Here is a 69,990-nt window from a genome sequence, read left to right on the forward strand (position 1 = left end):
CTTTGATGGTCAATGGAAGTGTTGATTCATGGTTAACGGGTAAGCTTGACCGAATTCATTCTCTCTCACACAGCACAGGCACAGCTCATTCATGTTTCCTCTTATCATAACATTAGGCCTACTAACATAACATGATAAGAAATTTTGCAGAGAGCAGATGAGTGTTTAATTATTGTTTCAAATTTGCATGTTGTATGAGCACAAGTCTTCGAATTTACTATGTGGGCAGGGAGATATGAATCACGGCCTCCTCTCACTTGGAAACAGAGAAAAAACATAGCAATTGGCACTGCAAGGGGTCTAGCTCATTTGCATGATAAATGTGAAAAGAAAATCATTCATTGCGATGTCAAAGCTGCAAATATAATGTTAGATGACAAATTCGAACCAGTTGTTGCTGACTTCAAATCAGCCAAGATCATGGACCACAACGTTACTCATATTACCACAAGTGTGACAGGAACAATTGGTCATATAGCTCCCGAGTACATTGCCAGTGGTAAGTGTTCAGATAAAAGTGATGTTTTCAGTTATGGATCGTTTCTTCTTGAGCTCGTCACAGAACGGAGAATTATTGATCTTATTCATGTAGCCGATGAGAAGGACATGATGTATGTTGATTGGGTGAGAGACCTACTTACCTTTAAAGTTTATTCTATGAATACTAAGAATTTCCAGTTTGTAATTCCTTATTTCCATCATACATCTGTTATCAGGTAAAAAAGAATTATGAGGAGAGAAGATGGGAATCAATGGCTGACGATGAAGGTGGTGATGATGAGATGGAGGCAGTGGTGAAGCTGCTGATGAAAATAGCTGTTCTCTGCACAAGATACAACCCAGATAGACGTCCAAGGATGTCGGATGTCGTGATGATGTTAAAATATTTTGGGTGTGGTTGGGAGTTGTTATGACAGATCGGATAATAGTGTAATCGACAAACAAAAGAACGTAAGGAGACACAGAATTTACGTGGTCCACGTGCAAGAACGGAGAACAAATTGTATTATGACTGCGAATACAGATACAAAGGTATTGATTCCAAAAGGCTGCGCTGCTCTTACAAATTCTTGTGCCCTACTTCTATATAAATAGGTACAAAAGACAAACTGGGCTTGATACAACAATTAAGCCCAATAACAGAAACATATCATTCTCAGCTTGATCAGCTCGACCCTTCGACTTGATCAACTCAGCAATGATTCAATGGCAACCTAACAACTGATCAACTCAGGTTACAACCCCTCAGCTTGATCAATTAAGCAATGATTCAAGGCATCTTAACAGGAGTTCTGAAGAGTGGTTCGAAAAGAATGTCGGACATGAACAGGTTGGTGGAACTTCTAGTTCGACATCAGAAGAAAGTGAGTCAAGATGATCATATAATATAGCTCCTGAAAAGGCAAATCTTCAATCTTCAATACATATATGAAAAAGGAGAGTTTTGGAGAAAATCACATATATGAAAGGAGAGTTTTGGAGAAAATCACAAAAACTGCCATTATGAGTTATACTAATAAATAATAATATAAAATAATACTAACTAGCATAGTTGGACGTTTAAGAATACTCTTCAATGTGCAGAAAATGCAAATTGACCTTCAAACTCAATTAGACCGTTTATTTACACGTTTCCAATCTGTTGAAAATGCTACTATGACAATAAATAAGAATAGGAAGAGTCTTGCACATTGAATTCAATGACACCACTGGAGGAAGAAGAAGATGGACGCTACGCCAGAGATGATGGGCGAGTTACCGGAATTTGCAGAATATGAAGCATGTAGAGGATTGAGGTGCCCGCAGGAGACGAAGCGGCTGAAAGCTTGCTGACGGAGGCGTTAGAAAAATCGGTTCACTGGTTTGGAGAAAGGAGGGTCGATAGAAGTAACTGCAACATTGATGAATGGACAGAAACTCTAGCTCTTGGTGGCAAACGTGAGGCTAAAAGATTTTATTGCCCCCCATTCTCTTCAATAAAGCACAAGCCTACGTATAAGAGTAATTTGTTTATAGCCTACTTCACGTCTCATGCGCGACGTGTGCAAAGAAGTCCGTGATTTCCCGCTTGGAGTCGTCAATGGATCCAAGAGTTCCGAAGGTTGGATATGAGGCCATCGCGAGGAGAAACTTTGCACGGCTATAGAATCCCTTCCCTTAGCGGCCACGTGGGCGCTGAGTAGTTCCGAAGGTTGGATATGCCTTGGCTAGTGCTCACGGTTTGTGAAACCTCCTCAAACACGAGACGGCTTTCCATCTATCGAGTAGAAGCACATCAAACTTGTAGACACCGACAAACTTAACGTCGAGAAAGAACCTAGCAATGTAACAGTACTAAATTGCAAACTGAAATGCTAGAAAGAAACTAAAATGTCTCTCTCGTCTCTCAAACCGCACCTATTTATAGTCCAATAGAGACTACATGAAAGGTCATGACATTAAGGGGCTAAAAACCAAATTATTAAGGTGATGGAAGTTACAAAAGGCAGAGAGTCAAAAGGCTCTCCATGATCTATCTCCTCCCTCTAACCCTCGTTTTCTTTTTACTTGTAAATGAATTTAAATTTAAAGGCCGCACCACTCTCGTCTTTGTTTCTAAAGACTTATCATAGTTTAATGAATTCTAAATCCTTCCTATAATTTCTGGAATTATTTTGCCACACTATTAATGAGTTTGTGTAACTAATTTTTTTAGCATTAATGGGGATCTATAAGTCATTCCTAAAATTTTGTGAGCTAAATAATTTTTGGAACAACACATTTGAAGATATATTAAAAATCATGTTTCCTTTCCGCAACTAAAATGAGATTTTGCAATCATATTCATTATCATAGTAGATATTCATTTTTTCTAAACAAATAGCAATGAAAGAGAAATTGTTTTCCAAGTTGCGCAGAAAAAAAAAATCTCAAAGTGTGTTTTGAATTTAATTGTGTTGTACATAAGAATGAAATCTCAGTTGGCATGAAAGTTGTGCAAGAATTGAATTGGTGATGCATCGATTGAACTGGGTGTATGTGAAAAGATTATATAGGTGGAAACATATAGAAACAAAAAGTTATTGGTGTATGTTAGTAGAGAATCAAGAATGAGACTCATCTCATTAGAGAGAAAAACATTATAGAAAATGGAAATAGCTAGACTATTTTTATGAGACGGATTAAAATGGAAATAGTCTCTATTTTTATGGATGGATGAAGTATGAAAATTGATTATGTTACATCAACATTAGCAATCGCTTAAATGATGCTAATGTAGAGACACTCAGCAGATCAATATCTATGTAAGCATGTAACCTTGGATAAACACTTAAGATCTTCCTAAATTAAATACTCCATCTGGCGTGTGGTTGATATCATATTTGGGTGATAACGCAAATTTTTTAGAAATGTTGATTTGTGTTAAGTAGAGGGAGAAAATATAATTTTATATATTAATGCGAAAGAGAATTTTCCAATAAAGAAAATGTGACATGTAACACGTAAATAGATCAAATGAGAATAATTAAAATCCTACCTTTATCGTAGGAGCTAGCTATAACTGAAAAGTTCTAGAGAAAAACGTGTAGAAGAAAAGAAGAGAAAAGTGTGTTCTTCAAGTTACTCACTTACTTGTACAATGCAGTCTCAATTTTCGTTACGATCGGAGGTCCTAAAGTTATTCGGTCGTCTTAATATTTAACCGGAGGTAGAAGACTAGTCAAGCTACATTATGACCAAATGAAATCAAATTTGAACGGTAAGATCTTCAGTTTTTAATTTTTATAACATGGTTGTGTTCTTGTAATGTTTATTATTTCAGCTATTTTGGAGTTGTGTTGATTGTCTAGTGCTTTCATTGTGTTGTTAAGAACTAGATATCATTGTAAACTTCATAGTTATATTATCTCCTTGGTGGTAGCGAATTTGGTGGACCAGTGGGTCGCCTGATTTTACTTACTTACTCCTGAAAATATTTGTGTTTTATACGAGCCACAACTCACTGTATATGTACTATACCTGTAATTCCACATCATACAAATATCGAACATATTCTCTATCCAACATATATCTAGAAGCATTAAATATCATAAATACTTTCATATACATATGCATATGCCTCTTTATTCCTTTTTATTATTATGTGACGGATCAAGCCTGGTATCTGCCCGGGATTTCCACTGTATACGACCCGTAGGTCCCTTTTATTTATTTGACCTTTCCACGAAGACCCCTCTTTGTATTGACCTTTCCATGAAGGTCCATCTTGCATATTTTCTTTGACCCGTAGGTCCATTATCATTGTATATGACCCGTAGGTTTATTGCCATTGTATATCAGATCCAAGGCAAGACTGTTACATATCCTCTTTAATCTCATGATTCGAATAATTCCAATGCAATACGTCAAACATATCCATTGTATCAATTACTTATCCGCATATTCCATCAAATAATTCCAAATCTATAGATAAACATATCAATAGCACAAATCACATATCCACATCATATTATACCATCAATATCAAATAATACATAACTATATTAGGTTCACATCATATAATCCAAATATTTAATACAAGACAACAAAATATCAACTAATCATATAACATATGTAAAAAGTAAGATTTATACATATTTAATCCAAGACAACAAAATATCTAACCAAACCTCTTAGAGCATCATCTCCAATGCCGGCTAGCCAACCGGCTAGCCGATCCGCGTTGCTAGCCGGTCAGCTAGCCTAACCATTGGAGCAGGCCAGCGCCAAATCGGCGAAAAAAGCGGCGTAGGCTGGCTGATTGCGTGGCGCTGGCTGATGCGCTGGCCGCCATTCGGCCAGCGCCCAATTTCGATTTTTTTTTAAACCTATATAAACGCGATTTTAGTTTCATTTTCATTTGCACCACTTGTTTTAACGAGTTTTCTCTCTCTCTAACTTTCTGTACAAGAGCATCATCGAGCGATGAGTAACGCGGGTGGTAGCGGTGGTGGTAGTGGTGGGGATGATGAGGAGTACGAACGGAGGATGAACGAGGATATGGAGGCCTACATGAACCGCGAGAAGGAGCGGTACATGCGTAGGGTGGAACAGCAGGCGGTACCTCGCCCTCCACCAGATTGTCCACCGCCGAGCGGTGATTGATCGGGATCACGTAGCTGCACATCAGCGCCTATATGACGACTACTTTTCAGAGAACCTGCGGTTTCCCACAAACATGTTTAGGCAGCGTTTTAGAATGCGCAGGGAGTTGTTTATGCGTATCGTTGACGCTTTGGAGCGTCGATATCGTGTTTCCGCTTCGGGCACGATGCGGTTGGCAGACCCGACCACATCCCTATTCAAAAGTGCACGGCGGCGATCATTTGTTGGCCTACGGGGGCGCGGCGGAGACATGTGGGATGAGTACCTCCACATCGGTGAGTCGACAGCCCTGGAATGTCTGAAGTATTTCTGTGAGGGCGTGATAAACATTTTTCGGTGAGCAGTACCTTCGAAGCCCTACTCCCCAAGATTGTCGGCATTTGATGCAGATGCACGGGGAGCAGCATGGGTTCCTTGGGATTTTAGGTAGCATAGATTGTATGCATTGGGAGTGGAAGAACTGTCCGACTGCCTGGAAGGGGCCTACACGACCGGCTACAAGTCAAAGAATCTCACGATGATCCTCGAGGCCGTAGCCGATTACCGGCTGTGGATCTGACATGCGTATTTTGGGATAGTCGGGTCGAACAACGACCTCAACGTCCTCAACTCGTCGCCCCTATTCAACGAGAAGTGTCAGGGCATCGGTCCAGTTGTCTCATTTGTGGCCAACGGCAACCGGCATGATATGGGCTACTACTTGGCGGATGGGATATACCCTAGGTGGCCTGTCTTTGTGAAGATGAACAGGCACGCAAATGATAAAAGGAAGGCCTACTTTGCGGAAAGGCAGGAGTCGGCGCGCAAGGACGTGGAGCACGCATTTGGTGTGCTCCAGTCTCGATGGGCGGCAATTAAGGGTCCAACGCGTTTGTGGGATGTCAGATGTGTTTCCCAAATAATGTACGCATGCATTATCATGCACAACATGATCGTCGAAGACGAAGGCGTACAACTGACTAGTTGGGCCAATGACGATGAAGCCGGTCCAAGCCACGGAACGGCCACCCCTAGCGTACGACGTGGGGTACCTCTCGATGAAGCCGGCCGCCTCAAGGAATATGCCGACATGCGCCAAGTGGAAGCTCATATTCAACTCTAAAAGGATATAATTGAAGAGTTGTGGGCACGGAGGACTGCACGCCGATAGTTTTTTTTTCTTTATTATGTAATTTTTTTTATCTATGTACCTTTTTTTTAATGCAATTAATGAATTTTCCCGTATATGTCTCGTAAATTTAATTCCGTAATTTAATCATAATTTTAATTCCGTAAATGTAGTATATTTTGAATTATTTTTATTGCGGCTGGCCTAAATCTGATGTGGCAGGTGGATTTTTAGTACTGCTGACGTGGCAGGGAGAGAGAGTGGCTGGCCTATTGCTGACCTATTTGCATTGGAGATGCTCTTATTTCATATCCTCATTCACAACTCTCAGTCCGAACTATATAAGCTCAAAGATGTACTACCTCCGTCCCAAGTTACTTGAGTCGTATTCCATTTTGGGTTGTCCCAAGTTACTTGAGTCTTTTCTCTTTTTGGCTAAAAACAAAACATCTAATCACACTTACTTTGTTTTTTCTTTTACTTTATCATCTCTCTTCTCTCTTACTTTATTCTTTCTTCTACTTCATTTAACTTATTAAACACAGCTTTCTTAAATCCGGTGCCGAAAAGAAACGTTTCAAGTAACGTGGGAAGGAGGGAGTAGTATTTATTTTTCTCTAGATTTCTATACTCACACCCTGCGTCCTTTCCTCTCTCTTCTGTTCTTTCCTTCCTCAGTTTTTCTCTATCAAAATAAGGAAGTGTCCTCAATTAGCTTAGTCATAGGCTTAACATTAGGCCACCTAACCAAAATACATGCATTCCTCCCCTAACTCCCACGTATTATATGATGAGTCCTTTATTGCATTATCTTAACATACTTTTTAAAGTGAAAAGTGGACTCATTTTGATATATTGTAGGATAAAAGACCAAGCTCTAAGAGAGAAAGAAAAAAGTAAAAAAGTCTGAATCTGATCAGTAATCAGCCCTTCAAGATTAATTTAAAATTCTTCTACTAGTCCACCATTGCATTCGCCATCGAAAGTGCTTCGCGTGGATACCTCGCACGCCTCAATCGGAGTCCAGATGAAGAAGATATGGTTGTTTTACGAAGACTGCACAATGCAGTGACCGGGCGCTTTCTAAGTTGCAGATCGCTCAACCGGGCAAATCCTACTGGGCCTGTTTTCGAGCCTAACTATTTAAATAGCTAGGATTCCAAGGCATCTTTGGAGGCTGAGACGAACTTTGAAGAGCATTTAGAGCTTGGGAGCCATTTTTGGAAGGAGAGAGAAGATCAAGCCCCCTTTCACCTAAAATCAAGCCTCATATGGTAGCATTTACTCATCTTCTTGTATTGTTGCCCACTATGAGTGGCTAGATTTTAGGCATTACTTCTAGTTTGTTAGGGAGCTTGTAAATATGAATCCATGACTATGTTTTGATAGATTGCCATATATTGGATCTTATCTATGTCTTTATTTCAATCCGTGTTGGATTTTTTAAGGAAACTTAATCCGCTAAAGGCCTTAACTTCAATGTCCCTTTAACTTGGAGTAGGGAGCTAACATAGATAAGGAATACTAGGCTAAAACTGATCAGGGGATAGCCCTGGGTGGATCTTGTGTGTTGAATGTTTTAGAAGCCAAACCTGAGCTTACTATGCGACTGTAGGAGAGTGGGGTTAGTGAGTAGAGCCTAAGAGACGTGATCAGCTTATCCTAGGTGTAAAATTCCACGATTGGTGATCAACTGTGTGAGAGTGTAAAATCAACACGATCCCGATAAATAATGGAAAGTAATTAGACTTTAGGATTCATGTGAACAAGCAACCCGAAACAAGCTAGGAGTAGTCTCCTCTCTTTCTCGTGATTTCCTTGTATTTTTCATTCTCGTTTCGTCCTTCACTCGCCTCTTGATTAAAAACCCAATATTGAACTATTTTACTGCTTTTTAGTTAGGTATACTAGTTTTAGTAATTAATCTCCTTCCTGTGGGTTCGACACCTTTTATACTGCATTGCACGTCTGTATACTTGCAGAAGTAGTATTTTTAGGGAATTATTACTTATTTTGTATACTTGAATTGCACCCTAAAAATCACTACATTATCACATTTTATATACATATTTTTTTATTATAATATACTATGGTGGGTAAAGTTTGGACAATTTAAAAGTTTCCTAATATTGGCGTCCCTCATATGTACATATAATATACTAATTCTAGTTAAGAAAAGAAAACACTTATATAATACTCCCTCCGTCCCGCTTTATGAGTCCCGGTTAATCAATTTTGGACGTCCCGCTTTAGAAGTCCCGATTGAGATAAATTAATAAAAAATGCCTACAAAATGTTAAAAGTGGGTCCCAACATCCACTACAATTCATAAAAAGTGTTAAAAGTTGGTCTCAACATCCATTATAACATTTATTTATTGGACACTCAATTAAAAGTGGGTCCCAACATCCATTACAATATTTATTTTTTACACACTCAAATACTTTTTTTCTTAAAACATGTGCCCGACTCAACCGGGACTCCTAAAGCGGGACGGAGAGAGTACTAAAAAAATCACTACATATAACTTGAATTAATAAATGTATGCGCATAATTATATATACATGTTCAACTATAATAATTTCACATAATTAATTAAAACGTCATTTTACTACTCGTTAATATTTTTCTAATGAAAATAATATTTGTAATATACAATGACAAATAAAAGTATAATAAAATGTAAAATGATGCATGTTTTGCGTTAGGGATGTCACAATGATCCTATCATATTGTAACAAATTTGAATGTTTTATTTATTTGATGTGCTTAGACCATTTCAAATCATTCATCAAAATTAATTTTTCGTGTAAAAATCATCTCCAACTTAACGACCCGCCATTTTAGGGTATAATAATAATGACGATCGCTATCTAGGAAGACTTAAAAGCAACAAAGATCATAGGCTAGGGTCTCATTTAAAGGTAATTTATCAGAGCATTTAATGAACAATTAAGTAGGGGAAGAATAATGTCTTATCAATGAAATCCAAAAAAAAGGCTATCACAATAAATGCTCCGAAATAGCAAAATTTCAAAATAATCTCATCTGTTTCATATCCAAAATACTCCCACGAAATAAGATAATTCAACCCAACCAAAAGATCACAAGTTTTCATATTTTAGCGGACGCGACCAAGAGAGAAGTGAAGCTATGTATGGAGACACAACGACACTTAAAGTTTCAACAGATCATGTTATTATTTCCTACTCAACACCGCCGCCCGCTCGTCACCGCTCAACCTGCACATAGGGAAAACACATGCAGGGCTGAGTACTATAGTCATACTCAGTGGACTCATTGCCGAAAACAGTTTTATCACAAAAATGGTTATCATGCCATTTTCAAGTGTCCATCGGAGTTTTATCTTTAGAAAGTCCCGAGGCACCACAATATATATATCATTTATCCAAAATCACGGTCGCGCAACCATTTTTCTTATCGACGTTTACCATATCCTCATTCTACATGACAAGGAATGCGGCCGCAATCCAGGTCACTAGACCGGCCGACCCGTACGCCAGCACTCGGTCTAACATTGGTGTACACTAACCCAAGTAGAGTTTGCGGCTCTACAAGGATCCGAATTTGATTAAATCAATAGTGGCATAGCCACGAGGGATAGGCACGACAAAACAAATCAAGGCATGATAACACATATTTCATTCTCATCAACATCAGTTTAGGACAATGTCCTTATTTTAAAAGAAAGCCCACCTCGTCGGCTTAGCTCGAAAGTATTCTCTTCTCCTCGTTTATCACGCTGAGAGCGCGAAGTATTACCTTTAAATTAGACGTACCACAAATCAGTTTCTATCATTGATTCAAAATCATGCATGTTCCCACGTTTCCCTTTTCCCATCGATAAATCTTTAATATCATCATTCAAAAATCGAAGTACGATTAGCATATCATTTTTATTCGAATAGCAACTCCAAATTCACCATTAAATCGTGTCACGCATGAGTGTTCTACACACACAACACATGCACACGAACACCACACATGTGCACGCTTATATGCATCCCAAAACCATCAATTTAGTTCCCCTTCACTCAATCTAAATGCATGTGGACTCAAGAACACCGATTAATCGGTAGAAGAGAAAAGATTAATAATAGAAGTACCTTTTCTTGCAAAAACAAACGGTAGAAACCAGTAGGATCTTGATTCTTCAACAAAATCTTGAATATCAACTTCAATTCTTCTCCAAAAGATGAAGAATTAATGGAGAAAGTAGAAGAAATTTTTGGAGAGAGTGGGAGAGAGATTTCGAAAATTTAGAGGAGTGGGGCGGCGGTTTCTGATGAATTAGGTTTAGGATTTCTCTCCTATTTATAGAGGTTAAGATATACTCCAACAATTAAATAATAAAAGATTTGGAGAGATTTGTTAGTTGGAGTAGCCGAAAATTGTAGAGGAAAAATAGAAAATTTCAAATTCCCATGCTATTTGTTGGAATATGATTTAATTTGAATATTTCACGGAGTAGAATAATATATCACGGAGCAGAATAAAATAATAAAATCCTCCCCAAATAATAGTAGTAGGCGATTTTTATGCCTCTCCCACAAGGAATTTAAATTCAAATCCTAATTTAATTAGGATATGGTAATATCTTCTTAGATATGGCAAGATATGGTAAGATATTCTAGCATATTTATATTTATTCATGGAAGAGAATAAATAAGGGATCAAATAAATAAATAATCCCTTCTCCCATAATATGTGAGATTTTCGAAAATCTCATTGAAAATCAAAGGGTGGAGTTTCGAAAATTCCAAGATGGAATTAAAGTATAATTGGACTTTGGATTTAATTCGGATAATTATCCCAAACAAATAATTAAATCCAAAAAAATATAATTCCTTCTCCAATAATAGTGATGGTCGAATATTTCAAATAATTGGGTAGGATATTTATGAAAATCCTATTTAATCTCACTCATCCCTTAGGAAAAATAATTCCCCACAATTATATTACTCCGCATCAAATATTCACACCAATTCAATCATTTCTTCACTTTCACTTCATTTTCTCAACGCATTGACCTTTCAACGGCCACGTCATATTTTCCACATCTTTGACTATTCATTAGCCACGTCATATTATCAACAAGTTGACTATTCAACTCAATCTCAACTCACATACGCAATTAGGTCACAAAGACACCATGTAATTAACCACTCATCAATTAATCCTCATATCATAGCATTTAAGGCATTTAATGCAAAAATTTTATAACCCGAAAATTAGGGTTTGAAAAAGTGGGGCGTTACATTCCACCACCCTTAAAAGAAATTTCGTCCCGAAATTTGGTACCTCATGGAAAAAGTTCCGGGTATAGTTCCATCATCTTGTCTTCAAGCTCCCACGTGGCTTCTTCATATTCGTGGTTCCTCCATAATACTTTCACGCTAGCAATGGATTTGTTTCTCAAATTCTGAACCTTTCGGTCTAAGATCATTTGGGGTCTCTCTTCGTAGCTCAAGTCGGAATTCAACGCGACTTCTTCGTAGTGAATCACGTGCTTCGGATCGAACACATATTTTCACAACTGCGATACGTGAAAGACGTTGTGCACGTTTCCAAGACTTGGCGGTAGCGCCAATCGATAAGCTACGGGTCCTATTTCTTCTAGAATTTCGTAAGGCCCAATAAAACGTGGTTTCAATTTTCCTTTAACACCGAAACGTGTTATCCCTTTCGACGGGGACACTTTAAGAAAAACCTTTTCACCGACTTGAAATTGTAAGTCGGTTCGTCGGACGTCAGCGTATGACTTTTGTCTGTCCTGAGCTTCCTTTATTCTCACACGAATTTGTCGACGACTTCAACCATCTCTTCAACTGCATCGGGTCCTAGCACCCGTCGCTCTCCAACTTCATCACAGTAGAGCGGCGATCTACATTTTCTTCCGTATAAGGCTTCATATGGCGCCATGTTGATTGTTGCTTGGAAGCTGTTATTGTAAGCAAATTCAATTAGCGGTAGTACGGATTCCCAACTTCCACTGCGGTCGAGTATCACGGCTCTCAACATATCCTCGAGGGTTTGGATCGTTCTCTCGGATTGCCCATCGGATTGCGGGTGAAACGCCGTGCTAAAATTCAATCTTGTTCCAAGCTCGCGCTGTAGACTAATCCAAAATTTCGATGTGAACTTCGGGTCACGATCGGACGTAATTGTCACTGGGACTCCGTGTAATCGCACGATCTCCTTTATGTAGATTCGAGCCAGCTTGCTCGATCCATGGATTACCGCGGAATCGGTATGAAATGCGCACTCTTGGTAAGTCAATCTACAATCACCCAGATTGCGGTGTTCCCACTTAGGGTCTTCGGCAAGGCCGTCACAAAATCCATGGCGATGTGCTCCCATTTCCACTCGGGTATCTCCAATGGTTGTAATTTTCCATGTGGTCGTTGATGTAATGCCTTCACTTGTTGGCAATCTAAACAACGTTCCACAAATGCCGCAATATCTCTCTTCATGTCATTCCACCAAAAGGACTTTTTCAAGTCTTGGTACATCTTCGTGCTTCCAGGGTGGGCAATGGATGACAAAGAAGGCGGTGATGATGAGATGGAGGCAGTGGTGAAGCAGCTGGTGAAAATAGCTGTTCTCTGCACAAGATACGACCCAGATAGACGTCCACCGATGTCGTATGTCGTGATGATTTTAAATTATTTTGGGTGTGGTTCAGAGTTCTGAAGAGTGGTTCGATAAGAAGGCCGGATAAGAAGAGGATGGTGGCACTTCTAGTTCGGCATCAGAAGAAGAAGTGAGTCAAGATGATCGTACAATATAGCTCCCGAAAAAGCAAATCTTCAATAATGACAAGTTAAAGATTGACTCGATACCCTATACATCTATCTATACATATATAAAAGGGGAGTTTTTGGGAAAATTAACAAGAATGTCAATGTAATTATATTTAAATTCATATAATAACTTTTAATCACTATTAAATTAAGATAATATTTAGTTATCTATCTCTATATATATATTGGTGAGTTTTGGCCTTATTTTGAAATATTAATAAGTTGTGGGATAAAATTAGATATTTATAATTTTTAAGAAATAAGATTAAAATGGAGGTTACAAACCTTTATGATCATAAGAGGACTATGATTTGTAACTTCCAACTATATCCGTTAATTTAATTTCAAATGTGAAACTGTCACAATTAAAATAAGTTATTTAGAATAATAAATGTAAACATAATATAAAAATAGTGGCATGTTTATTTTTTTTTAATATACTTATAACATGAGAATTATTCAACTCTACATAGTAGTATTAATTATTAATATTGCTCCATATACGGCTTTTCATACATGCCCTCTTATAATCATAAAGATTTGTAACCTCCTTTTTAATCTTATATAATAAAAATTATAAATATCTAAATTCACCCCATTAAAGAAAGTAACGCAAAGGTAATAAAAATGACATTTATACAAAATCAATCAATTTTCAATGTAAATTTAAGGTGGTCAATCATGTTATAATTCTATCAATTTATGATTGTTTCTTCATACTTTTTTACCTATAAATAGATATCATTGGTTAGATAAAATTCATTCCTCTTTGTCTTTTCTCGTTGCATCACGAATTCTCTGCAAAAAGATATTTTTACTTCCAGTATGATTATTACTCTTTATCAATAGTAGTACATTTATATAAGTCTATTATACACATTTATTATTATTATTATTTGTTTATTAACATTATCTCGGCTTTTATTTTTTTAGATACCATTGGTGTTATCATTGACCCTAGCAAGGTTATTATACAATCTAATCTTCGGCTCATTGAGATTAAGATTGTGATTCGTAGTGTTGATCGTCATTTTGTTTTTATTTTCTACTCCTATTTAACGTTTAAGACATTTGAATATATCAACCTGATTGATAATGTAGTTGAGGAGACACTATTTGGCATTTTTAAATATTACTCTCAACTATAATATTGTTATTTGTTTTTTAACATTGTTGCTACTTTTATTTTTTTTAGATATTATTGGCGCAATTGTTGACCTAGCAAGATTATTAAACGTGATAATTGTTGATTTACGGCAAGTGTTGATTCATTTTTTTTTTTCAAACATTGTTTTGTTTTTATTGATTCATATATCTAAAGTTGTGTCAATATAGTTTGTGTATATTATTTTGCAGAATATTCATAATATTGGTGATGCTTCATGGATAAGTTCTTATTGTTCCTATTGGGATGCATTTTTTTGGAATGAAGAACCATTGGGGAAATCATCTAGAACCAAAAAATCAAAATTTTCATATTGTTGTATGAGTGGAATATTAAGCTTCACATGATGTATGCTCCTCATGTTGTCGTTCAAGATTTAATATTCTATAAAGATTTTTAATGTATTTGTTATTTGAAAAATATTATATTTCATATAGTTGAGTTCACCTCGATGGAAGGTTGGATTGATAATAGGTTGAACATTGGTCAATCACTGTATGTACGATTGCATAGTCAATAAACTCTTTTATGTTGTGTCACTATTTAATTTTTATTTCATAAATTTTATATATTTTATAAAGTATGTATAATCTTGTATTACTAAAAAAGAAAAGCTGCTCGTTTATCCGTACATCGGTACATGGTTAATGGAAGTGCGGTGACCTGGTTAAGAGGTAAGCTCAATCAACCATTCATATTCATTCGCTGGTCTACTTGCATTCTGGTTAAGTAAAGTAACCGTACATAGTAATCAAGGCAAGTTTTATATAAACAATAATTGTGTAGATTTAGTTTTGTTTGTTATATTGTAAAGTGTATGTATTTATTATATTTATAATAAACCAACTGATTCCAGAAAGAAAAGATTCACTGCCTCCTCTCGACTGGCTAACAAGGATGAAGATAGCACTTGGAGCTGCAAAGGGTCTAGCTTACCTTCATCATAAATGCCCCAGGAAAATCATTCATCGTGATGTTAAAGCATCAAATATATTGTTGGATGAGAACTTTGAAGCAGTTCTTGCTGACTTATCCTTGGGTGAATTTGTGGATTGCTATGGTGATGATATTGTCATTCCGATTAAAGGAACAGCTGGTCATATAGCTCCTGAGTATCTTGCTAATGGTGAGTGTTCGGTGAAAAATGATGTTTTTTGGTTATGGAGTCTCACTTGGCAAAGGGAGAGGCAGAGTGGTCCATGGAAGATTTCAAAGAAGTCATTTTCGAAGGTCGAGATATCGAGAATTTTTCTCTGGATAAATTATCAGTGAGGATAGTTTTAATGTGATCTACAGAGGCTGGTTAGATGGCTATCCTGTTGCAGTTAAAAGATACAATTCTCAAAGTCTAGAATATTATTTTGAAAGAGAACTAGAGATTGGACAATTTTGTTCGCAACCAATGCCAAATCTGGTTCATGTGATTGGATTTTGCCGGATGCCAGAAGTACAATTGCTTGTTTTCCCGTTGGTGGTCAATGGAAGTGTCGATTCATGGTTAACGGGTAAGCTTTCCGAATTCATTCTCTCTCACACATGACAGTTCATTAATGTTTCCTCATATAATAACTTTAGACATATTAACATAACAAGATGAGAAATTTTGCATAGCGTATATGAGTGTTTAATTATTGTTTTAATTTGAATGTTGCATGAGCATAATTCTTCGAATTAAATATATGAAAAGGGAGACATGAATCGCGGCCTCCTCTCACTTGGAAACAGAGAAAAAACATAGCAATTGGTGCAGCAAGGGGTCTAGTTTATTTGCATGATAAATGAGAAAAGAAAATCATTCATTGCGATGTCAAAGCTGCAAATATATTGTTAGATGACAACGTTGAAGCAATTGTTGCTGACTTCAAATCAGCTAAGATCATGGACCGCAACGTGACTCATATTACCACTACCGTGACAGGAACAATTGGTCATATAGCCCCCGAGTACCTTGCCAGTGGTAAGTGTTCAGATAAAACTGATGTTTTCAGTTATGGAGTGTTTCTTCTTGAGCTCATCACAGGACGGAGAATTATTGATCTTATTCACGTAGGCGATGAGAACGACAGGATGTGTGTTGATTGGGTGAGAATATTAAGTTTATTCTATGAATATTAAGAATTTGCAGTAATTCCTTATTTCCCTCATACATCTAATATCAGGTAAAAAGGAATTATGAGGAGAGAAGATGGGAATCATTGGCTGATAATGAAGGTGGTGATGATTTCATGGGAGCAGCTGGTGAAAGCCGCTGTTTACTGCACAAGATACAACCCAGACAGACGTCCAAGGATGGTGTCTAGAATATTATTTTGAAAACAAGGGGTCTAGAATATTATTTTGAAAGAGAACTAGAGATTGGACAATTTTGTTCGCAACCAATGCCAAATCTGGTTCATGTGATTGGATTTTGCCGGATGCCAGAAGTACAATTGCTTGTTTTCCCGTTGGTGGTCAATGGAAGTGTCGATTCATGGTGATGATTTCATGGGAGCAGCTGGTGAAAGCCGCTGTTTACTGCACAAGATACAACCCAGACAGACGTCCAAGGATGGTGTCTAGAATATTATTTCTGAAAACAAGGGGTCTAGAATATTATTTTGAAAGAGAACTAGAGATTGGACAATTTTGTTCGCAACCAATGCCAAATCTGGTTCATGTGATTGGATTTTGCCGGATGCCAGAAGTACAATTGCTTGTTTTCCCGTTGGTGAAAGCCGCTGGTGAAAGCCGATGAGAACGACAGGATGTGTGTTGATTGGGTGAGAATATTAAGTTTATTCTATGAATATTAAGAATTTGCAGTAATTCCTTATTTCCCTCATACATCTAATATCAGGTAAAAAGGAATTATGAGGAGAGAAGATGGGAATCATTGGCTGATAATGAAGGTGGTGATGATTTCATGGGAGCAGCTGGTGAAAGCCGCTGTTTACTGCACAAGATACAACCCAGACAGACGTCCAAGGATGGTGGATGTCGTGACGATGTTAGAATTAGTTTAGGGTGTGGTTCAGAGTTCCGAAGAGCAGTTCGGAATAAGAAGAGGATGGTGGCACTTCTAGTTCGGCATCAGAAGAACTAAGTGATCAGCCAAGATGATCATACAATATAGATCCCGAAAAGACAAATCTTGAATAATGATAATTTCAAGATAACTCATTTATTTATTGTATTTTACTAAACAGGGACATTCGAATAGGTCAATAAATATCAAATAACTTGAATAATCACACCATTGTTCTTATTCAAGCCTACAACACTACAACAGTAATTAGATTATTTTCTCAACATATGTTGTCTTGAGTTGCAGCAGCTGTAGACATCTTAACACTGAAGATTAGGCCCCGGATTAACCCGTAACTGCTTACAGTAATCTTCATAGTACTTCACTCGAGAGCTCACTTGCGCGGTCCTCTTCCCGTCGCATTCAGCGCTATTAATAGCACGGATCGTGGCACCAAAGCCCTTGCCCGATATGAAAAGGCCGTGGCAATTTTCCATCCAAAACCAGACAGAAGCCTTGATTGATATAAGGGCATTTGTGGCAACGAGCTCAGGATATTTTAGTACATTGAACCCTATGGCGCGGCCGGCCGCACCATAGTTGTAGTTCCAGGTCAGCTTCAACGGTCCCCGACCGTAGTAGTGTTTGTTGGCAGCACACGGCCATTTTGAATATGTTAGGTCGCAATAGGGCTTCGATTGCCCGCCATTCTCTTCAATAAAGCACAAACCTACGTACAAGGGTAATTTGTAAAGGAAATATATCAGTATTTAATAGTGGACCCTAGTGGTATAAGGGGCCGTTTGGTAGCTATGTTACGACTAGATAAAGGAGTAATCTGGGTTTATTTGTGCGTTTGGTAGTTATGTTACCTATCTAAATAGCCCGTGTCTTGTATCCGGCCCGCACAAAGCCCACATGTTTCAACCATATATGTAAACCACAATTTTGCCGTGTTACATACCAGGATACCTAGTTAATTTTAGTAAAATACATTTTTACCCATCAATTTTTCTAACCTTAAAAAAGATATAAACGTGCCTCTATATTTTTCCTCTTCTCAAAATCTCTATTGTCTCTCTTCTTTCATTCTCTCAATCTTCCAATCTGACAACGAAATTCGACGATTCCGTTGATGTATCTTTTCCGGCGCTCTCTTTCTGAATCAAAAGGTTAAATTTTTTGCAATTATTCTTCAAGATTTATCTGAGCAAGAGTAAAAATCTAAAATAGAGAGAGTCGATCGATGCCAAAATAGAGAGAGACGGACTTCCGACGCGTGCGGCGAAGCAACGGGACCGCACTGTGACGGAGACGACGGCCAGAGGCGATGGGTTCTGAGCGAGATGGTAGGCGGCGCGAACCGAGGTGTTACGGCGATGTGTTCCAGCAGCGGCGCAGATCGCCGTTAAAAAGAGGGATATTGGGAGAGAGAGAGAGCAATTCAGAGAGAGGGAGAAGGGAGAGGGAAGGCGGCGGTGTTGGCGCCATGGAGAATCGCCGGTCGTGAAGAGGAGATTGAGGAAGATGGTGATTTTGGGATATTTGGAAATTGGAGAAGTACAGTAGAGAGATTGAGGAAGATGGTGATTTTATTATATTGGAAATTTGGAGAAGTATAGTAGAGAGAGTTGAGGAAGATGGTGACTGGAGAGAGAGAGAGAGTATATTAGGAATTTGTAGAAGAGAGATGCGTAGCAATTAACAGGGGAGAGAGAGAGAAGAGTTGTAGAATAGAGATGATTTTATTATATTGGAAATTTGGAGAAGTATATTGGGAATTTGCTTATATTGAGTAGAGAGAAGAGAGAGCAATTATTCCTGAAGGGTACTTTAATTATTAACTTAAATTAGTGAGGTTAATTTTGACCATCATAATTTTATCCTTAGTTGTAACTTATTGTACCAAACACTTAAATAGAATAATTCATAATTATCTTAAGCTATCAAACACCCAATTAAGATAAATAAACTAATTGAAACTAAGATAACTATCACAAATTATATATGACTAATCGAAACATGACATAGCTATATGAATAAGTTTGAGAGAACTTTCTAAAATGGAAATAAGCTATTTTTATGGGACGGACGGAGTATGAAAATAAAAGAGAATATTTATGTGTGGTGGTGTTGTTAAAAGCTTACTTCCTGTCTCATGCGCGACGTGGGCGAAGAAGGCTGCGATTTCCCGCTTGGAGTCGTCCACGGATCCAATAGTCCCAAAGGTGGGATAAGAGGCCATCGCGAGGAGAAACCTAGCGCGGCTGTAGAAGCCCTTCCCTGGGCAGCCGCGCGGGCGCTGACGCGCCAGGATCCCGTTGAAGAAAGCGTTGGTCACAACATCACCAACTTTGACTTTGTTGCTGCCCTTGCACGGCCCGGCCCAGCAGTTGGTGCCGCAGTGGGCGTCGTCGGTGCCGCAGAAGCCGAATTTGCTGCAGCACTCGCCCCTCTTGCACCCGCACTTCTGCCCGGAAGCGGAGCCCAGAACAAGGCAGACGAGGGTGAAGAGAGTGAGGAGGTTTTTCATTTTTTGGGTTAGTGATGTGTGGAGAGACTTAGAAGGGTAGTGATGAGTTTTTATTGTGTGTATGTATCTTATACCTCAACTTATTTAGAAGGGTAAAATCTTTGTCAAGGCGCGAAATCAAATTTTATTTTTATGTTATGGTATGGCATAAAACAAACTTACTTAGAAAGATGATTGATATATGTGCTTCACAATCTCTATCCTTTTTTGCGAATTTCAATTTCCTATTGAATTTATAATTGTTAACCTAGATTTCATGATTACGAGTAGTGATGGAGTGTCTCATAACCTAATGCTTTTCTAAATCAAACAAAAATTAAAATCTAGTTATATAAATTTACTAAAATCGGCAAAAAAATCAATTTTTCTTCATATTAATCTTATACAAAAATATCAATAAAATAGAAATATATAAGCCATAGGATTAAAGCTACGAAATAGAACAAACTCGTGATTCTCTAATTTATTTAATTAAATATATGGACAAAATTATAATCCTTCCTCCGTTGCAAAAAAAAAAAAAGACCACTTGAAACATCATTGGTTTAATTTAATGCGCAATTTAAAAAAGAAGAGAAAGATAGAAATAAAAATTAATTGAAATATAATTAGTGAAAAAATGAGACTCACCTCGTTAGAGAAAAAAAAAAATTCAAAATCAAAGTTGTTTTTTCTATGTGATGGACCAAATAATGACAATTAATCTATTTTTAGGGACATAGCTATAATTTTTAACAAAAAATAACTAAAATAATTCTAGAAAAATTTCAAACTGTTAAAGCCCCTCACCAAGCCACATAGTTTTTCCTCTGCTCTTTTTTTGTTCTTTTTAAGATAGATCAATAATTATTTCTTATTTTTCTTTGTAGTAAATTGAACTTTTCTATTTATTGGATGGAGGAGCATTTTACTAAATAACTAAAGTTGCAGTTCATCGTCTCACCTATATTATTTTAAAGAGGATCTCCCACCAATCCCTATTACGACTCAAATCCCGTCTTATTGGGTGGAGAGAAAGCGTCACCCCTGATTAATAGTATATGATCTATTTATCCTTCTTATTGAATAAGAAATGTTAATTGAACTGATCATTTTACAAAACATTATATTTACATTAAATTTGAGTGGAAGACAAAGACATGGAATGCTTGTTTTTGTAGTGGCATTAGAAAGTTGTTACAATGTTAGGTTAGTTTCCATTATCCATTAATATCAACGAATAAGTCTACCATACAGGGAAAATTATTTTTAGTGGAGTTGACTCATGATTATATGTGGTTTGTGCCTAAATAATCAAAACAACAAATTAATTAATTTTGTTAAAAAGATTTCCACTTGATAATAATTATACTTGTTAGATCAATTATAAACATCCAGATTTACATTAAGCATTACTTAATGGAACTGCTCCATTATGGGTAGCATTACTTAATTAATTCTACATTATCACTTGATTAATTTATTTACTTAATCTCGTTACTGATTAAATTATCTATAATCTAGTAAGTTAACAATAAAGTAATTTTACATTATTCAACATAAATACATATTCATATTTTGAATAGAGTACCTTATATATGCATAATATAAATATCTTGACAATCAATCACTTTTATTAATTTTTATATTGATTTTTTTCGATCTACCAAACAACAATACTAAATCTTTATCATTATCCCAAGCTATCTTCATTTCTTTCATCTTATTAATTTCTAACTATCTTGCCAAATTCTGTTATGTTTACCAAAAGACCCGAATGTACAATTAAGACTTTTAAGAGTACCCCCCTCAAAAGGAAACTTATTGGAAGCTAAGTTATATTTAAAGTATCTATTGTGCTTTTGGAAAAAAATGCAGTTTTAGCTAGCTTTTCCATATGATGTCTTTACATCATAACCGATTGGACCAACATTGAGAAATAATGGGCACATTCATTGACCATGACAACAAATGACTTTCGCAACAATTCAAAAAATATAGTAAAAGAGTGCATTTTGTTTGAAAATTTACTAATATTACTTCGTTTGAAAATTTACTAATAATATTGCTGGTTGGCTTTTCCAACTGAAACATATCGAATTTAAAATTCATTAAGATAATAACTTTGGAACTTTATCTTGTGCATGGAGTACTATGAACTGCTATCTCGTTGAATTACTTGAAACTATTTCTAAAATAACTCTTATATAGTATTTCCTCCGTCCCTCTGTAGCTAAGTCATATTTCTTTTTTTATTGTCCCACTGTAGCTGAGTCATTTTTTTATTTTGATAAAAATGTATCAATTTAATTTACTTTTAACACAATTACTTAAATTCCGTGCCTAAAAAAAACGTCTCTACTATAGAGGGACGGTGAGAGTACTACTACTTTGTTTTTTTTTTAATCTTTTTAAGATACTCAAATATGCGTTATCATGACATAATTTAAAGGGGCTATAGTTAGCATCTAGGAAAACTGGAAAGATGATGGGCAAGAAAAAAGTCCAGTTGAAAATGGAGAACCGATTAAATTTCCACATTTTCCACTTGCACTAAGAAGACCACTACAAAAATCAAACAAAAAATGCAAAAATTGTTGGATCCGCCTAACTAGCTTTATGGATTTTAGTAACATTTTACCACCATAAGTCCGAGGAGAAAAAAAGTTGTTTATAATTATATTAGTCTATATAGAAAATATTTTTATTAAATCATGAGGTGCCTCACTGTAGCTTTATAAAATATTTTTATTAAATCATGAGGTGCCTCACTGTAGCTTTATAGGACGCTCGATGTGATAAGTTAGTTCATGATAATATATCCTGTTTAAGATAGGTAATTAATAGGTACTTTTCTTCAAGTTAATAGTGCTAATTAAAGACACATTTTGATTTGACATAGGTTTTAAGAAATTGTTTGATTTCATAAAAAAAAGAGTAAAAAAATTAGTGAAATATAAGTCTATTTTTATATATAAATTTTATGGAATAGTAAATTATAATTATAATAAGTCAGAGGAATATGACATTCACTTACAAATTCAAAAAATGATAAATGAATCTTTAAAAATGTGATCCCGTTCAAATTCAAATATGGATTAGCCATTATCATCTATATTTAAATTTAATTTAGGTATAATCAATCAATAATTTGATTGTAAAAAGTAGCACTTGCAAAAAGGAAGGAAAAATAGACAAAATCATATATCATCAAAATATTTAAAGGAAGAAAAGGATTGACCGCCTCTCAACCTTCACAAACCACAATCAATCAGTATGGATTAACACAACTGCGACCGCCACCAGCAAAAGACTTGCATATACAAATAAATTTAAGACTAAAATCATTTGGTCAATTATAGGATTGTTCAGTTCATACTTATTCAAATAGTCGCATGCTAGAACAAAAACAATTCATGTAATGGAAAAGTCAAAGCTAGATCATGAGTTCTACGTATTGATTTTACGCTCCGATTGTTTTACCAAAGAAGCGATTGATTGCTACGTCACCACATGAATCATTACTCTACCACATATCTTCCGTACGCCTTATTCGATCTTTAAGTGTGGGCATAGCTTATTAAATACTAGTACTAATTTAATGACTAATAGAAAAAATACAGAAATTTACTGTTATATCTTTCGCTTATCAGCTCTATCAGACAAGATCTCAACATTTTGGGTCATCCTAATTCCTATCCAAGTCTTTTTGGGTGAACTTGTTCTAATTGGGTGGTGTCGAGTCAAATTTTAACTTCTTGTAGGAAATTGATCAGAAAAAATACTAGGAGTATATTTTTGTTGAGTTTTCTTGTGGAGCAATAAGTATAATTCCAATTTGACGAAAAAAATTTGGTGGTTTTAAAATTTGTGAATATTTTATTATTCTTGTATAAAGGTATAATTATATTTCACCCTTGTCCATAGTGGGAGGTCCCATATATCAAGACAATATGTTAGTAGTTTTTTAATAATTAAATTAATATAAATTTAAAAGTTATGTAAAATGAATATATATTTATAGGTTTGTGTTAAAATGACAACGTGACAATGCTTATACAGCAATATTATAAACGCTACACAGCAATATTACAAACACTACACAGCAATCTATAGATTGTTGTATAGTGGTCGGATATTGCTTGTTCAAGAAAAATTGTTGTACAAAGACCAACATATTGCTGCCCGTCTTTTTCCAGATTTTTTTTTTGCCACGTGGCAGCTTATTATTCGTCCACGTGTACAAATGATTGGCTAGAAATGGTGGTATGGTGTTATTTTAAGGGATGGTGACACCCTAACATGCCCCTATATTTATAAGTCATATTATACTAGACTTGAATTTGAGATATTTGGCGGAAGTGTATTATTATTTTATTTTTTTAGAAAATAATATGGTTGCGATTTTAATTTAATTATAGGATTAGAAAAAGTGAATTTATTTAAATATGAATTCAAAAGGCTAGTTGGTTAATAGTTTGGATATAATATCATTATACATATTTAATCCGTCGTTAAATATCTCATATTGGCATTTAAATGTCTCATTTTGTTTCTATTAATTTTAAAAAGGAAAACTCATACTACACAAACTCATGTTGTTTATTTATTATACAAAATTAAATCATTATTTTTCTCTGCCATATTCCTTTTTCATTTCCTAAAACTTATACCAAATTACAATGAGACTTTAATCCCACATGGATAGAGTGTCACTATTAAAACATCCACAGTGCAGAAGCTCTAGCTCGTCCCGCTGAGGCATGACGCACAATGAATGCATTGCGAAAGCGTTTAAGGGACACAAGTCATTTAGCAAAGTGAAATACTCTCTCCGTCTGGTCCGCCCCACTATAAAAATCATATTTTACTTTTACTATAAATAATAAGTAAACCTCACATTCCACCAACTTATTTTCACTCACATTTTATTATTAAACATATATAAACTCCCTTTGTTCCATTAAAAATGAAACGTTTTGCTTTTTGAATTGTCCCATTAAAAAAATGAAACGCTTCCAAAATGTTGCATATTTAAAGGGACGGAAGGAGTATATAAGAGACACATATTCTACTAACTTATCCAACTCACTTTTCTTTAATTTCTTAAAACTCGTGTGACAAGGAGAATACATATTTATTCTGATTTCATAATAAATGCCTTTATTTTCGTCTGTTTTTATTGTTTTTGCAATTTATATACATTTCGCCTTTCGATTTCTATAAATGTTATATTAAAACTTTTATTCCTATATAAATTTAATTAGGATATTAAATTTAAAAATTGATTATCTTTCAGTTTAATTGAATTTATTTGAATTAATATAAATACTATATAGTGGAGTAATAAATAAATAAAAATAAAGAATGAGATCTATGCCATGAATAATGTAAGTGAAGATATGGTGATTTGTGAGTATTCTATTAATATGAAAAGAAATACTGCATGTCTATATATATACTTATCATTATCAAGTATAGCATTCTTATAACAACTCCCAAAAATGAAAAATCTCCTCACTCTCTTCATCCTTCTTCTGGCCGCCGGAAAATGGGTTTCCGCCCAAAACTGCGGCTGCAAGCCGCACGAGTGCTGCAGCAAATACGGCTACTGTGGCGTTGGTGACGACTACTGTGGCGGCGACTGCCAATCGGGACCGTGCAAGGGGCGAAACGGAGTCAAATTCGGTGATATCGTGACTGATAATTTCTTCAATGGGATCATAGCCAGTCAGGGCCAACGCAACTGCCCCGGAAAAGGTTTCTACACTCGCTCCCGATTTGTCGATGCCGCAGCGTCGCAGTCAAGCTTTGGTGCCATCGGCTCGGCCGATGATTCTAAGCGCGAGATCGCTGCCTTTTTTGCCCACGTCGCGCATGAGAGTGGGCGTAAGTTATTAATTAATTAATTAATACTCTCAGTTCCATCGTAAGCGAGTTACATTTTCATTTTATTATCGTCTCACCTAACTATAATAAGTTATTTTCTTTTTTAGTAAAAAATAATATATTTCGTTTCTTTTTTCTGCTTGACAATATAGGTATGTGCTTTATTGAAGAGGAGGGTGGGAGATCGAAAAGCTATTGCGACAATAGAAATAAAGACTGGCCATGTGCGGCCAACAAGCGCTACTATGGTCGCGGACCGCTGCAGCTGACGTGGAACTACAACTACGGGGCAGCCGGGCAAGCTGTGGGATTCGACGGACTGAGAAACCCCGAGATCATGGCTGAAAATCCGTCGATATCCATCAAGGCGGCCGTATGGTTTTGGATGGAAAATTGCCACGCGGCTTTTGTTTCGGGTAATGGGTTTGGCGCCACGATCCGTGGTATTAACAGCATAGAATGCGATGGCCGGAGCCCCGCCCAAGTCACCTCTCGGGTCGACTACTACAAGGAGTATTGTAAGCAGCTCCGAGTCGACCCGGGACCTAATCTTCGCTGTTAATCCAAAAGAATTAATGACTTTTCTTATCTAAGCTACATATATATGTGCACCATCTCTAAATTTACACTTATAAGGCGTTATAAGGTTGATGTATGCTTTTATCAATGTAATAAATGGTGGACTCAGTTATGTGTGGATACGATAGTGTATCTGTGTAAAATAAAACTTGATGTGTTTGATTATATATGGTGTCTTATATTAAATCAACATTGTGGAAAGTGATTACACTCATTTAAGGCATAATTAAAGTTGTTGCATTCACCATTATTTTTACTTAATTGGACCCAAAATCTGCATTCATCCATCCATAGTAGATTATGTGTGTAAGTATTCTAGTAATATTGATTTAAGAATTGAAAAATAGATTTATCTTTGATTATGTGTGTAATTATTCAAGTAAATATTCATTCAAATACCGTTTCAAAGACGTGACTCGTCACATTTATTCTAGGTAGATCCATTATTTATTTTATTGCATAACAAGATAATAGATCTGAGTCTACTCGAGGTGTAGACTGAATCTTGAGTAGTGGAAATCAACATCGTAGATTAGTCCCTGGGGCCACACCGAGCTGGCCACAGTAACGTGTGTACAAGTCAACCCTACTGGTCACAAGTTCGGGCTTCTTCTCGTCGCATTCCAAGTTGCCATTGATGGCCCGAATCGTAGCCCCGAACCCCTTCCCCGAAACTATATCGTTGTGACAATTTTGCATCCAATACCACAAGGCCGCCTTGAACGATACCCCCACGTCCGTGCCCACAACCTCCGGATTGTTCAGCCCGTCAAACTTAATGGCCTTCCCTGCTGCCCCATAGTTATAGTTCCACGTCAGCTGCAACGGGCCGCGGCCGTAGTAGAACTTGTCTGGGTTGCACGGCCAGTCCGGATAGTTCGGGTCGCAATACTTATCTGATTTCTCTCTTTCTTCTCTAAAGCAAAGGTCTGCAGTTCACATACAAAAATAATGATATGTCACCATTTCAATTTATGTAACACACAACACTTAAGTAAATATACTCACTCTGTTTTCTAATGATGGAAACTTTGGGAACGGGAAACTTTGAAACGGTAAAGATTTTAATGTAAAATTGGTAAAGTAAGAGAGTGAAAGAAACAATAGTGGCACTACAATAAAAGGACATTTTTAATATAATTAAGGATGCTAATTTGTATTTCTAAATATATCACAGACGCTTCAAAAAGCATCCTTATTGTTGAAGGTAAAAAGAACCATCCAAAAAAACAAAAGATTAAGTTAATTTATTCTTAATTTATAGACGTTTTCTTTTGCGTCTTAAATTGTTAATTATTTTGAGACGCTTCCTATTGCGTCTCAATTTTTGTGTCCCTAAAATATAATTTTTTTTATAGTAAGAATTAGTGTGAGTGGATTATGGAGTCCATTTCTTAAAATAGAAAGCTTCCATTTTCAAGAAACGGATAAAAAAATTTCTGGTTTTAGGAAACGGATGAATCAATAAGGAAAAAACTTACTGCCTGTTTCGTGCGCAACATGGGCGAAGAAGGCCGCGATCTCCCGACGACTGTCATCGGCGGTGCCGTCGGTTCCGAACCCGCGGAACAATCCGAGGGCGTCGAGAAAGGCAGCGCGAGTGTAGAATCCACGGTCGGGGCATTCTGCACTGGCCGCATTGGCTATCCCATTGAAGAAAGCATCCGTCACAACCTCCTCAACTTTGACTCCGTTGGTGGTGCACGGCCCGGACTGACAGCCCGGCCCGCAGTAAGCAGCGTCGGTGCCGCAGAAGCCGTGTTGGCTGCAGCACTCGTTGGCCGCACAGCCGCAGTTCTGGGCCGAAGCCCAGTTTGCTGCGGCAAGGAGGGCGAAAATAATGATTAAATGCTTCATTTTGGTTTAAAGAAATGATATGGATGAACAAGGGAGTGGTTTGATGGATATTTATAGTGTTTGATCAATGTATAAATTCGATTTCGTTGAAAAATCAACTAGTATATGGATTGGTCTTTTGACGTGTACAAGTATCATACGTTACTATGACTGTTTTATTTTATTCAATTCTCATTGGGTTGATTTTGGAGTATAATTTGGGAGTGTGTTTGCATAAGGATACGATCAATAATCAATATGTTGCATCCAAATTTTTGAGCTGAAATTAAATCTAATGAAGTGGTTAATACTAATATTTTTGGTTTGGAACTAAGATAATTGATTGAGAAATTTTGACGCTCGCTTCCAATTTGTCATCTTTTTTTTCTTTTTCTTTTTTTTTTTATCAATTTTGTCGTCAATTAATTTTGAGCATTAGATTCATGTTTGAGTCTATCATTTAAGCTCATTAAAATTAATGAGTAGAAGGAACAAATTTCGAAACAAATTAGACAATCTTAGAAAGTATTTCAACAACGTAACTTTTGGGGTGAATATATAATCATTTCCTATATAAGTGTAATGGAAGTTTCCAAGAATGTATCAATTTGAATTGAAGGATAATGTACGTAGTTGACTATAAGAAATAATGAAGTATATAGATTATGAATGAGATGGTTTACATAATAGAGTAAAAAGTAGTACAGTATATAAGTATTTTCAGTGATACGATTTTATTTTTTAACAGAATAGATAGAGTTGAATATTCGACTACTGAATTAAATCAAACACGCAATATCATTACGGAAAAGTCTTATGAATTGAAGATTATGATTTTGATTTTGACACTGAAACTTGATCAATAACTCAGTTTGTGAAGCATTATTCATTGTATCCAACGGTGAACAAATTATCCAAAATAATTCGAATTAAACCTAAATTAAAATTTCAGGTTGATTTATTTTTGAATTTTAGTTTGGTTAGATTCAGATATATAAAACCAAAAAGATAAAGCAAATTTAATTTGAACATTCTGTACATCCCACAAATAGGGGTTTTAGAGGTCCAGAGCCTTTGTCCTAGCGGCAAGGAGCTTAAACATCAATGTATGAGGTGCCGAGTTCGAGCTCTCTTGACATCAGTTGTAATTTCCTCCGTTCTTAAAAGTTTATTTGTAACTTCCTCCTTCATATGAGTTAATTTTTTTTAAAAAAAATAAAAAATAAAAAAATAGGGGTTTTAGAGATAGTATATATTTTTATTTGAATTTAATAAAGTAAAAGAGAGCTGCGAGGAATAACTGCTAGAAGTGGATTGATGGACATACCAAAATAGAAAAATAAAAATATTTTATTGGATAGATATCTAAAAAAAACTAAGTTTGTATTGTTTATATTAGTTAATGTTATGGTATTTAAATTTCTGAAGATTGTAGTAATTGATTGGAGATATCAGCATAGCAGATTGACCCGGCCCGATATATAATTAATGTAAATTTTAGAAAATTAATTTTTGAATTTTCGTTTATACAAAATATTTTTGCGATTAAATTTCAGTTGGAAATGTAGAACCGATTAAATTTCCACATTTCCACTTGCACTAAGAAGACCACTACAAAAATCAAACAAAACAAAAATACAAAAATACAAAAATTGTTGGATCCGCCTAACTATAGCTTTATGGATTTTAGTAGTAACATTTACCACCTGAGGAGAAAAAAAGTTGTTTATAAGTATATTAGTAATATTTTTATTAAATCATGAGGTGCCTCACTGTAGCTTTATAGGACGCTCGATGTGATAAGTTAATTAATGATAATATATCCTGTTTAAGAGGTAATAGGTACTTTTCTTCAAGTTATTAGTGCTAATTAAAGACACATTTTGGTTGGAATAGGTTTTAAGAAAGTCTTTGATTTTATAAAAAAAAAATTTAAAAAGTTAATAAAACATAAATCTATTTTTATATATTAATTTTATGGAGTAGTAAATTATGATTATTATAATGTGTGTCAATGGAATATGACATTCACTTAAAAATTGGAAAAATAATAAATGCATCTTTAAAAATGCGATCCCGTTCAAATTCAAATATGGATTAGCCTTTATCATCTATATTTAAATTTTATTTAGGTATAATCAATCAATAATTTGATTGTAAAATATAGCACTTACAAAAAGGAAGGAAAAATAGACAAAACCGTATATCATCAAAATATTTACTTTGGTAAAACAATCGGAGCGTAAAATCAATATGTAGAACTCATGATCTAGGTTTGAATTTCCCCTTACATGAATTGTTTTTGTTCTAGTATGCGACTATTTGAATAAGTATGAACTGAATAATCATCGTTGAACTGCTGGTGGCGGTCGATGTTGTGTTAATCCATGCTGATTGATTGTGGTTTGTGAAGGTTGAGAGTTGGTCAATCCTTTTCTTCCTAATCGATTGATTGCTACGTCTCCACGTAAATCATTGTACTCTACCACATATCTTCCGTACACCTTATTCGATCTTTAAGGTGGGGATAGCTTATTAAATACTAGTAGTACTAATTTAATGAATATAATAGAAAAAAGAGTAAAGGTCAAAACTGGTCCTGAATATATGTCCATTTTACAATTTTGGTCCTAAACTTTATTTTTTGAATTTTTTGGTCCTATACATTTCAAATTGGATCACAATTGGTCATCCGTTAACAATTCCGTTAATTTTATAACGGTCAACGGATTTAACCCAATTTTGACCAATTAAACCTCTTAATTATGATTTTTAACTCACTAACTAATTATATCATTAATTATTATTCTAATTTAACACTCCTAATAAAACAAAATAAATATATTAACAATAAATATACTAAAAGTAAATAAAATTAAAATAATTCATGAAGGTTGAACACTCTTCGAAGCCATCTCGCTGAACGACGGCGGCGACGACACTAACAAGTCCTTCAGCTTATGGCTGACGGCGACGGAGGCCTTCTCCGACGAGCTCTCTCCGCCGTTGCGATCGGGATCGCAGCCCGGTGGCAGCCTCCTTCAGCCGGCCGGTCCGCTTCCGCCGCGGCTGAGAAGCATTCGGAGGGTTGTGCAGCGGCGGAGGTGGATTACCCCCTACACGGCTATTCACTCCCCCACCCCCCCCCCCCCCCAACAAAAAAAAACTCCTTTCTCACTTCCCCAATATTTGCTTTTGTCTCTCTCTCACCCCACCCCAAACATTTGTTCTCTCTCTCTAACTCCCCCACGGCCCCACGGAGTGTTCTCTCTCTTCAACACCTACAAACCCTTTCCTTATGTTCGTCCTCCCTTTCTCTAAAAACTCACCGCCATTATCACTCTCTTTCCTACTGTGATTAAGGTTTTGAATTTGGTTGGTGGAGGTTGTGTGCACCGGTGGTGGAGGCTCTCCATGGTCGGCGTCATGGCTGTTGTCGATACCCTTTTTGGTTTCGTGATAGGTCGTGATGTCTACTGTCTAGATCCCAGATCTGAGACTAATTCTTTTGCCTTTTAACCCTAATTCATCAAGTTGGGATTTTTTCGATTTATGGTTTATTTGAGGTACTATTTGTTGAACGTTGAACAATATTGCTCAACAATTTGGATCCAATGATGTTTCTGGTTTATTATTTGATTGAAAATTTTCTTTTTAATTTTCTGATTTTGGTTGTTTCCTTCAACATTTTCATAACTTAGAACTATGAATAAATTCATTATTCTTACTTAATTAATTAATTATTCAATTAGGCGAATTTAATTTTTAATTAATTATGTATTTCGATAATATTATAAATAATTTATGATTTTATTTAAAAAAATAATTTTGATAATTAAATAATTAAAAATTTCTTAAGTTGGTCAAAATTGTGATTAAAATCGTTGACCGTTAAATATTAACGGAATTTTTTAACGGAGGACCAATTGTGATCCAATTTGAAATGTACAGGGACCAAAAAATTCAAAAGATAAAGTTTAAGACCAAAATCGTAAAATGAGCATATGTTCAGGATCAATTTTAGCCTTTACTTTAGAAAAAATATAGAACTTTACTGTTATAACTTTCCCTTATCAGATAGATCAGCTATATCTAATAAGATGTTAACATTTTGGGTAATCCTAATTCCTATCCAAGTCTTTTGGCTGAACTTGTTGTAATTGGGTGGTGTCGAGTCAAATTTTGACTTGTAGGAAATTGATCGGAAAAAAAATCCTACTATACTTTTGTTGAGTTTTCTTGTGGAGCAATATTAATTCCAATTTGACAAAAAAAATTGGTGGTTTAAAAATTTATGAATAACTTATTATTTCTTGTATAAAGCTATGACTATATTTCACCCTTGTCCTTAGTGGGAGGCCCCATATATATATCAAGACAATATGTTAGTAGTTTTTTAATAATTAAATTAACATAAATTCAAAAGTTATTCACAAGACAATATGTTAGTAGTTTTTTAATAATTAAATTAACATAAATTCAAAAGTTATGTAAAATGAATATATATTTAAAAGTCGTAGTATATATACTATACTTGAATTTGAGATTTTTGGCCGAAGTTTATTATTATTTTATTTTTTAGAAAAGAATATGGGTAAGATTTTAATTTAATTATAGGATTAGAAAAAAGTGAATTTATTTAAATGTGAAATCAAAAGGCTAGTTAGTTCATAATTTGGATATAATATCATCACACATATTTTATCCGTCATTAAATATCTCATATTGGCATTTAAATGTCTTATTTTGCTTTTATTAATTCTAAAAAGGGAAACTCATACGACACGAACTCATGTCGTTTATTTATTATAATAAAATTAATCCATTATTTTTTTCCCACCATATTCCTTTTCATTTCCTAAAACTTCTACCGAATTATAATGAGACTTTAATCCCAGATGGAGAGAGTGTCACTATTAAAGCATCCTCAGTGCAGAAGCTCTAGCTCGTCCCGCTGAGGCATGACACACAATGAATGTATTGCGAAAGCGTTTAAGGGAACACGTCATTTAGCAAAGTGAAATACTCTCTCCATCCGATCTGTCCCACTATAAGAGTCATATTTCACTTATAAATGGTAAGTGGGCCCCACATTTCACTCACATTTTATTATTAAATATATATATATTTACTTATTCAACTCACATTTTATTACTCCTTCCGTCCCACAAAAGATGTCTCACTTTCCTTTTTAGTTTATCCCACAAAAGATGTCACATTTCCCTTTTTAGAAAAAGTTCTCTTTCACATGAATATAAAAATTATATTTTCTCTCTCCATTTAACACACAAAACAAAACCTCCTAAAATCCCGTGTCGTCCCACAAGTGTGACATCTTTGTGGGACGGAGGGAGTATTTGCTTTTTGAATTGTCCCATTAAAAAAATGAAACGATTCTGAAAATGGAAATATATCTGTTTCAATTTTTTCATCTCTCTTATTTTACTCTCTCTTCATTGATTCACAAAACAACCATACATAAAACCCATACGGATTCCCAAATGTTGCATATTTAAACGGACAGGGGGAGTATATAAGTGGGACAAATTCCACTAACTTATTCAACCCATGTTTCTTTAATTTCTTAAAACTCGTGCTATAATCAAATAAGACTCATATTGCAGGACATGGAGAGTATATATTTATTCTGATTCCATAATAAATGCCTTTATTTTCGTATTTTTTGTTGTTTTTGCAATTTATATAAATTTCTCCTTTCGATTTCTATAAATGTTATATTAAAAATTTTATTCCTATATAAATTTAATTAGGATATTAAATTTTAAAATTGATTATCTTTCAGTTTAATTGTATTTATTTGAATTAATTTGGTATTTTTATGTTTCATTATGCCTTTTTTGGTTTTCCATAATCTGTAATTTTAAAATTTCGTTTATATATTTTTCCGCTTTTAATAATGTGTAATTTTAGAATTTTAATTATAGAATCTTATATTTTAATTAAGGGATATTTGTACCTAATATCATGGAACTTTCAAAAAGTTAGGTTTTTCCCATGAATTTTGAAATTGACAAATAATATCACGAACTTTACCCCGAGTTTGTTATTTCCCACCAATGAAAAAATTCCGACAAATAATATCATTGTTTTCGTAATTTCTCGACAACGACTTCGAGAGTTTCAAGATTTTTAATCTTTGAGAATAGTTTTTCTTGAAACACACCCTCCAAATTTGTTCTTCAATCTATTAATATAACTGGAATTTTTTCATTGGTAAGAAATAACAAATACAGAGTAAAGTTCGTGATATTATTTGCCAATTTCAAATTTCATGGGAAAAATCCAACTTTTTGAAAGTTTCATGATATTTTGTGCTAATATCCCTTTAATTAAATACTTAAATTAATATAAATACTATATAGTGGAGTTATAAGTAAATAAAAATTTAAAGAATGAGATCTATGCCATGCATTAATAATGTAAGTTAAGATATGGTGATTTATAGTATTCTTTGTATAGAATAATATGAAAAGAAATGCTGCAGGTCTATATATATACTTATCATTATCAAGTATAGCATTTTTAGAGCATCCACTATAGGTGGACAACTTTTGGTGGACAACTTTTTTTTTTTCCATAGCCCCATTTTATTTGTGCACAGCCACAAAAAAAAAGTGCCTGCAGCAATAGCGGACACTTTTTTGTGGACAAATTTCACTTTATTGTTTTTGTTGTATATTTTAATTCAATTACAATTAAAATTATCGGACTATAAATAATAAGAGAACGAGATAATAATAAAATTAAAAAGTGCGATGAGACCAAATATTCGTTGTATTCATGGATACCGGAAAATTACACAACGAACATTTAAAAAAAAAACATACAAAAACAAATAAAAACACCGCCACCATCTATTCGGTGGCGGAGTCGGAAACCTCTGCCTCATCTTCGTCGCCCACTCCCTCCGGCGCGCCGCCCCTGCCCCCGTCGCCCCCGGTGTCGCCCCTGGACCAGTCAGCCCCAGCTCCTCTCTGATCCTACACATCAGCTCATAGTATATCGACTTGGTGATCGGGTCGGTGGCCGACTCGTAGAAACGGCAATTATCTTGCAGTTGTTTCATCAACTGCACATTCAGGTTCCTGTTCAAGACCACATGGGCCCCATGGTCCACGGACTGAGCTCCAGAAGGCGCCTGCGCGCCCCGCGATCCAGACGCGGCCGCCGAGTAGCGGGAGGAACCCGCAGACATCCGGGCGCTGCGGATACTGGCCTTCTGCCCCGGAGGGCATGAGCGCCTGGTGTGTGTATCAGAGGGATCCTCCGCTTGGGCGTCGTTGAGGTCGATTGAATGTCCGCCGCTGCTGCTGCTGTAGTTCCCGGCTCTGTTGCGTCTATTGCGCTTCGCCCCGTGACCTTCAGTCTCCTCTGCACAGACGGCCTTGAATTTCGGGCAGTTCTCGAGAACGCGAAACTCCTCCCATTGGTTGAACTTAGGCTTATAATAGCGCGTTGTGTTGGGACACGGAGAGAGCCTTCACGTCGGTTTCGTTGCGGCCACTCTCAGCGTTGATAAGGTTGTTGCCGTAGATGCCCGCGAACTTCCTGGTGGGTGTCAGAATCCTCCCAAACTTTTTCCGGATCCGTTCCGCGTCACGCGGTTTGGCGCCTCTCGGCTTGAACTCATTGTAGGTCAACAAAACGCGCTTCCAAAAGCCAATCTCGGTCTGATCGGTGCCAACACAGGGGTCGGATGTGACGGCATCCCATGCCCTCGCCACAACAATCGACTCGTCTTTGGTGTAGTGCACGGCCCGACTTGTTACCGCCGCTGCCGCTGCCATCCCCGTCGCCGCCGCCGGCCCGCCACCCACCACCGTCGCCGCCGCCTCTCCCCCCACCGCCGCCCCTCCCACCACCACCGTTGCCGCCGCCCCTCCCACCACCGCCGTTGCCGCCGCCTCTCCCACCACCGCCGTCGCCGGAGGATCTCGTCGGCGGGTTCTCCGGTAGGCCCGGACTCATCAGCCCCATCATCTGCTCCAATGTGAACCTATCGAAATCAGACAAAGGAGTTTGGGTGCGCTGGAAAGAGTGAGAAGGGGTATCCGGCCGCGGATGGTTGGGCGAGTCCATAGTGGGTCGATAATCTCCAAACACCGAACGACCCAAATTCCTCTGATGAGAAGATTGACTCTGATGTTGGCTTTGTTGCCACGGCGGGGATGTCGGTGACCACGACTGGAATGGAGGGGGACTGGGGATCCCCTGGGACTCGATCCCCACAGCTGAGATGGCTGGGAAGAAGGATAGTATCCGTATCCCGATTCTTCCGTGCGGGGTGAATCTTCGTCTCTCCCGTGCATCTCGGTAAAATCTAGGGTTGTGAAATTGAGGATGGAGTGAAAATGGGTGTGGAGTGGAAGACAAATTGGTGGGTATTTATTTAAATAAGCCAACAAATTAAATAAAAAAATTCGAATTAAAAAAAAAAAAAAAAAAAAAAGGAAAATCCGGCGGACCGCCGCGGTGGTGTCGCCGCGCAATAGGTAGGCGCGGCGGCCGCCACTTTTCTCTCTCCAGCGGCCCGTCCTCGCCGCAAAGCCGGCGATCTTCCGTCCGCCCCAGCCAATTCGTCCGCCCCCGGGGCAGACGCCACTCCAGCTATAGCCCGCCGCGGCTAAGCCTGGAAGGGGGCGGCCGGCGCGCCGCCCCTATAGTGGGTGCTCTTATAACAACTCCCAAAAATGAAAAATCTCCTCACTCTCTTCTTCCTTCTTATCGCCGCCGGAAAATGGGTTTCCGCCCAAAACTGTGGCTGCAAACCGCACGAGTGCTGCAGCAAATACAGATACTGCGGCGTCGGTGATGACTACTGCGGGGCGGCGACTGCCAGTCGGGACCATGCAAGGGGCGAAACGGAGTCAATTTCGGTGATATCGTGACTGATAATTTCTTCAATGGGATCATAGCCAGCCAGGGCCGACGCAACTGCCCCGGAAAAGGTTTCTACATGCGCTCCCGATTTGTCGATGCCGCAGCGTCCCAGCCAAGCTTTGGCGCCATCGGCTCGGCCGATGATTCTAAGCGGGAGATCGCTGCCTTCTTCGCCCACGTTGCGCATGAGAGTGGGCGTAAGTTATTAATTAATTAATATTCCCTCGGTCCCATCATAAGCAATACATATTTTTATTTTTACAACATCTCACCTATTATGATTTATTTTTCTTTTTAGCTAAAAATAACATATTTCATTTCGCTTCATTTATTTTTTTCATTTTCCTAAAAAGATGTATACAATATATACACTAAAAAAACAACAAATTTACCAACGGTAAACTATGTAACCGACAGAAATTTCTGTCGCTAATTCACTTTTAGCTATGGACTACAGAAATTTCGCCCGTAATTCCATCGGTAATTCATCGAATCCGATAACACCGTTTACCATCAGTAATTACGGAGGGATTGGCCATCGGCAGTAATTCAACTTTTTTTTTGTTTAAATATAGGTATGTGCTTTATTGAAGAGGAGGGTGGGAGATCGAGAAGCTATTGCGACAATAGAAATAAAGACTGGCCGTGTGCGGCCAATAGGCGCGGACCGCTGCAGCTGACGTGGAACTACAACTACAGGGCAGCCGGGCAAGCTGTGGGATTCGATGGACTGAGAAACCCTGAGATCATGGCTGAAAATCCGTCGATATCCATCAAGGCGGCCGTGTGGTTTTGGATGGAAAATTGCCACGCGGCTTTTGTTTCGGTTAATGGCTTTCGTGGTATCAACAGCATAGAATGCGATGGCCGGAACCCGGCCCAAGTCAGCTCAGCTCTCGGGTCGACTACTACAAGGAGTATTGTAAGCAGCTCCGAGTCGACCCGGGACCTAATCTTCGCTGTTAATCCAAAAGAATTAATGACTTTTCTTATCTAATTAAGCAACATGTATATGTTCACCATCTCTAAATAGGTTCACCTATACGACTTTAGGTTGATGTATGCTTTTACCAATGTAATAAACGGTATGTGAGGAATATACAGTGTGAAATAAAACTTGATGTGTTTGATTATGGTGTCTTATTCTCTGTAAGAAAGAATTATATACATTATATATATATGGGTGATTATATTATAAATCAACATTGTGGAAAGTGATCACACTTCATTTTAAGGCATAAAGCTGTTGCATTCACCATAAATATTTTACTGAATTAGACCTAAAAATCTGCATTCATATTTCAAGTAGACACGTGCATCCATAGTACATGGAGTATATATAGGAACTTTTAAAACATCATGAGTTTAATAAAAAATTAGTAAAATAAAAAAGAAATAAAAAGAAAAATGTGTTAGTGGAAAATGACCCACATTAGAAAGAAATAAAAGAAAAAAAATATATTTTTAGGAGACAGAAAAAAAAAGAAAGAGTTTCTATTTTTAAGGGATGAAGACAGTATATGTAATTGATTATTCTAGTAATATTGATTCAAGACTTAGAGCATTAGCAATGGAGGGCCAATAGGAGGGCCTTCCCCATCGACCCTCATCGCCCCACCATAGCAGCGGAGGGGCCCTTCTATCGTCCTTCTATTGTGGAGGAAGGGCCAATCGAAGGCCCACTCATATATATATATTTTTTGATATATTTCCATTTTTCATCACTTTCACTCATCCTTCCACTTTTCATCACTCATCTTCTCACTCTACACTTCCTGTCTCTAGAAAATGGATTCCGACAACTCTCCCCAATTATCGGGCGACGAAAGCCCATACACGGGCGGAACCCAAATTCCGCCCGATACCCAAACTCCACCCACTCCGCAAATTCCCTACTTCAACCAACCTCCACCATCTTAACAAAATCCCTTCTTCAACCAAGTTCCCGGTGGCAACATATTCGGCGGAGGATTCACTCCTTATTTTACCGGGAACCAAACCGCGGCCTTCCCTTAATTCTCCGGCAACACCTTTGTCGGTGCTGGTAGGCCAATTACCCCACAGGCGTTCAACTGGAGCATCGAAAGAGAAATCGACTAGAATTACGGGGACGCGGTGTACTGGCCAGAGATGATGAGACACCCGACACTCACGAATCTACAATTATTCCAGTCACAGATCCGAGCTTCAGCACAGAAGAGTATGGAGTGGAGGAGATGCACCCACCACCTCCAAAAGAGAAGGATATGGAGATGGTGAAGGCGAAAGCGAAGAGGAAGTCCACGGAGCCGTCGGCGCCTGCTCCGAAGGATAGGAGGTCACATACCTTCTATACGCCAGCTGAGACACTTGCTTGATACGCTCGGATTTTGCACTGTTTTAAGGCCATTATTTGGTCCGTTTTTTATGTCAAAGTCACTCTACACGTCCATTATTTGCATATTTTGTCTATTTTGGTATTTTGACGTGTTTTGTGAGAAATGTGCATAAATGAGCCGAAAAGGGAGCCAAAACGCCAAGTTTGGGAATCTGGAGTCAGACGGCGACCGGCGACCGCCGCGGATGTGTGCGGCGACCGCCGGCGCCCGGCGGGCAGATCAATGCAGCGGTTGATGCACATTTATTAGTACTAAAAATACCTGCAAGCATACAGGGTAGATCTAGTATAGCTAAAGGTCAGTATCGGGATATCAAACACAGGGAATACGATTGCAACTGACTACCATTTACTAAGCATCACATACGATCTAGAGACACAGAATTTTTTATTTTGGATTAATTAAACTAGACATAAAATAAATAAACAAATAACAAAAAGCATAAAAACAATGATACAAAGCAGGCGTAAGAAAGTAGAATTTAAGGATTCAAAACACAATTGACTTCCTTAAATTACGGTCTCTAGAGTTATTAAGTCGGTCACTTAACTAGATTAAACCCCCTCCCGATGTGAGAAATCTGTAGATTAGGTGTAATAATTGAAGTCCCCTTCTAATTCTTAGACCTAACTCCTAAAAGATCGTTAAGACCAACGACCTCACGTGAAACCTCAACTCTCCTGAGTTTTATTGCATTAAAGTGTGAATTATCCATTTTCCAAGTCAACTATTTCGTCTCCCGAGTACTCTAATCAACTCTAACATGTATTCAAAAGGTAGCTAATAAATTGAATATAGAAGGCACAAGGATAAATCAAATTAACTGCAAGAGCTAACACGGAAAATTAATTTAATTCTTCACCAAAAAATCCACAAAAGTTGTTCTACTCATAGACAAGTAAAAACTACAAATAAAGTACGAGACATGAAAGAAATTGATAAAACCCAAGGTTGAATCTTCAATCTTCAGCCTTCTCTTGCCTGGATCTGCAGAGCTCCGCTCCAATGGAAGATGGATGATTATGTGTGAATTATGGAATGGAAGAATGTGTAGAGGGGGAAGGATTGGAGGCTATGAGATAAAGATTATGAATTAGGTTAGAGGTATTTATAGGATGGAAAAAGGTTTATTTTTGATAATTTTCGTGGCCTACAAGAAATAGGAGAGATTTGGCTTCCCAATATAATAATTTCTTTTCTTCCGAGAATTTCCGCCTAAATTTCCGCCAGCTTTGACTGCATTGTGCAACGTTCGTAGAATAGTCATAACTTTCTCCACATAACTCCGATTGAGACGTGCGAGTTATCCACGCGAAACTCTTTCGAAGAGGAAGAGAATGATATGCATACATCAGTGATTGGACTCCAAATCTGATGGCAGAATGGGATCGAACAGAGGCTGTTGCACCTTGGCCTTTATGCACCTTTTTTTCTATCTTTTTCTATCATTTATCAACAAACACATTAAAAATACCAAATGTATAACATATACAATTTAAGAACATAATTGCATGATTGACATTTAAAACGAGTCCAATCTAGCCCTTTAAAACATGCGAAATCCATGTTTGTCAGCGATCCGCCTCGGAAAAATGTGCTTGGAAGAGCTAGATTTGCGCCCAGTTTTACCATATTTTGGAGATTTTTTCCTTCTACAACAAGGCATGGCTTTTCCCTATAAATAAGGCCTCAAGCTTCATCAAAAAGAGAGAACTTCTACTTGCAAAATACTTCATAGAGATCAAGACCTAGAGTACTTCATTGGTGCAAGGAGTTGGAGAAGGATTTCAAGAACATCAAGAACGACAAGGATTCAACCCACGGGTTTTATTTGCTTTAGTTTTATGTTCAAATTGTCTTCCCTTCAATCTATGTTTTTAGCTTATTCAATTATGTGTAACTAAACTCATAGGATTCTAGGGATGTGTTAGTAACGACTTTGGTTATACAAATTCCTTTTTCTATCTAATATCCGTTTTGTTTTTACTTTGTTTCTTCCCTAAGTAGTTTTGATGCTGCATGATTGAGTGACACAATCGTGTATGATTTAATATAACTTGCTTCATAACTGTGACAGAGTTCTAGCGAGTTAGATTCACTTAGTAGACACTACAGTTAGCTTCCCTTTAAAACGGCACTGTTAATTGAGAGTGAGGACTTTTCAAGGGTCTTAGGAGCTTTTTGGAGTTACGTGTTAGGATTGACAACCCTAATCTTGTAATCAACATTTGTATCGCATGAGCATAAGCTAGGTGACTCGTCCTTTCAAAGTATAAACTGTGCTAGGGTATTGTAGTTGGAATTTTGTATAACCATAACTGTGAACACACATCCCTGGGATTCCCTTATCTCTATCGTCTTTCTCTGTGTTTTATTCGCTTTTTAGTTGGTCTATGCTTTCTATTGTTTTTAGTTTTTCAAAAGTTTTCAAAACCCAATTGTTTTTCCAGATAGTATTTGAGTCTTAGTAGAGGATAGACACTTTGTGTTCGTCTTCCCCGTGTTCGATATCCGGTACTAACCTTTAGCTATACTATATATACTCTGTATACTTGCAGGTTTATTTAGTGCTAATAAAAAGTGCATCAAGTTTTTGGCGCCGTTGCCGGGGAAGACAATTCACTTTGGAGTGATATCTTCAAACGGATAATTTTGCTACTTTGGATTTTAATTTCTTTCAGTTTTTAATTTTAGTTTTTAATTCGTTTTTGTTTTTGGTTCTTGCAGGTTTTGTATGCGAACGCGCTCTGGGAAGGACAGCCTAGAACCGCTCGATTTAGAACTTGAGAGAACTCGTAGGAAAATAAGAAGTGAAAAAGGATCAGGAACAATGGGTGACCGAACGGACATCGAGAAACTGCAGGAAATGGTGAAGCTACTGATGGATGAGAGAGATGCGGAAAGGGCGGCCCGAGAGGCTCTGGAAAAGAAGAATCAGGAGATACAACCCGTGATGAACATGTTCAATCATGGGAATATGATTACCTTTCCCGAAGGACCTCGTATTGACGCTAATAATTTCGAGTTACGCATGCCCCTTATTCAAAGGGTCGAGCAAACTCCTTTTGCAGGTAGGGCTACAGAGGATGCTAACCGCCATCTCTCCAAATTTGTGGAGATCGCAAACACTCTCAAACTGAACGGTGTCGACGACGATGCCATAAGGGTAAGACTCTTCCCCTTTTCATTAACTGATTCTGCTAAAGAGTGGTTTGAATGTATGCCCAGAGAAAAGGTCTCCACATGGAAGGACATTGTAGCTGCCTTCCTCGACAAGTATTATCCGCCGGGCACAATTTTGAAGCTCAAAAGCGAGATCTTCCAATTCATCCAAGGCCAGGACGAACCCCTCTATGAGGCGTTTGCTCGTTTCAAAGCCCTTCTCCGAAAGTGCCCTAACCATGGTTTCACCGTGGACCACCAGGTAGGGATTCTCTATAATGGGTTTAACGAGAAAATTTGTGCTATGCTTGATTCAGGTGCAAATGGAGGGTTCTTAAGGAAGTCAGGTGAGGAAGCCATGGCGGTGATAGAGGAATTCGCCACCAACAGCAGGGGGTGGTCGAAAGAAAGGCATAGCCTAAAAAGGATAGCTGCAGTTGAAGAAGCCGAGGAAAGCTCCTTTGCAAAGGAATTGGCCGAGCTTCGAGTTAGGGTGGACCAAATGGATTCATCAAGGAAGGAGGACCCGATTCCACCAACCTCCATTATAGCAGTCTCTAAGCCTGAAACTCCTACCCCGACAGTGGAAGAAATCAACTACATGCAAGGAGGCGGCCCCAATAGAAATTACAACAACAACTATCGCCCTAACCAGGGGGCGGTAATTTCAATAATTATAATGGAAACCGACCTCACCCTAATCTCTCTTATTCTAACAATAATTACTTGCAACCCCCCGCAGGATTTAATGTTAGCAAGGGAGGAGTAGTTGAGACACTCAAGAAGGAGGAAAAGTATGAACAAGGGATCACAAGGATCTTGGAGGTAATCGCGCAAGACAGGAAGGTTAATGACACCAAGATCGGAGTGGTTGAAGCTAGAATAAACAACCTCGAGCAGGGAATGAACACGATCTCGACTGCCATAACCAACATCAACACGCAGATGGAGCAAATCCAAAAGAAGTTAGATGAGGACAGGGCAAAGGCAGCCGCACTAGTGGACGACGTCAACAAAAAGTGGGTGGCAAAGCAGAAAACTGGGGACTGCCCAGACGCCGGCGAACCGCCGCACACCACGCGGCGGACCGCCACTGAAGCCCAGAATGGAGTCTGCCCAGCCGCCGGCGGACCGCCGCACACTACGCGGCGGGCCGCCACAGAGAAGGCAGAAGCACCCGCTCAGCAAGGACTCGTGCGGCATAATGGGATTGTGCTACCTTTCCAGCCAAAGAGGAAGTTTAAGCTCGAAGAGCAGTTCAAACATTTTTTGAACATGTTTTGTAAAGTTCATACTAACATTCCTCTAGTTGAATCGTTGCAGGAAATACCTAAATATGCGAAGCTACTAAGGGAGGCAGTGATGAGAAAGAGAAAGCCGACAAAAGCCGACCTTAAGCTACCACATCATTGCAGCGAGATCATCCAAAAGGAGAAGGCAGTGAAGCAGAGAGATCCGGGCCAATTCATTATCCGATGCCGGATTGGAGAGGGAAAGGTTGACAAGGCCCTATGCGATCTAGGATCTTCCATCAATCTCATGCCGCTGAAGTACTACGAAAAGCTCAACATTGGGCCACTCAAAACTTCAGACGTAACACTCAGGTTGGCCGATAACTCGACCATAAAAACTTTTGGTATGATTGAGGATGTCTTAGTGAAAATAGATGATTTCATTTTTCCCGCCGATTTTATTGTGCTTGACATGAAAGTAGACAAGAATGTCCCTCTAATCTTAGGGAGAGATTTTCTCGCTACTTGCAAAGCTTTGATTGATGTAGGTCGTGGCGAGATCACAATTAGCGATAACCATAGCCAATCCACCTATAAGATCGAAAGCGAGATGCTCAAGTTTGAGGAAGCAAAGCAGGCAAAGATGGAACGGCAGTGTAGGGCAATCATGGTCACGGATTTGACCAAACCTCAAGACCCCTTTGAAGTGGAGGATCCTACTACCTCCACTATCTACATTGTCAACGAGGTAAGACGTTCTCCCAAAAAGGACGATACTAACCCCTCCACCTCTATCCCGCAGAAAAAGAAGCAAAAGAGGAAGAAGGCAACCAAGGAGGACCCCGAGATTTATGTTATCAAAACAAATAAGGGGAAATACAAGTGGTGGAAGAAGCTAGGGACCAAGTTGCTCCCTATGCCCATTTTCAACACTAGGGTCGCTGATCCGCCCAATTAGTGGGCCACTTCAAGTCGAGCTAACGACTAAAAACAAAAGCGCTTGTTGGGAGGCAACCCAATTTTTCGTTGATTTAGTTATTTTCTTTTTTTATTTTTTTCTTTTTCGTTTTCGTAAAAGAAAAAAAAATAAAAAAAAAAAATTAATTCAACGCGTGGCGGTCGCCGCATTTAACACGGCGGTCGCCACACGTATTTTCACATGTGCAGGATAGGACGGGCTTAGGGCAGGCTTAGGGCGGGCCGGATGAACCGCTGAATGGGCCGCGGCGGCCCGCCAGAAATCGCTGTTTTAGAACGCCCGTGCGGCGGCCCGCCGCGCGCAGTCCAGAAGACGGGAATGCAGTTTAAAAGGTAAGTTTTCCATTCTTTTTCTCATTCCTTCTCAAATTCCTTCCTTGCACACAACCCCCACCTTTATAAATCACCAATTTCACACACCCACACCATAATTCTCTCAATTCTCTTCAAGTTTAGAGTTCTTCATTCAATTCTCAATCAACACAAGGTATGCATCCTAACTAAATTTCTGAGTTTTGTTCTACTTCTTCCATGGATTTAAGCATGTTTTGGATGAATTGTTCGGTGAAAACTCTTATTTTATGATGGGGGATGATTGTGTATGCTTATTTATGGATTTCCATGGTGATATTGTGTTTTGGTGATAAGTTTTGAAGCTTTGTGAATAGTGATTCCTTCTTGTTTCTACTTGTTTTTATGTTGCAATCATGTTCATAGCATTATGAGGCTATTATTACTTCCATGAATTGCAATACTTTAGTATCCTATAGAGATTGTTGATATGTATTGATCTACTGTTGATACGTCTCTGCATGGGGATGAATTCACGTTGGGGGATGGATTTGTGTTTCCTAGTTTGGATAATTATGTTCTATATGTTTCCACGCTACCATCTAGGAAGTTTTATACACCTAAGCTTGCACTTACATGTCTTACATGTTGATCCTTTGGTATTGATTATAAGAGTGCAAATTTGGGGGAACCTTTGATTTTCCCATTATTGGTATACTTTCTAATTGTTGTACTTCTCGTTTATAGGAATATGGGATCAAAGGGAAAGCCCGAGAACGCGAAGAACTACGGCATTAGCCTTGCCTCGGACGAGCAAAAGGCTATGTGGAAGAAGTTGTCGGCGCGAGAGTCGGCGCCTTCGCGGTATCCCCACGATTTCCCTCTTCAAACTTTGGGAATCGCGGAGGACTTTTGGGCATTATGTGATGTAGGTGACGGGAACGGCCTCCGGTACATGTTTGAGAGGAAGTGGCCGTCGTTTAGGAAGTATACTCTCGAGTTCCTAAGCTCGTTGAAGGTCACAAAGGATCGCCGGCAAAACATCCCGCTTAGCATCGATTTCCGCCTAGGCAACCGATGGCACTCGCTCACCATGGAGGAACTTTGCGGAATCTTCCATTGCTTCGACCCCGACCCCGAGACCGATTATTGGGGGCAAGGATTTTTCCTACAAGTGGCGGGGGATCACTTCCCCGTTCCCATCCCGCAGTTGACTAAGGTCGACGTTTGGGCGAACCAAGCCAATTGGAAGCTCAACACCCCGGCGCACCGGAGAGCCATTGAGGCTAACCCCGTCAATGGGGAATTTAGGAAGAGGAACATCCCGGCTCGCATCCCCATCTTTGAGGCCGATGAGGACTCCGCCTTCGATGCTATCGATCACTACACCGAAGAAGGGGAGCACTCGCACGCCCAAGAGAGTCAAGTGCCGCCGCCACCGCCGCCCCAACGCCGCCAAGAAGAAGAAGAAGAGGAGGAAGTCGAGGGACATCGCCGCCGGACTAGAGCAAACCGCCGCCGCGGAAGGCCAAACCCCGATGAGGAGTTTCAAGCAAATACCTCCGCCCAACTAGGAGATATCTACTCCTACATGCAAAACGTGTCCAACACTTGGGACACCCGATGGGCGGAGCAACAAAGAGAGAACGCCTACAACCGCCAAGGATGGACGGCTCAAGGCGATTGGCACACGGCGGAGCAACAATTTTGGGAGCAACAAAGGCTAGAAGACGTGCATCGCCGTCAACAAATTGAAGAGCTCCAAAGGATGGCAGCCGAGGCTCGACAAGAGCGCCAAACAATGAGTGGCGATATCGCCTATCTTATTGGCGCATTCGACGACCTCAATGCCCGTTTCCCTCCTCCTCCTCAAGATTGAAGAAGTCAAGCTCAATGACTATAAATGAGCATTTGTATCATTTTTGGATGTTTTTAAGACAATTTGTTTCCTTGTTTTTGACGATTTTTATTTTAAGTTAAGTATTTTTGGGTTTAGTTTAATTTTGTGCATTGAAATTTTTTTTCGCAGGCTCTGACCTCTACGCGGCGACCGCCGCATGTGCTGCGGCGGTCCGCCACCTGCTCGCTGGAACATTCTGTTGTCGCGCGGCGACCGTCGGACATGCTGCGGTGGGCCGCCGCCTGGGCGTATTTTTCCAGCGCGATTTTTCCAAAGTTTCTCAACTTTCGCCCGGTCAAGCCTCGACACAAGAATTTTCAAGGTACGTTTTTTTTTAAGTAGTTCACTCACGTCCCTACCGACTCTGCAAACTTATTTTACACTTTGTTGTAAATAAGTTTAGGGGGATGAAGTGGTGGACCGTGAGTTTAGGATTTTTTTGCTTTAAGTTTTTGTTTTTGTTTCAATAACCCCGTAGGTGAATTTTGTGTTTTAAAAAATGTTTTCTTGAATCCATGTCGTGAACTTAACATGAAGAACTTAGAAACACGCATGCTTAGGGACACACTTTAGATTGAGTTGCCGATGATATTACATTCCATCTATGTTTAAGTGTGGCTTAACGTTTTGATTTGATGGTTTGGTAAAAAGGTGCATAATTAGTGAATTGCTTGTTCGCCTTGAATCATGCTTATACCTTGTGAGGATTTGAGCCAAAAATTTATTCTTGGTGTGATTTATGTTTCTAGAACTTGCTCCTAGTCTTGCCTAAGTTTACATAGTGTTTAAGTCGATTTAGGAGGAAGATTGACCATCTTTTCTTAGCCTACTTTTATCTAAAAACCATGACCCTCTAAAATTTTTTTCCCTTCGGAGCCAAGTTTGAGCCTTTAAGCCTATTCTTTGGAAGCCAAAATAATGGGGGCAATTCCTTGGATTAGTTAGTTTTTGCTATATTATTTTGTAAAGGAATTGGAGAGATAAGGAGGAAAGTATAAAAAGTAATGTGCTTAATATAAAGAAAGTACAAGTTGTGAAATTGAGAAAAATTCCAAATATGTGTAAGAAAGAAAAAGAAAAAATGTGTGAAAGGTTGTGAAAAGAAAAGAAAATCAAAGGATTGGAAAGTGAGTTGAAGGAGATAAATGAAGTGTTAAAAGTGCCTTGGGTTTAGAAAAGTGGAGTTATCTTTACTCTACTTGGGATATTTTTATTTTTAGTCACTTTTTAGCCAAATATTCCTCACCTACCAAAGAGCCTACATTATAACCAAAGATAAAGACCTTTCGGACTTTTGAAGCTTAATCACATTTAGTAGAGGAGGGAGTAGACTTTGAGCAAGCCTATGGTAAACTTTGCATGATGTATGATTTGAGTGCTTATGTACACATTATCCTTATACACTTTGAGAGTGAGAGAACACTTCCCATCTTTGGAAGTTTGCCACGTGCGAGGGCTTGAATTCAAGGTGTTCCACGAGTTAGTAATGAAAGTGCACTAATAAGCCTTGCTTGATTTGATTGCGTTAATACATGTTTAAACTATTCTTCCATCTTTTGAGGCAATTATGACATCTAGTCCTTGTGCATTCCGTGCGTCTATTCTTGTATCTTTATTGTTTTGTTCGAGGACAAACAAAAATGTAAGTTTGGGGGAGTTGATACGCTCGGATTTTGCACTGTTTTAAGGCCATTATTTGGTCCGTTTTTTATGTCAAAGTCACTCTACACGTCCATTATTTGCATATTTTGTCTATTTTGGTATTTTGACGTGTTTTGTGAGAAATGTGCATAAATGAGCCGAAAAAGGGAGCCAAAACGCCAAGTTTGGGAATCTGGAGTCAGACGGCGACGGCGACCGCCGGATGTGTGCGGCGACCGCCGGCGCCCGGCGGGCAGATCAATGCAGCGGTCCGCCTCGGAAAAATGTGCTTGGAAGAGAAGTCTCGTCCGGCGACCGCCGGAAGATGTGCGGCGGTCCGCCGCCGAGGGAACAGACTCTCTGGACTCCAACGCGGCGACCGCCGGCCAAGGTGCGGCGGCCCGCCGGAGAAAGGCGGCGAATCCGAGAAGCCCTAGATTTGCGCCCAGTTTTACCATATTTTGGAGATTTTTTTCCTTCTACAACAAGGCATGGCTTTTCCCTATAAATAAGGCCTCAAGCTTCATCAAAAAGAGAGAACTTCTACTTGCAAAATACTTCATAGAGATCAAGACCTAGAGTACTTCATTGGTGCAAGGAGTTGGAGAAGGATTTCAAGAACATCAAGAACGACAAGGATTCAACCCACGGGTTTTATTTGCTTTAGTTTTATGTTCAAATTGTCTTCCCTTCAATCTATGTTTTTAGCTTATTCAATTATGTGTAACTAAACTCATAGGATTCTAGGGATGTGTTAGTAACGACTTTGGTTATACAAATTCCTTTTTCTATCTAATATCCGTTTTGTTTTTACTTTGTTTCTTCCCTAAGTAGTTTTGATGCTGCATGATTGAGTGACACAATCGTGTATGATTTAATATAACTTGCTTCATAACTGTGACAGAGTTCTAGCGAGTTAGATTCACTTAGTAGACACTACAGTTAGCTTCCCTTAAAACGACACTGTTAATTGAGAGTGAGGACTTTTCAAGGGTCTTAGGAGCTTTTTGGAGTTACGTGTTAGGATTGACAACCCTAATCTTGTAATCAACATTTGTATCGCATGAGCATAAGCTAGGTGACTCGTCCTTTCAAAGTATAAACTGTGCTAGGGTATTGTAGTTGGAATTTTGTATAACCATAACTGTGAACACACATCCCTGGGATTCCCTTATCTCTATCGTCTTTCTCTGTGTTTTATTCGCTTTTTAGTTGGTCTATGCTTTCTATTGTTTTTAGTTTTTCAAAAGTTTTCAAAACCCAATTGTTTTTCCAGATAGTATTTGAGTCTTAGTAGAGGATAGACACTTTGTGTTCGTCTTCCCCGTGTTCGATATCCGGTACTAACCTTTAGCTATACTATATATACTCTGTATACTTGCAGGTTTATTTAGTGCTAATAAAAAGTGCATCATTCTATAGGCTATATCGAGAAGAATCGGATGATCGTGTGAAGACGGACATCTAGAAAACTATCAATATGATGAAGAAACAGCTGGGTCTGCATTCCGACGAAGACGACGACGCCTGACTCGTATCTGCGTTTTTTAATGATGATCGTTTCTAGGTTTTTATTTGTTTTTTTTTTGTGATTCTCTTTTTTTTTAAATGAAGGTTTTTTTTTTCCATCTCGTTGTATTCTATTTTCCACTCTTGCAACACAACGACGATTTGCTTATTACTCACTCCGTCCCACCACAAGTGATCAACTTTTCATTTTGGGTTATCCCACCACAAGTGATCAATATCCTTTTTATCAAAAAACAAAACTTTTACTCTCTCTTACAATCTTACTTTATTCTCTTTCTCTTACTTTATTCTCTCTTCATCTCTCTTACTTTTTCTTCTCTCATACTTTATTCTCTTTACTTTAACTCAATACATATCATTTTCTTAAATCTCATGGCCAAAAGAAATCCATCACTTGTGGTGGAACGGAGGGAGTAATATTTTTTTGCATTTAAATTTATTTAATTTGTTAACATATTAAAAATACAAGTGCTACAAATTTAAAACAAAATAAATGATGATGTGGAAATGAAATGGAAATGGGAAGGCCTATGGGAGGGCCCTTCCATTGTGGGAAGATAGGCCCTATCAAAAATTGGCGTAAATAATAATAAAATAAAAAAAGGGCTCCATGGAAGGCTCTATGGGAGGGCCCTTAATGCTCTTAAAAAATTGATTTATCTGTAACTTTAGGAATTAGGATGTATAAATTATAATCAACTGAGATAGTTAAAATACATTGTAAAATTAATTCCATATTTTTAATTTAGCATTGCTTTAATTATAAACGGCATTGATGTCCCAAATTTTCCCTTATGAAACAGCATTTTTTTACTATACTAATCGGGAAATCTGATAATGAGTTAGTACATTTTGTGAAACTATTTTCATTTTAAAATTACTACAATAACTTCTAAAAGCTTAAGATAATCGTATATCTCAAGTGAATATTCATTCAATTCAAATACCATTTCAAAGACGTGACTCGTCACATTTATTCTAGTTAGGTCCATATAATTTATTCATTACATAACAATATATTGATCGAGTCTACTCGAGGCGTAGACTGAATCTTGAGTAGTGGAAATCAACATCGTAGATTAGTCCCCGGGTCCACACCGAGCTGGCCACAGTAACGTGTGTACAAGTCAACCCTACTGGTCACCTTCTCGGGCTCCTTCCCGTCGCATTCCAAGTTGCCATTGATGGCTCGAATCGTGGCCCCAAACCCTTGCCCCGAAACAATAGCTTTGTGACAATTTTGCATCCAATACCACAAGGCCGCCTTGAATGATACCCCCACGTCCGTGCCCACAACCTCCGGGTTGTTCAGCCCATCAAACCCAATGGCCCGTCCCGCTGCCCCGTAGTTGTAGTTCCACGTCAGCTGCAACGGGCCGCGGCCGTAGTAGAACTTGTCTGGGTTGCAAGGCCAGTCCGGAAAGTTCGGGTCGCAATACTTATCTGATTTATTACTTTCCTCTCTAAAGCAAAGGTCTACATTGCACACACAGAAAAATAATGATATGTCACCATTTCAATTTATGTAACACAGAGTGAATATGCCCACTCAATTTTATAAAAATAGAAACTTTGGAAACAGTACGTGTTTTAATGCAAAATTGGTAAAGTAAGAGAGATGAGTGGAAAAAGTAGTGGAACTAGTGGTAGTAGATTGTTGTGATGCGCATTTCTTAAAACAAAAAGTTACTCCCAATTTTTAGGAAACGGACCAAAAAGGAAAGAATTTATATTTTTTGGAAACGGAAAACTTACTGCCTGTTTCATGCGCAACATGGGCGAAGAAGGCCGCGATCTCTCGACGGCTGTCATCAGCGGTGCCGTCCGTTCCAAACCCGCGGAACGATCCGAGGGCGTCGAGAAAGGCAGCGCGAGTGTAGAATCCACGGTCGGGGCAATCCGCCCCGGCCGCATTGGCTATGCCATTGAAGAAAGCATCCGTGACGACCTCCTCAACTTTGACTCCATTGGTGGTGCACGGCCCGGACTGACAGCCCGGCCCGCAGTAAGTGGCGTCGGTGCCACAGAAGCCGTATTGGCTGCAGCACTCGTTGGCCGCACAGCCGCAGTTCTGGGCCGAAGCCCAGTTTGCTGCGGCAAGGAAGGCGAAAATAAGGATCAAATGCTTCATTTTGGTTAAAGAAATGATGTGGATGAACAAGGGAGTGGTTTGATGGATATTTATAGTGTTTGATCAATGTATAAATTTGATTTCGTTGAAAAATCAACTAGTAAATTGATTGGTCTTTTGATGTGTACAAGTATCATACGTATCATATGACTGTTTTATTTTATTCAATTCTCATTGAGTTGATTTTGGAGTATAATTTGAGAGTTACGGATATGAATATGTTGCATCCAATTTTTTGAGCTGCAAATTAAATTTAATGAAGTGTTTTAATAATATTTTTGGTTTGGAACTAAGATGATTGAGAAATTTTGAAGCTCTCTTCCAATTTGTCATCTTTTTTTTTTTTTTTTTTTTTTTTTTTTTTTTTTTTTTATCAATTTTGTCGTCAATTTATTTTGAGCATTAGATTCGTGTTTGAGTCTGTCGTTTAAGCTCATTAAAATTAATGAGTAGAAGGAACAAATCTCGAATCAAATTAGACAATCTTTAATATTATTTCAACAACGTAACCTTTGGGTCGAATATATAACCATTTCTTATGTAAGTGTAATGGAAGTGTCCAAGAATGTTTCAGTTTGAATTGAAGGATAATGTGCGTAGTTGACTACAAGAAATAATGAAGTATATGGATTATAGATGAGAAGGTATAAATAATAGAGAAAGAAGTACTTAAGTATTTTTAGAGATACGATTTTATTTTTTAACGCAATAGATAGAGTTGAATATTCGACTGCTGAATTTAATCAAACACGCCATATCATGACGGAAAAGTCTTTTGAATTGAAGATTTTGATTTTGATTTTGACAATGAAAGCTCAATTACTTATTTTTTTCCGCATTTCTTTCAATTTATACGTCGTCATTTAAGCTAACGCACAGTTTGTGAAGCATTATTCATTGTATCCAACGGTGAACAAGATACCCAAAATAATCCGAATTAAACCGAAATTAAAAATTTTTGTCGATTTTTTTTTTTGGAATTTTGGTTCAGTTAGATATGTAAAACCAAAAAAATATATATAATTTGAGCGTTCTCTACGTTACACAAATAGGGATTTTAGACAATATCTATTTTAATTCTAAATTGTAAAGTAATAGGGATAGAAAGAATAACTGATTGAAGTGGATTAAATTTATGGACTGACCAATGGAAAATAAGAGTATTTTTATTAGATAGATATCTAAAAAAATCTATTTATTTGTATTATTTATATTAAATTATGTTATGGTATTTAAATTTCTGAAGATTGTAGTAATTGTTTGGAGATACTAGCAGAGCAAATTAACCCGATATATGTTTTTATGTAAATTTTAGAAAAATAATTTTTGAATTTTCGTTTATACAAAATATTGTTGCGATATAATTTTTAGATTTAGATAAATATTTGTAATTTCAATTATAGTCTTTCTAATATTGTTTTTCCGATAATTCAGTTCAATTAAATTTTTTGCTTTTCAAAGGATTTTAATTTGTCGATTTAATACAGTCTAGCAAATAAAATTAAATCGAAAACTGAATGATAATATACCTAACTGAATATGACGGCATGGAATAAGTTATACCAAATTCTTGGCAGCCTCCTCTAGTTAAGGATATGACTAGGTCTTTTCAATAAGTAATAAGAATTGTCCCATAAAAACATTGATTACTAGAATTTAGGAGTCAAGACTCCTAGTGCTATGTTTGAATCTAGCGATTTGAATTTAGTTAGAATTATTATAACCGGAAGTTATTTAAAATTTCTATTCCAACCTCTTACAATATCTTCAAGTTTATTCTATCTTTATAAAATATCAACTTTATATTCCATTTTTCAAACTTGTATCATTCATATCTCTATATCAAATTTTCAACATTACATTGTCATAATATACTGAAATTTAAGCAACAAGCTAACGTGTCACTTTTTAGAAAAATTAAATGTTAATGAGTTTCACCATTTCATTTCATTCATTTAGGACTTTCATATAGGACTGACAATTTTTTATACCACTAATCCAACAAGAATTCGCACAACATTAATGAATTTGAGTCAAGCCTTGTAGGGTTTGGGTCCTTATCGAGTTGACACAATAAGAACCTAATGACTTTGGGTTGGTTATGGGTTGGGTTCGGTTTATCCGATAAAAAATAAAATTATTATTTTAGTAATTTTTATCAATTAAGAAAAATATTACTATTACTTTAATTTTATTATTTAGATTTAAATTGTGATAAAGTTCTAATCATGTTATAACATGTTTTAATAATGTAATATCATATTTTAAAGTGTAATATCAAGTTTAAAAATTTAATCATGTTATGATAGTTATCGTATCATGTTTTAAAAGTTTAATCATGTTATGGTAGTTATCGTAAAGAAAATATAATTTTTATATTTATGTAAGAGAGAACATTTTCTAAAAATAGAAATGTGACATCTTTTGTGGGACAAACTAAAAAGAAAAGTGTGACATTTATTATGGAACAGATGGAGTATAATAACTTCCTAACATTAACGTTGAACCCACCAATTTTCGACATGACATGATAATCCACATGAACACACACGAAGTTAATTGGTTGAGCCCCAATAAGAATCCGAGTTTTTGGTTGGTTTAGGATTTGGCCTTATTAGATTGGGTTGATCTAATAATGACTCAATCTGCACAATTTGTCAGCCCTACACAATGTCATGCCAAAAGTTGAAGTAGTGAATAATATATTTGCTAAAAGTTTGAAAATTGAATAAAAAGTAAATATTTTATAAAGGATTCGATAGATTTGAAAATAATGTAAAACATTAGAATATAAATTATAATTAACTCTAAAATAACGTAATAAGTACTTCTCATTTTTTAGGGGATAACATGGAGATATTATTGGAATTACATGTAAAAAATCCGAAACTCAAACTAAATTCAAATTATTACATATTCAAATAAAACTATAGATCAGACTAGGTTGCTTACCTCGTGAAAAACTCATTGATTAAATGAAAAAGAGGATAAAAAATTTATTAATATATAAATTTGGATAATATTTTGAAATGTCAACAAAATTATATGTTGACATTTTAATACCATCATGTTGACATTTTTAATACACTGCATTGATAAACTAGCAGAGTTAACAACTTAAGAAAGTTAGTAGATAAAACCTCTACTACATGATCTAACTATGTCGTTTTTCAATATAGTAAATATATTCGAGATAATATAGGGATGAAGGGAAACTTGAGGCAGGTTGACTTAGTCATGTTCTTGGTCTAGGTCTAACAATGACTGGTTCCAAACATATAATACAACATTTATTAGCTTAGAATTTCGAGTAATGCATTTATTATTACTATCAACTTCTTTATGTACCTATATTATTATTTATTACTATCAAGTATCAACTTCTTTACTCACTTTCTATTTTCTGATTTGTGCTTTGACATGTACCCAAATTCCACGCAGGCAAAAATTGTTAACTTCTACAAGGGAAACAATTTATAAGACGCATATGGATCTTTAAAATCAAACGAAACTTGACAAAACTATTGAGAGAAACAAGGCTTGTCTTATAATAAAAAAAATTACACTCAGACCTACAAAATTGATTATTCGGAGACATTCTCAAAAGTGGTAAAGATTAGTTCAAGTTCAACGTGAGGAATGCATTTCTGCACGGTAACTATATATAGAAACAATGTTTTAAAAATCGAACCGGTGAGTAAACCGATGCAGCTATCGGTTCACGGTTCAACTGGTCGGACCGGTTCGCGGCCAGTACTAATATATTGAGAGAAACAAGGCTTGTCTTATAACTACGCCATCGCCGGTTGATTAGTTCCCGCTTTAGCTGCAGGAGGTTTCTTTCCCCGTAGACAACAATCGGATAGCTACAGATAGTATTCCGGCTCGACCGGTGGTTATCTTTACAGTACTAATATTATTCTCAATCCTAACTTGACATATTGTGTAATATAATTTAATTTTTAAATTAAAAATCATAATACTTTCCCTAAACCCATACGGTACATATTCATAGCCAAATATTGAAGTAAAAATATATACACATAATATACTTTTAAATTAAAATTAATTTGAGAGTTTTTAAATTAAACTTCAGTTCATTGATAAGTAGTGAACAAAATATTTTAACAAAATACTTAAACATAACAACAATATAAATTCATAATATTCAAAAAATATTTGCAGTACTAATATTATTCTCAATCCTAACTTGACATATTGTGTAATATAATCTAATTTTTAAATTAAAAATCATAATACTTTCCCTAAACCCATATCGTACATATTCACAGCAAAATATTGAAGTGAAAATATATACACATAATATACTTTTAAATTAAAATAAATTTGAGATTTTTAAAATTAAACTTCACTTATCTATACACCACCAAACGGCATACCCATATAATTAAAACACACTTCTCAACCCTACTCTTATTCCCTCAAGCGCCGCCAAGAAAATACGCCCACCTCCACTTCCACCTCCATATTTGAAACCTCTTCCCCATCTCTTAGTTTCTCTATATCTCTTCTACTTTTAAATCCTCTAAATCTTTGTTCTATTTCTCAATCCCTACTTTATATCTCAATATTTGTTGGTTAATCTCTAGATCTGCTCTGTTATTGCGCCTCACAAGTAGAATAATTTGGGCTGTGATGAAGAGAAGGGCATAAAAAGAGTCTTGACACGATGGGAATAAAAACTCAAAGTGAAAATTTTAATTTTTTTTTTAGAAAAACCGGTTCAACCGGCCAGCAATTTCCGGTCCGACCGCTCAGTTTATTCGGCCTGGAAAGGTCCAACAGCACGACGGTTTTAAGGGGCAAATCGGACCGAACACAGCAACGGTTCGCGGCCGAACCAGTCGAACCGGCCGGTTCGATCCTATTTTTAAAACAACGTATAGAAGGAAGTTTACATGGAAGTTCCTACAGGATTCGCAAGTGACATAAAAAATGGAGAATTATGTTTTTTTTAAAAAATTTATATGGTTTAAAACAATCTCCAAGAGCCTGGTTTAGAAGATATGATGATTGTAGGGATCTATCACCAAGATCACCGATGATTCACTAATTACCAATACCTCATATACTCCATCTGTTCTATAGTAGTGAGGCATTTCTTTTCGAATGGAAACTAAGAAAAAGGTGTTAATGTATTAATTAAAAAGATATTAATAAAGTAGAAGAAAGAAAAGAGTAAAGAGAATAAAAAAAAGTGAGAAAATGTATTACTTTTTACTAAAATAGAAAATGACTCTAATATTATAGAATGTCCAAAATGGAAAAATAACTATACTACTGTGGAACGGAGGGAGTAGAGTACAAGATATAAAATTAAACCTTAACACCACTTAGATATTCACCGATCTAAGTCAAAGCCATTTGATACACTCGGATTTTGCACTGTTTTAAGACCTTTATTTAGTTTGATTTTAATGGCAAAGTCACAATTAATGTCCATGTTTTGCATATTTTCTCTATTTTGGTATTTTGATGTGTTTTGTGAGATATGTGTATATTTGAGTCTAAAAAGATAGGAAAAAGTCGAAGTTAGAAATCTGGAGCGTTTCTGAAATCCAGCGGTTCGCTGCAACATGCGCAGCGACCGCTGGAGCCTAGCGACCGCCGCATCAGTAGCGGCCCGCTCTGGAGAAAGTTGTGCTTAAAGTCGAAGACGTCCAGCGACCGCTACCAGAGCTTCCGAAGCTACGGGATTAATTCCAGCGCCCGCTGCAACATAGTGCAGCGACCGCTGTCCAAGAGTCAGAAGCTACGGATCATTATGCAGCGACCACTGGCCAAGGTGCAGCTGCCCGCTGCAAAAATGCGGCGCACAGATTTGACCTACTTTCTCCCCAAGATTTACCAAACTTAGCCATTCTTACCTTGTTATGTTAGGACTCGAAATTTCCCCTATAAATACCCCCTCAAACCTCTTCATTTAGATCTTCGTTTTGCTTCATAATTCTAGAGCATAAAATTGAAAGAGTTCTTCATTGTGCAAAAGGTTGAAGACGAAATCAAGAGAAGATCAAGGCTACAAGAATTCTACCTTTGGGTTTTATTGCTTTAGTTCTCATGTTCACTTTGTTTTCCCTTCATTCTATGTTTTTAGCTTATTCAATCATGTGTAACTAAACTCATAGGATTCTAGGGATGTGTTAGTAACGATTTTGGTTATACAATTCATTTTTCTATTTAATGTCCTTTTTGTTTTTACTTCGTTTCTTCCCTAAATTGTTCCGTAATATTTCATGCTTGAGTGACACATTCGATGAAGATTTAATATAACTTGTTACATAATCGTGAGAAGAGGTTGGCGAGTTAGATCCACTTAGTAGACACTGCAATTAGCTTCTTTTAAAAAGACACTGTTAATTGAGAGTGAGAACTTTTCAAGGGTCTTAGGAGCTTTTAGGAGTTACGAATCTAGGATTGACAACCGTAGTGTTATTAATCTACACTTGTACCGCATAGGCATAACTCGTGTAACTCGTTCTATCGAAGTATAAACTGCGCTATGGTATTGTAGTTGGAACTTGTATAACCATAACTGTGAACGCACATCCTTGGAATTCTCTTATCTCTTATATTTTTACTTCTTTAATTTGTCGCAATTAGTTGTTTATTTCTTTCAAGTGTTGCTTGTTTTCCAAAACTTTTCCAAAAAGTGAAACAAGCTTAGTAGAAGGTAGACAATCTGTGATTCTATTCTCTGTATTCGATATTCGGTACTGACGTTTAGCTATACTAAATCTACTCTGTATACTTGCAGGTTTATTTAGTGCTAATAAAAAGTGCATCACCATCCAAGTATACCACATGCACACTAAGTTGAAGAGTCGGTAGATAAAAACACAATATGATGTACTCTCTCCGTTCCATAGTAATGGAGACGTTTCTTTTCGGCACAGAGATTAAGAAAAATTGTGTTAGATGAATTAAGTAAGGGCATGTTTGATTAGATGAGTAGAGTAGGAAAAGGATGGAAAATGCTGACGTGGACTAAACAACTCATTGTTTGTCTGCATGAGTTGTTTTCTATCAAGCCCATTCCAAAAAAGTCGGCCCGCTGAAAATAAATGTTACCTAACCCAATTTAATGGGTAACTCTAACCCCCAAAATAGTTGGTTTAGTAGACGGAGTTTCATTGTTTGAGCAGACCAACACCTCCTCTTCCCTTTTTTACCCTCTCTCTCCATCCCCTTCGCTGCTCGAAACCCATTGCTCGCACGCAGCAAATCTGTCGTCGCCGCAAATCTGCAAATCTACTCAAAGCCCATTGCTTGCACGCCATAAAGGTCGGCAATTCAAACCATTTTGGTTGTTCCATAGACTTTCGAGCTCCATAGTCGTTGTCGCTGGTATCTGGTTGTTGTCTGCAACATTTATCATTTACCCCCAATTTGATCGGACATGCAAATGAGCTTAGATTTGAATTATGAGGTGGTTTAAGGGGTTTAGGTACTACAATTCGATTGTAATTCAATTTCATTATGTTATTATCCTCTTTGATGTGTTCGTGTGATTTGTCCCTACAATAATTTATTAATTTTTATTATTTTTGACCGATCTGATTCACACATTGATTGAATGGGAAAATTTGACTATCTTTAACCCATTTTGAAGGTCGAGTTACATGTATGTTTGTGACATTTATGTTCATTGTACACTCTCTGGTACTAGGTGATTTTTTTCAAACTCGTAACTTGATGGAAAATATCTACCTGGATAAAAGCCATAAGCTAGCTTTTCCAAATGAATACAAGTAGCAATATCTACCTGGATAAAAGCCATAAGCTAGCTTTTCCAAATGAATACTAGTTGTTCGCAGGCATGGATCGGGTACCAAAAAAAACGAAAGGAAATTGAAAATGTCTTGGTAATCGTTGAAGATTTGGTTCGTCGGCAGCGCCAACAATCTTTGCTACTGCTCAGTTTGGCTGAGTATTTTAGTCGGCGGAGGACTAGTGAAAATGAAGACGATACAACCGTGGTTATTGATATGCTAGACAGGATACCGGAGCAAATTCGACGTATGGATAGGCTGGTGCGTTCTACTGACACGGACTGTGTGAACAATCTCCGGATGGATCGTAACTGCTTTGGACGGTTGTGCTTGCTTCTACGTGAGCGCATGGGTCTGGGCGATCGGAAATATGTAAGCTTGGAAGAGCAAGTGTCTATGCTCTTGAGCCTCCTCGCTCATCACAAAAAGAATCGGATAGTAGGGTATGATTTTATACGATCTGGTCAGACCGTTTCTCGATATATTCATGAGGTGTTGAGAGGGGTGATTGGACTTCATGAGGTATTCATGTCTAAACCCACGCCCGTGGACGAGAATTGCGACGATCCCCGTTGGAAATGGTTCAAGGTATTATCAACAAAACGTTACTGTATATGTTTTACACAAATGCATATCTTAACTAAATTTAGATCGACTTGACTGTTCGTATTTTATTAGGGCTGTCTAGGGGCATTGGATGGAACATATATCGACGTCCGTGTGAGTGTTGGGGATGCACCGCGGTACAGAACACGAAAGGGCCACATCGCCACCAATACTTTGGCTGTCTGTGATCGGTTTATGCGATTTGTCTACGTCCTACCTGGGTGGGAGGGATCAGCCGCTGATGCTCGTGTTCTACGTGATGCTGTCACACGAGAAGTTGACAATCTACGCGTCCCTAAAGGTACGAAAGCTAGGTTGTAGTCTGCGATCGGTTGATGCGGTTATGGATACTATGTGTTTCTAACTTACAGCTCTCATCTTTCCACACTCAGACTGCTATTACTTGTGCGATAATGGATATGCAAACAGCGAAGGATTCCTCACACCATTCAAAGGTGTGCGGTATCACTTGAAGGAGTGGGGACCTGCTGCGCATAAGCCCCAAAACCCTCAAGAATTGTTTAACATGAGGCACACCATGGCGCGGAATATCATCGAACGTGCTTTTGCGGTTCTGAAGATGAGGTGGGGGATATTACGTAGTGCCAGCTTCTACCCGATCGAAACACAAACGCGCCTCATAATGGCATGCTTCATTCTGCATAATTTCATTCGAAGCCAAATGCAAGTTGATCCAGTGGAGTTGGAACTAGGTGATGCAACTGTGGACCTTGAGGACCTTGATCACGCAAATGGGGACATTTCAGCCGGGCCGGCAAGAGATGGTCGGGAATATGTTGATGCAGTTGAATCTACCCCAGCATGGAACCAGACCCGGACCGAGATAGCTGAGTTTATGTGGAATAATGCGCAACTCAGGCAGTAGTTTATGACAATGCATACTTGTTTAATTGTTTTTAACTTCATACTCTTTCATTTCAATATTACTTTGGTGTTTCAGTAGTTTATGACACTGCATACTCCTTCACCTTTCCAATCTAATTAATTCAGTGTTTGGTGTAATGGGGGGATGTGAAGTGAATAATGAATATTACTTTGAGTATTATATGATACAATAGAATTCTCCATTTTCCTTTCACCGCAGGAGTTATATGATGGGACTAAGTGGGGAAGTTGTGAATGACTTAAATGTAGTGGGGTTGATGATGTGTATAAAAGGTAAAATAAAATGAATTTCATGAAGCTTGATGTTTCATATATTTATTCAATTTGTTGGAGGAATATTAATACACAATGCGATATGTTTTTTAGGGAATGGGTGGAAGAATCATTTTTTTTATTTTATGGATGTATTGATTAGAGGAGAGGGGCTGAAAATGTAAAGGAATAATCAAGTGTAAAACCCCAGAAAAGATCTTCAATTTATTCTCCAAGAATAAAATGCACACTTTCCTTCGTTGGTTTAAAAAAATCGCATACTTATTTTTTTGACAAATATCCTAGTCAATTATCCTATTATAAATAACCTTGAATCAAATCTAATGGAAGATTTGCAAATCCTATATATAACCGTAAGTTGTAAACTAGTAATTGAGTGCATTCACCACTTTAAAATTATATTATGCTAATTAAATAGATTCACAGTCTTAATATAAATAACAAATATAATTTAAAATATATAATACCATAGCTAGAATCACGGCTAATCAAATAAAGTTATGGATAACATTTAACCTACAACTAAATTAAATATTATAATTGATGTACAAAACGAAATATTTGCAACCATATTTTTTTTCAAAGATTAAAACAAGTCATAAACAAACGTATGTTATATTATTATGTTAAATGCAGAGGGTTCTTAAAAATTTGAGTTAACGGAAGAAGTGTTTCAGAAATAGAGAAAACCCTCTGGATGAAGTCATTTGCATTGATGCAGCCTAACAATATCCATGATAAAAAAAAATTTATATCTCTGACAAAGATGATATTTTCTGACAGAGAGAATATTTGGAGGGGAGATTTGTCAGCCAAGTTGCCGTCTTCTTGCACATATATGTATACACCACCAATCATTTGCATACCCCCACCTCACATAAACAATAACTCCCACAATATTTTCTCAACGAAGCAAGAGGAGGAAGCAATCCATCAGGACCTTTTGTATATCAGCAAGCCCTTTTCACAATCACACAAAGGTGAGTATCATCAACACCTCACTTTTTTCACATATTGCATATAGTCTCTGCTCAAAATAGTTCCACATATTGTATATAGGCAAAACTTAGCCTCTGCCCAAAATACCAACTTAGCATCCGATGGATATTGCTTATAGGCAAATTTAGTATCTCAAGAACATAGTTGCTAGCATCTCAAAAACATGAAAAATAAAATGGCCGATTTTAAGGGATACTAAGAACTTAGCTTGAAATAACATAGGAATCTGTCGGAGAGACTTTCGGTAGCAAGCTCGACACTGTCTTCATTCCTTTCAAATCTGAAATTTCTAATTTGCAAAGCTTGGCATAAAAAAGGAATAAAATAAAATAATCTAATAATAAAGTTAAAAAATAAATAAATAAATAAAATCTTGGTGAATAAGCAAATGAAAGAGACAAAATAGAGGAACGAAATTTGTTGACCACCCTACCTGTCGGAGGGGCGGCGAGGCGGTGCATGCCGGCGGTGGCGGATTCGTGGCGGCGGCGGTACGGTGAAGAGAGAGGGAGAGAGAGAGAAAGGGAGAGAAGAGAAAGAGAGAAGGGGAAGCCGCCGGAGGCGGGGGCGGCGCGACAGTGGCGGCTGGTCGACGGCAGCAAGGTGTGAAGGGGGGAGGCGATTGAAATTCTGATTTGGGGGAAGTGTTTTCATAATGTGCATTTGGGGAAGAAGTCAATAGTGTGATTGAGTGAGAGAGAGAGACCGATAAGTAAGTGAGTATATGGCTGATTTCATTTTAGAATTGAGGCTGCTCTTTTTCCTAATTAATTGATGGGCCAATAATTTAAATAGAGTTGGGTTAATTTCTAATTTGGTGCAAAGATTATGGGCTAGTTCGATGGAATAGACACTGGGCCAAGATTTATCAAAGAGCAAGAAGAATTGTTGGACTGGATGGAATTAATATCTAAAGGATTTAGGATGGAAGAATAAATTGTTAAGCTAAAATAATTAGTTGTGATCCAAGTTGTTATAGTTTTGCATAAATTTGTAGTAGTATATGGAATATCACTTTAGTCGAAACCCGAGAATAGTGAAAGAAGAAACATTAAATAATATATGAGTTCTAGAAATCTTCTTAAGGATAAATAATAAATAAATAAACAAAATGAAAGAGATTAATTAGGAGGCATGCATTCCTATTAAAGTTTAAGGTTTCTTGAAGTTTGATTAGTATATCATATTATATTGTTTTGTTATCAAAAAGGTTATCTCTACAAGTTAAAGTCGGAGCGAGAATTTCAAGTTAAGGAAATTAAACGAACGAGGTGAGCTTTCTTATACTAAAAACAAAAATTATATTTTATGAAAACTCGAACCCATGTTCGTGATTTGATGTTGTCTCGCCATAAATGTTTTGTGTATGATGCCTATCTGTTGGCTAAGGCCAAGTGAATTATGAATGATGATTATAAGTCGAATTCGGGTCCCAGTGAGGGTGGTGTCCCCGCTCGGACTAGTGTTCACGAGATACCTCTGACCGTGGAAGGTGGCCACCTTCCCGGCACAAGGATACCTCTGACCCGTTGGGCAGAGAAGGTGACCGTATGAGAACACCATCTCAGCGGCACAAGGATACCTCTGACCTGTTGGGCAGGGAAGGTGACCGTATGAGAATACCATCTCATCGGCACAAGATGATCAGATATGGCTAAGTACAGAATAATGGGGCTGCAGCCCAATGTGAATATTTTTAGTACGCTCAGGTCTTTTCAATAAAACCCCTAAGTGTTACTGTGATGATGGCTTGACAATGGAGCTACTAGGCTTTGAAGTCCACCAAAACAATGTCGTCCCTTTGGTGTATGATCACTTACCATTTTTTTCCTCAAGGATATGCATGAGGTAGTCAGCCTTCTCATCATCGTCGTAGCCCATAAAAAGGTCCAGCCTCTCGGGCTCCTTCACAAGTATGTCGCTAGCAAGGAATTTTTGCTTCCTATCCAAACCTGGGACGGTGCGCAGCAGTTTTGAAACTTCAGTTCGTTTAGCACTTAGGTCGAACTCGTACCCGATACGGGTTGTTAAAGTGTCCAGGCGCTGGTTCGTTTCTTCGTTCATCTTTGACATCGCCTCCAAGATGGATTCCAATGCAGCCCCTGCCTTCCTTTTGCGATTAGGTTTGTTGGATGTAGTGTGGCTTTTGTAAGAGCTTTCACATCCGGTATCCGGATTGAGGCTTTCTTGGATCTCCTCTTGGGTGTACAAATCCTCTAGATTGACATTGTACACATCAGGATGAGGCTCCGGCATGGGAGAAGGGTCACCACCAGTTGGTGAAGGGACACGACCAGTCGGAGAAGGGGCAGCACCCATTTTGGCAAAAGCTTGAGTCATGCCCTCGCATCTTATACCAGCTGCATGATCCTTCCCATATATGTGCTTCCAGTCATTGTAAAATGGCCAAGACTTATACCTCATATAGCGTGCTTTAGAATCAACCTACAAGGAAAAAACAATAACTTCAAATGAAAACTCACACTGATGATAAACAATATGCAGAACAGCAGGGGAGATGTGACTGAGTAACCTTCACGATTTGGGCCCACTGCTCGTCGTTGCATTCTATCTTCCAGTCACCATCTGAGTTGAATCCAACACCGCTACGGTCAAGCATCGAATTCAATGAATTGTAGAATTTCTTCCAAGTGTTGATCTTAGAGGAAATATAAGGTTGGGCTTTCACAGTTGTGTTAGGGATTTCTCGACGGATATATTCTTCAACACGAGTGAGGAATCCTGCTCGGAACCCATTATCGGCCTTCCAACGGTTAGTGACTAGGTCCTTCAAGGCAAGTATGAGGACTTCCTCCTCACGAGGTGACCAAGCGCGCCTAGACCTATCGGGCTTCATTCCACCAGTCTTAACGCGCATAGCACCACCTTCACAACGATAAAGTGTTCATGAATTATTTATCCTCAAAGTTCATGTTAATTGCAGTGCATAAACTAACCATTCGAGTTGTGGCTTTTCGATTCCGGTGGTATGTGAGAGTTAGGCATCATTCACACAAGCAGATTGAATTTATGACTACATGTTCTCCAAAAAAAAACAAAAATAATGACACAAAAATAAAGTAATATCAGAGAGAGAGCAAGGTAATCAGTAGTTGACAACAAAACGTAGATGCATCTGAAAGGCGTGAATAATATGAGAACATACACCGAATGATTCGACGGACGATTAAGCAACACATAGAACGAGAATTGGTAAGCAAATCACCTTGTCCGTGTGCCCTAAGAAGACGTCGGTTTGTTCTCGCCGCTAATCACTTCACCTCCGTGAGCTGTTGGCCATCTGCTTTGGGCGGGGAGTTTTCGCAGATGTAGAGAAGAAGGCGGGAGTGAAAATTTGGGGCAAATAGAAAATATATATGTTTATTTTGGTTAAAGGGAAAATTTGGAATTAATGTAATTTGTTAGGGACAAATATGTCATACAATCCAATAAAACATGCTTCCAACTAATGCAGACAAACACCGATGTAAGCCACATGTTGTAACAACTAAAGGAACCAAACACCATTTTGGAAAATATACTCTGCCACAAACTTGAAGGTAGCAACCCAAACCTTCAAAATTTTTTGAAGTCTACTCATCTAATCAAACGAACCCTAAATGGAGAGTAAAGTGGAAAATGAAAAAAGTAGAGAGATGAAAAAAGTAGAAAAAAGTGGAAAAATTTTGGATGGACTATTATTTGGGCTGTGATATTTCTTATGCCCAGATGTTATTAATTGGGCTGAGCCCAATTGCTTAAACCCTCTCACCAGATGCTGCCACGTGTCTCTCTCTTTGGATGATGGCTTCTAAGCCGTTGGATGTAGGGTTGATTGTGTTAAGTGAGAATGGGGTTGGTGCCGATTCTTAATTCAGGATTCATCTCTCTCTCTCTCTCCACTCTTGTGTGACTCAGAGCATCTCTCTCTTCTCTTCTCTCTTCTCCGGTGATCTTCCGGCCTTCTCTTGGTGATCTTCCATGGTTCTTTGAGTGTAAGATCATTTGTGAGTGCTGGTGTGCAGCAATCTCTTCGATTGCTTAGTTCTGGAGAAGTTTTAGGGTTTGTGAGAACTTGAAGGCCGTGTGTAGAGAATTTGTTCGGTGGAACTAGATCTGGTGTGAGGGGTTTCATTAGTGGAGGTATTGGTGGTCTGAGGGTTAACTCTATCCAATCCATTGGTGCTCCCTTGGATCTAATTCTGGAAGAATAGATCAGTGTTTGGTTGCGGCGGGTTCTGAGCCAAGTTTTCTTTGATCTCTTGTTCTTGCTCTCTGGTGTTTAGTTGATTACTTGTGTTTAGATCCGAGAGGATCTCTCTTAGTATTACTAACTCGTTTCTTGAGTGTGCAGGTGCAATTGAGTACTATTGAAGTTGGAGTTACAACTCCAAGACCTTGTAATAGTTAGAACTAGATTCGTAGTAATCTTAGTTTGTATTACTTGTGTAAATCAGCCGCGTGGGTGAGAGTTTGGCTGAGCTCTCTTGTACAAGAACAAAGAGGTCTCGGTAATTAGTGAATCTAGACTAATCTGATCCCTACAGTGGTATCAGAGCCACGGGGGGGTTAGTCTAGCACGCCGAGTCGCTTAAGGAGGTGGGCAAGTGGAATCCTCCTTCGAGAGGGGATTCACTCTGGTAAATTGGCTTATCCTTCTTGGTTTATGTTTCTGTTTAGTGCCAACTATAGGTTTGGGCTTTTGTTTCTGGTAGACAGTCTCTGGCAAGGACTTAGGACTTCTGTGCTTTCTTTTCTCTGTGTTGCTTCCGCTGGTTTTGTGCTCTGTGATCTGTGATCTCAAGTTACTTGACCACCAAGCATCTTGTACTGCCCAAGTGACCCCCTGCGCCCTCCAGTAGTGAGTGATTGCGAGCTGGGATAGCCTTGGCCAGTCTTGCTCGTGACAGTCAAGGATTTGAGTCCCTTTCTGTTGTGTGAAAGCTCTTGGTCCGTTCTTGTGTTGCTGGTGTATGTCTCTGTGCTTTCAGGTGTGTAAGGCTGTGTGTTTCTGTCTTGCTTCCTGCTTTCTTGTAAATTTTCTTGCTAAAATGGCTCAACCTGTTGGTTTGGTTCCTTATAATGGTAAAAATGATTTTGCTATTTGGAAACAGAAAATGAAATGTGTTTTGATTCAACAAAAAGTTTTTAAAGTTGTTGATGGTACTTTACCTGAGGATACTACTCAGGATAAAATTGATGAGATGAATGATCTGGCAAGGGCTACCATTGTGTTAAATCTATCTGATTCTGTGATTAGGAAAGTTGATCATGAGGAATCTGCTGCTGAAATGTGGAAATTGCTTGATACTCTGTATACTGAAACCTCTATGTCTTCCAGAATGTATTTGCTTGAAAAATTGTTCAAATTTAAGCTTGATCTTGCTAAAGACATTGATGACAATGTGGATAGGTTTCAGAAGTTAGTTCAGGACATTAAGAGGTCAGGTGATAAAACCATAGATGAATACACAAGTATAGCCCTGATGAATGCCATACCTGATTCCTATAGTGATGTTAAGGCTGCCATTAAGTATGGTAGAGACTCTGCTCCTCTAGACCTGATTATTAGCTCCCTGAAATCCAAAGAACTTGAGCTTAAGGAAAGGGCTGCTGATAAGAATGCTTACAATAAGGTGTTGAATGTTAGGGGTAGATCTAAATCTAGAGGGGGCAATGAGCCCAGTAGTGGTTCTGGTAATTCCTCAAACTCTAGGAAAAAGTTTAGGTCTAGGTCTAGAAGCAAGGATCCTAAAACCTATAGGAAGTGTTTCAACTGTGGTGATGTTGGGCACTATAAGAAAGAGTGTACTAAACCTAAGAAGAATAAGTTCCCTAACAATAATTCCCAAGTTGAAACCCTGGTTAATGTTGCTGCTTATGATAATGTAAATGATTCTGTTTTCATGGTGCATGACCTGCAATTTGTTAATGCCTCTCCTGCATGTCCCTTCACTTCAAATGATTGGCTGTGTGATTCTGGATGTACTTATCATGTGAGTCCTTTTAAGGAGGTGTTTTCTGAGCTGAAACCTGTAACTAAGACTTTTGTGTCAATGGCTGATGACAAGAAGTGTGAAATTCTTGGTATTGGCACTGTGTGTTTGAAGTTTGAAAATGGTTATGTGCTTAGCCTAAAGGATGTAAGATATGTTCCTGATCTATGCTATAATTTGATGTCTTGTACTGCTCTTGAGAATGAGGGTATGGGAGGGAAGTGGGGGGAAGGCTGTATGAAAATTTGCAGAGGTTCTATGTGTCTTTTCAAAGCTCAGAAAAAATGTGGCTTGTATGTGTGTAATGCTGTGCCTCTTGCATGTGACAAAGCTTATGCTAATGTAGTTAAAACTGACAGAACCATGTTGTGGCATAATAGGCTAGGTCATATGAGTGCAAAAGGTTTGAGTATCCTGAAAAAGCATGCCATTCTTTCTGATAATGATGTTCAAAGTGAGTTGCCTTTCTGTGATTCTTGTGTGCTGGGTAAACAACACAGAGTTTCTTTCCCTAGTACCCCTGCTCCTGCTAATGTGAGTAAATGTATTCTGGAATATTTGCATATGGATGTCTGGGGTCCAGCTTCAGTGTCTTCTCACTCTGGATGTGTTTACTTCTTGTCTGTGATTGATGATTTCTCAAGAAAAGTCTGGTGTTTTTTGATGAGACACAAGTCTGATGTTTTTGAAAAACTTAAAACTTGGAAAACCTTGATTGAGACTCAAACTGGTAAGAAGATTAAGGCTATTAGAACTGATAATGGCCTGGAGTTTTGTAATAATCAGATGGATGATTTATGTGATAGCTTTGGAATTAAAAGACATAGAACTGTGCCTTATACCCCACAGCAAAATGGGGTTGCTGAGAGAATGAACAGGACTTTACTTGAAAAAGTGAGATGCATGCTTTCTAAGTCTGGATTGTCAAAAAAGTTTTGGGGTGAGGCTTTGTTAACTGCTACTTATTTGGTAAATAGGTCTCCTTCTGTGCCTCTGGTTGGTCAGTGTCCTGAGTATGTGTTCTATGGCAAGCCTCTTGTTTTTTCTCACCTAAGGGTCTTTGGCTGTACTGCTTTTGTGCATAATAAGTCTGATAAACTTGAGCCTAGATCTAGGAAAGGTGTTTTTCTAGGTTATCCTGAGGGTGTCAAAGGGTATAGAGTCTGGCTAAGGGATGAACCTGGGTTCAAGGTCATAATAAGTAGGGATGTGGTCTTCAATGAAGATGAATT

General features: G+C 37.8%; 8 protein-coding genes, 1 long non-coding RNA gene and 1 pseudogene across 14 annotated transcripts in view; 5 read left to right on the plus strand and 5 right to left on the minus strand.

The window, feature by feature from the left end:
- LOC125221178 (LRR receptor kinase BAK1-like) overlaps window positions 1-1,047 on the plus strand; it is a 3,697-nt gene extending 2,650 nt beyond the window's left edge. For 2 of the 3 annotated variants that reach the window (XM_048123303.1, XM_048123302.1), the window contains 3 exons: window positions 1-39; window positions 230-624; window positions 717-1,047. The exon at window positions 1-39 is cut by the window's left edge and continues 505 nt beyond it. In XM_048123303.1, coding sequence (XP_047979260.1) covers window positions 1-39; window positions 230-624; window positions 717-914 — 632 coding nt within the window. In that variant the 3' untranslated portion in view covers window positions 915-1,047. The remainder of the gene's footprint in view (window positions 40-229; window positions 625-716) is intronic. The other variant, XM_048123304.1, reaches the window with a different exon arrangement.
- Window positions 1,048-14,861: 13,814 nt separating this feature from the next.
- Window positions 14,862-16,521, plus strand: LOC125221163 (LRR receptor kinase BAK1-like). Its single transcript, XM_048123288.1, has 5 exons — window positions 14,862-14,895; window positions 15,078-15,347; window positions 15,547-15,726; window positions 16,053-16,303; window positions 16,381-16,521. The coding sequence occupies exons 1-5, from the start codon at window positions 14,862-14,864 to the stop codon at window positions 16,519-16,521; spliced, it is 876 nt and encodes a 291-aa protein (XP_047979245.1).
- An 811-nt stretch (window positions 16,522-17,332) lies between these two features.
- On the minus strand, window positions 17,333-19,873 carry LOC125221180 (chitinase 6-like). Of its 2 annotated transcripts, XM_048123306.1 has the most exons (3): window positions 19,374-19,873; window positions 17,528-17,955; window positions 17,333-17,482 (listed from the first exon to the last, which is right to left on the minus strand). In XM_048123306.1, exons 1-2 carry the CDS (start codon window positions 19,756-19,758, stop codon window positions 17,546-17,548), a joined length of 795 nt encoding a protein of 264 aa, XP_047979263.1. In that variant the 5' UTR covers window positions 19,759-19,873; the 3' UTR covers window positions 17,333-17,482; window positions 17,528-17,545. The 2 variants fall into 2 exon arrangements, with proteins under 2 accessions (XP_047979263.1, XP_047979262.1); XM_048123305.1 differs by having other exon boundaries at window positions 17,333-17,955; window positions 19,374-19,872.
- Window positions 19,874-25,235: 5,362 nt separating this feature from the next.
- Window positions 25,236-26,370, plus strand: LOC125218336 (chitinase 5-like). The gene is made up of 2 exons (XM_048119987.1): window positions 25,236-25,626; window positions 25,779-26,370. The coding sequence occupies exons 1-2, from the start codon at window positions 25,242-25,244 to the stop codon at window positions 26,186-26,188; spliced, it is 795 nt and encodes a 264-aa protein (XP_047975944.1). The 5' UTR covers window positions 25,236-25,241; the 3' UTR covers window positions 26,189-26,370.
- Window positions 26,371-26,576: 206 nt separating this feature from the next.
- Window positions 26,577-28,085, minus strand: LOC125218337 (endochitinase EP3-like). Its single transcript, XM_048119988.1, has 2 exons — window positions 27,687-28,085; window positions 26,577-27,134 (listed from the first exon to the last, which is right to left on the minus strand). Exons 1-2 carry the CDS (start codon window positions 28,060-28,062, stop codon window positions 26,725-26,727), a joined length of 786 nt encoding a protein of 261 aa, XP_047975945.1. The 5' UTR covers window positions 28,063-28,085; the 3' UTR covers window positions 26,577-26,724.
- Window positions 28,086-36,752: 8,667 nt separating this feature from the next.
- LOC125221164 lies at window positions 36,753-37,933 on the plus strand (annotated as a pseudogene).
- Window positions 37,934-50,944: 13,011 nt separating this feature from the next.
- Window positions 50,945-52,219, minus strand: LOC125222487 (endochitinase EP3-like). Its single transcript, XM_048125128.1, has 2 exons — window positions 51,810-52,219; window positions 50,945-51,530 (listed from the first exon to the last, which is right to left on the minus strand). Exons 1-2 carry the CDS (start codon window positions 52,183-52,185, stop codon window positions 51,121-51,123), a joined length of 786 nt encoding a protein of 261 aa, XP_047981085.1. The 5' UTR covers window positions 52,186-52,219; the 3' UTR covers window positions 50,945-51,120.
- Window positions 52,220-60,240: 8,021 nt separating this feature from the next.
- On the plus strand, window positions 60,241-61,521 carry LOC125222485 (putative nuclease HARBI1). The gene is made up of 3 exons (XM_048125127.1): window positions 60,241-60,566; window positions 60,657-60,885; window positions 60,977-61,521. The coding sequence occupies exons 1-3, from the start codon at window positions 60,279-60,281 to the stop codon at window positions 61,468-61,470; spliced, it is 1,011 nt and encodes a 336-aa protein (XP_047981084.1). The 5' UTR covers window positions 60,241-60,278; the 3' UTR covers window positions 61,471-61,521.
- A 1,323-nt stretch (window positions 61,522-62,844) lies between these two features.
- Window positions 62,845-63,513, minus strand: LOC125222488. 3 transcript variants are annotated; one of them, XR_007176566.1, is made up of 2 exons: window positions 63,196-63,513; window positions 62,845-63,042 (listed from the first exon to the last, which is right to left on the minus strand). It is a non-coding gene; the product is annotated as an uncharacterized LOC125222488 (long non-coding RNA). The 3 variants fall into 3 exon arrangements; XR_007176567.1 differs by having other exon boundaries at window positions 62,845-63,051; XR_007176568.1 differs by having other exon boundaries at window positions 62,845-63,064.
- Window positions 63,514-64,574: 1,061 nt separating this feature from the next.
- Window positions 64,575-65,768, minus strand: LOC125221165. Its single transcript, XM_048123289.1, has 3 exons — window positions 65,720-65,768; window positions 65,296-65,648; window positions 64,575-65,207 (listed from the first exon to the last, which is right to left on the minus strand). Exons 1-3 carry the CDS (start codon window positions 65,766-65,768, stop codon window positions 64,575-64,577), a joined length of 1,035 nt encoding a protein of 344 aa, XP_047979246.1.
- Window positions 65,769-69,990: the final 4,222 nt, after the last annotated feature.

The sequence above is a fragment of the Salvia hispanica genome, chromosome 4 (assembly GCF_023119035.1).
Source record: "Salvia hispanica cultivar TCC Black 2014 chromosome 4, UniMelb_Shisp_WGS_1.0, whole genome shotgun sequence".
In the NCBI taxonomy this organism is placed as follows: domain Eukaryota; kingdom Viridiplantae; phylum Streptophyta; class Magnoliopsida; order Lamiales; family Lamiaceae; genus Salvia; species Salvia hispanica.

Coding starts and splice junctions, on each gene's coding strand:
- LOC125221165 (XM_048123289.1), bottom strand. CDS start 65,768: ATGCCTAACTCTCACATACCACCGGAATCGAAAAGCCACAACTCGAAT. Junction 65,649..65,719: donor GAAAAGCCACAACTCGAATG/GTTAGTTTATGC, acceptor ATCGTTGTGAAG/GTGGTGCTATGCGCGTTAAG. Junction 65,208..65,295: donor AGTGGGCCCAAATCGTGAAG/GTTACTCAGTCA, acceptor TTTTCCTTGTAG/GTTGATTCTAAAGCACGCTA.
- LOC125218337 (XM_048119988.1), bottom strand. CDS start 28,062: ATGAAGCATTTAATCATTATTTTCGCCCTCCTTGCCGCAGCAAACTGG. Junction 27,135..27,686: donor TGTTGCGCACGAAACAGGCA/GTAAGTTTTTTC, acceptor TGTGAACTGCAG/ACCTTTGCTTTAGAGAAGAA.
- LOC125221163 (XM_048123288.1), top strand. CDS start 14,862: ATGGTTAATGGAAGTGCGGTGACCTGGTTAAGAG. Junction 14,896..15,077: donor TGCGGTGACCTGGTTAAGAG/GTAAGCTCAATC, acceptor AACTGATTCCAG/AAAGAAAAGATTCACTGCCT. Junction 16,304..16,380: donor ACAGGATGTGTGTTGATTGG/GTGAGAATATTA, acceptor ATCTAATATCAG/GTAAAAAGGAATTATGAGGA.
- LOC125221180 (XM_048123306.1), bottom strand. CDS start 19,758: ATGAAAAACCTCCTCACTCTCTTCACCCTCGTCTGCCTTGTTCTGGGC. Junction 17,956..19,373: donor CGTCGCGCATGAGACAGGAA/GTAAGCTTTTAA, acceptor CCTTGTACGTAG/GTTTGTGCTTTATTGAAGAG.
- LOC125222485 (XM_048125127.1), top strand. CDS start 60,279: ATGGATCGTAACTGCTTTGGACGGTTGTGCTTGCTTCTACGTGAGCGC. Junction 60,567..60,656: donor CCCGTTGGAAATGGTTCAAG/GTATTATCAACA, acceptor GTATTTTATTAG/GGCTGTCTAGGGGCATTGGA. Junction 60,886..60,976: donor CAATCTACGCGTCCCTAAAG/GTACGAAAGCTA, acceptor TTCCACACTCAG/ACTGCTATTACTTGTGCGAT.
- LOC125218336 (XM_048119987.1), top strand. CDS start 25,242: ATGAAAAATCTCCTCACTCTCTTCATCCTTCTTCTGGCCGCCGGAAAA. Junction 25,627..25,778: donor CGTCGCGCATGAGAGTGGGC/GTAAGTTATTAA, acceptor TTGACAATATAG/GTATGTGCTTTATTGAAGAG.
- LOC125222487 (XM_048125128.1), bottom strand. CDS start 52,185: ATGAAGCATTTGATCCTTATTTTCGCCTTCCTTGCCGCAGCAAACTGG. Junction 51,531..51,809: donor TGTTGCGCATGAAACAGGCA/GTAAGTTTTCCG, acceptor TGTGCAATGTAG/ACCTTTGCTTTAGAGAGGAA.